The sequence below is a fragment of the Vicia villosa genome, unplaced genomic scaffold (genome assembly GCF_029867415.1).
Source record: "Vicia villosa cultivar HV-30 ecotype Madison, WI unplaced genomic scaffold, Vvil1.0 ctg.000936F_1_1, whole genome shotgun sequence".
NCBI lineage: Eukaryota > Viridiplantae > Streptophyta > Magnoliopsida > Fabales > Fabaceae > Vicia > Vicia villosa.
In genome coordinates, this window is record NW_026705419.1 from 555,111 (window position 1) to 627,199 (window position 72,089).

Here is a 72,089-nt window from a genome sequence, read left to right on the forward strand (position 1 = left end):
TCTCACAGGTAGGAAATGAGAGAATATACTATAATTTTAAAATATTAATTTATTTATAAAATTATGGGTCTTACAATTTGGTTTAGGGACTGATTCTAACTGATTTTTTTGGCTTTTCCATCCTTTGAACAGGGCTGCAGTTGAAGAACTTATGATTATCAGGGTCGGCCCTGGGCCAGGGCAAGCAGGCCCACAGCCCAGGGCCTCAAAAAAATGGGGGCCTCAAAATTTGGGAGGTGTAGTTGGAAAATAATAGTACTGAAATAATAGAATATATTTGTTTTAGCGAAAATAAAGTACAATCAGTTGCTTGTGGCCCAGCGGAATTGCAAAAGCTTAGGAGGTGTACAATTCTCTGTTTGAATCCTGCAGACTTTCAATTGTTATTTTTTTAGCTTAGTGGCATATCTACAATTCATAACTCCCAAAATCTAAATAGTAAATAAATATGGCAATAAATTATGAATTAATTATGCTCTCAATCTAACTAATTAGTATTTTTTAAATTTTAATTATAAAATATTTTGTATATTCTCAATTAAAATTTATAATTAAATTTTAAATCCAAAAATTTATTTTTGATGATTATTTATTTCAAATTTATAATTTTATTTTAATTTATTTTAGTATAAAATTTAAAAATAATTTATACGTTATAATTAAATATTTAAAAGTTTGTCATATAATTATCTCATTTATTATTGAATTTTTATGATGAAATCAAATTCATTATCACTTGTGGTAAACCTACGTATCAGGGTCAGGACAAGGTTTACCTCTACTCCTACATTTTCTAGTCATATGATTTGGTTTTCCGCAATTAAAGCAAGAGAAAACATCTTTTTATTGTTTGAAACAACCCAGACATTATATTTTTTTATCTTGTCTTTGAGATTCTTATTCGTTTTGGAGACGAGTGGTCTATTTTTTGTTATGAGTCCATTTATTTGTTTGCCCCGGGCCTCCAAAAAGTCGGGATCGGCCCTGATGATTATCCCCGTTGGTAGTTATGGTAAGAAACCTGGAGAATTGTTTTTGACAGTGGACTGCAGGGCTGTGTACGAATCGCTCGAATTTGCATGGCTGTTGCTTTTTAAATTCTTTTGTACTGGTTTTCTGTGACTCACGTTTACAAATGGCTTTCTTTTTCTTTGAATTGATATGAAAATGTATGGCTGGAAATTGTTAGACTGCTGATCTTGTGGTATATGTTATGTGCTAACTAATGGTTGACTGAACTTTGGCTTACTGATATGCAGGGATTGTTTGGCATATGCGGCTGGTTTAGGAGGTCATGAAGATGAAAAGACTTGAAGAGAATAAGATATGAGTCTTAGGATTAGTGTAAAATAATAATGAAGTGGTGGTGAAAAAATATTGTTTGGTTTGGTATTTTCAAATGTATACGAAAGTTTGGAGTATGTAATGGATTCCTGAGTTTGAATTCTTTGTACTGTTGCCCTTCTAAATAATGATATAAATCCATTGCTTGAAATTTGAAATTTTGAGTCACCTTTTCCAAACTTTAGCTGAACATGATACAATGAAGACTAAAACACTTAAAAATGACTCTCCAATGCCCTCTTCCAACATTTAGATCTTTCTCTCCTGAATTCAATCCTCCATCAAATTTGTGACACAAGCAAAGAATGGATCCAAACTTATATGAATGAACCATGTCAAGTTAATTGTGTTATTTATTGCTCTTCTACTCCATCATCTTATACAAGTTAATTGCGGTGATAGTGTTTAACTTGTCAAATTAGTTGTTAGAACATCGTGTGCAACATGTGTTAGAGAAGTACTTTCCAGATAGCATGAGAGCTCAAAAGGAGTTGAATATGAGGCAAAGGAGATGGATGGAGTATTCAAGTAAAAAGTTACAGACCAAGGAAATACCAATGGTAAAGGTTAATTGGGAGAATTTGAATCCAGACGAGGCTACTTGGGAATTAGAATCTGAGATGCGGGCTTCGTACCCTCACTTGTTCTGGTAAGTTTTAAATTCGAGGACGAATTTATTTTAAGGGGGAAGAATATAACATCCCTAGATTTCTAATCACACTAATTATACTAATATTGGTAATTAGGAATGATTATGATGATTAGTAATTAGAGGAGGGTGTTAGAATAAATTGGTGAAGCTAAACATGATTAGTTTATGAGAGTTTAAGTGGAGGGCATATGTGTCCTTTCACTTGTGAACTACATAAACCAATTTTGAAGTATCTAACTGGTTTCCTTCCCATTTTGTTCTTTTCCACTCTTAGAGTAATTCTGAAATCAAGAACAAGAGGAAGAGCGGGGCAGACAAGAGAAGAAGAAGAGAGGAAGAAAGTTCCAAGTTTCTTGCATGCAACATCCTCATCCTCATCACCAAACCAGCCTCCAACCTTCATCTTTTCCCTCTTAAGGTGGGTTTCTATATAGTGCCTTGGGTAAATTGTTAGGGTTTATGATAATGGGGATTTGGGGTTTTGAGAATGTTGCTTGTCTTGGTGTGAGCTTGATGATCATGAATGTTGTTTTTTACATGTTATATGAGTTATGAAAATTGTTTGATCCTTGATAACATGAGTTTGTATGTTGGATACTATGATATCATACTTGTGAATTCATAATAATTGAGCTCTTGCCATGTTGGGTTAGCTTGGGATGAGAATAGAATGTGTTTGGAACTGATTTAATGCAGGAAAAATGGTATTTTTGCTTCTGGTTCAGTAAGCAATTGATTGCATGGTTCAAGCAATCGATTGCACGGTGAAAAATTGTCATTCTGGACATTCTGTTCAGTAAGCAATCGATTGCACAACAGTGTAAATCGATTGCACCTGACAGCAAATTTTCCTTTTATTATTTTGACCATAACTGGAGTTCCGTAACTCGGAATTAGGCGCCGTCGGAGGCATTGGAAAGCTATAGGAAAGGGCTATAAGATGCCTAAGTTTCCACAACCATAGAACACTCTTAATTATTATACAATCCACGTTTATATTCTTGTATCTTGATTAATAAAGATAAAGACTTGGAAAGATGAACCTTAGGAAGCATAGGTAAGAGTAATGGTTGGAAGTTGTCCACTTTTTCCCTTTTTCCCTTTAAGCGGCTCCTTCCAAGATCCTAAAATATATTGGTGTAGTAAGTATGGGATGAGGGGTTAGAGAACAGACAGAAGGATAGTAACTGTTCATTGGTCATTGATGATCTGAGAATGAGACATGTTACACATATATGTTGGCTACTCCTTGTGAGATGATTCTAAGGATACCCCTGTGCCATATATATATGCAGGTTATTTCTCGAGCTTGAGCCTCGAGAATAGGTCGTGCTCCGTAGTTCAGGAGCTATTCTTCGGGGATGAACTCCCAGAGATGTGGACCACCACCTTTCCTTTGTCACCTCCCATTACGGGTGAATGTCGTTGTACGACTCGGGCCCTGGGATATTGGGGGAGTTGAATCGTAGTGGCGATTCAATGTCGATCTCATGGTTCTCTATAATCCACATGAGTTACTTAACACAATGTTGGAAATAAGATTCATTCTCTAGGTTAAAGTAAAGTACTTCAGAACTGTATGGGTAAGGACTTGCTAGGAACTTCGTTTCGGAACCTTGTAGAGCCGAGTGGACCCTAAGATAGGGAAACCCACTGAGATTAGTATCTCACCCCATTCCTACTATTATTATTTTGCAGGTGCTTCATCTCAGGATAAGGGAAAGAGCAAAGCGGTGTAGTGATGGGCGTGATGGATGTTTCGTGAAGCTTTCGTTGTAGTCTTTTGTTCTTTTGGCTATTTTATGTTTATGTATTTTGGTTAACTAGTGTTGTAACGAATACATAACTATTGGCCATTTAGGTGTATTGTATGTTTCAGTACCATCTTCTAACTATGTAATACATTATTCTAGACATATGTTTTGCGTAGTTGTTACAATTGGTAATGTTTTGATCAGTTTAGTTAAAAAGTTAAGAATATATTGAAATTGACAAACATCTTTCATGTTATGATTACAATGTTCTAATCATTTTAATTAAATAGTCTCGAAAGTTTTGATTTTAAGAAATACTCATCACCTTTCAATTTCCCTCTTACAAAAAAAAATTATTTATCCATATGAGATTTTGAAATTCATTAAAATGAATTGTAAACTAAGTTAAAAGTAAAATTAGACTAATTTTTCTTAAAAAAAGAGAAATAATTTATACAAAAGTGGCTGGCTCCCTTGCAATTTGAATATCAAAGACGCGTTAGTAACCTAATATCAAATCAATATCAATTTTTTCGTTGAAATGTAATGCAGCTTCGTTAATATCACTGTTGAGCATCTACAACGATTAGCGAGTAAGACCAAACATTGGACGGTGAATTTAATTTTAATCTTAGAAATTAATTAAAATAAACTAAGTTGAAGAAACAAAAGTAGATTCATTCAAAATATATATATAAAATAAAAATAAAAAACAATAAAATAAAACTGACTAGACACAGCACTGAACTGAGACAAAACGTTTCAAAAACGCTGAAAGCTGAGAGAGAAAGAAGAAGAATAGAGAGTTAGAGAGAGAGAGAGAGGTTACCTTTCAAATCAATATTCAAACTAGTTAAGTTCTCCATTTCTGAATTCTCTAGAGAGAGAAACTCAGAGATCTGGTTTCAGATCGTAGCTTAGGGTCTGGTTTAGGGTTCGGTTTCGATCGATCCCTATTTTTCAGGCACATAACTCGAGTATTAAAACTTTCTCTCTCTATATTTCGGTTTTCGATCCGTTGATTTTCATCATCTATGGCGGCGATCGAGGAGTTGTCAGAGCTTGCTGATTCCATGCGTCAAGCGTCGGCGGTACTCGCCGACGAAGATATCGATGAAACAACCAGTTCTCGAAGACAGTCAACTTTCCTCAACGTCGTTGCTCTCGGCAACGTCGTAAGTATTCTCCATTTCATTTCTTCGCAATTATAGTTTCTAATTTATTTTATTTCGACTTCGATTTTGATTTCGATTTTGATTTCGTAGGGTGCTGGTAAATCAGCGGTTCTGAACAGTTTAATTGGACATCCAGTTTTGGTAAGTTAGGTTTTGAAACTCTATAATTCCAATTTCTATAGATGAAGTGAAATTCGAAGTGAAAGTGACAGTGAATGTTTGTTTTCTTCAGCCTACTGGTGAGAATGGAGCTACCAGAGCTCCAATTTGCATTGATCTGCAGCGAGATACTTCGTTGAGCAGCAAATCTATTATATTGCAGATTGACAATAAATCTCAGCAAGTTTCAGCAAGTTAGTTAAATCCTTTCCAATTCACACAGATCAAAGTGGCTGATCTGATCTGTGCAGTTTTGCTCTTTTTTCTGGATTGATTAATCACGTCTGTATTCATATGCTTTGTTTTATTTTCTACAGGTGCTTTAAGACATTCTTTGCAGGATAGGTTGAGTAAGGCTTCCTCAGCCAAGGCGCGAGATCAAATAACTTTGAAGCTACGCACGAGTACAGGTCTGTATACGAGTGATTGATAATTGGTTTAAGCTAACTTACTGTCCTTGATTTAGACAATTAGATGGAATAAAAGTGTACAAATTTGAAAAAAGTAATAGATTTCTGGAATTACTACTGTTTCCTTCCCAATATTGTTGTGTTTCTTGATAATATAGTACTCATCTGATGAAATCGGAATGTGTTGTCAAAAATAGTCGGTCTTGAAATTTCAGTAGCTCTCGGAAAACCATTTTCTTGGTGCCACGTATAACTTTATATTATAAGGCCAGATCATTTCTGTTAGTTCCTTGTATTAGACTGATTTAGTAATCTCTGTGGTACTGCTGCACCCGATTTTTTTCTTCTAACATTATTTGTAACATCTTATCCTCCCAGCACCACCTCTCAAGTTGGTTGATTTACCTGGGCTGGATCAGCGCATCATGGATGAATCAACAGTAAGTATTGGACTTCATTTACTTATCCTTTTTCTTGTTTCTATTTTTTTGATGTCATCATCATTGAATGGTTCTGGAATTATGACAATATTTCCTTTGGCCTTTGCATAGGTTAGCGATTATGGTGAGCGTAATGATGCCATTTTGGTAGTTATTGTACCTGCAGCTCAAGCGCCTGAAATTGCTTCCTCCCGTGCCCTAAGACTGGCAAAGGAATACGATGGAGAAGGTAGAAGACTATTCCCATTTTTCTTTTTTATCAACGCTTTTATGTAAAACATGTTGAACTTTTCTCTTTAGGACTTGTTCAGTTCCTTTCCCCCTTTGTTTGTTGTTGTGAACTAATTAACTAATAAAGCAGAAGCAATTTTTTATAGGTACCAGAACTGTCGGTGTTATTAGTAAAATAGATCAAGCTGCAACAGACCAAAAAGCAATAGCTGCAGTTCAAGCACTTCTACTCAATAAGGGTCCTGCAAGAGCAGCAGACATCCCTTGGGTTGCATTAATCGGGCAATCCGTTTCGATAGCTACGGCACAGTCTGGGTCTGCTGGTTCTGAAAATTCTTTAGAAACTGCATGGAGAGCAGAGAGTGAAAGCCTCAAGTCCATATTGACAGGAGCCCCTCAAAGTAAGCTTGGAAGGATAGCTTTGGTGGATGCTTTGGCACAGCAGATTCAGAATCGCATGAAGCTGCGGGTGCCTAACCTTCTTTCTGGGTAATTTTCATGTTGCACAATACAACATATTGATTTCCTGTATAATTGTTTTTCTTGGTTCTTGTTTGTAGTGGGTAGCCAAGAACTGGGCAATAAATCAGTGGTTCTATTTCTTGAATTTTATGTTAAGTCATTATTATCTGCAACATTTTGGCTTAATACTAAATGCTCTGTGATATAAACAATTTTTTTCTGTTAAAGCTCTGGTTACATTAAGAGGAAGAATGGTTTGGTTGTTTTATTCTTGTTACAGCAGTGTCTTAATTAATTTACAATTTTTTATATGGCGTTCATTTTGATTATCTGGCTTGCATTTCATATTTCTTCTATTTTTCCGCCTCTGGTATTTTTGCTATTTTTTAGAAGATTTAGTGATAACTGTTAGAACTCAAAAGTCCATAGGGAAGTCAAGCAAGTATAGACAATGTCAAAATAAGGCAGTAATATACATTCATATACAGCACTTTAGTGATTGATTGATAGAAAGTGGATTATATAAATCTTAACTGATATATTGTACAGGTTACAAGGGAAGTCTCAGGTAATTCAGGATGAATTGGCAAGGCTTGGTGAGTCAATGGTAACCACTGCAGAGGGTACTCGTGCTATAGCCTTGGAACTTTGTCGTGAGTTTGAAGATAGGTTCCTACAGCACCTTACCACCGGCGAGGTATGTTGTCGTAGTCTTATATTTTAATTGAATTTTAGTTAATTATGACATAGTTTATATTTTGTTGCCTTATTGGTTAATTGAATTTTAGTTAATTTTGATATCATTTATTGGTGGGAGTGTTATTTCTTATTTCATGAGTATCATATCATTATAATAGCTTATTTTTATTTATCCTAGTTTTCAGTTATAGGGTTGCTTTTCATTAGAAAAAAACATTTGAAAAATTGTGATATTGAAATGCGCAAATGAGAGGGGAAACAATATGGAGAGATGCACATTTTTGGTTTCCATTTAGCAACAAGGATATAATTACCAACAAACAAAAAGTAATAATTGGTCGATTACTATGATTGTTCCGAACTTCCTTAAAATTCTAAAGTTGTCAATATTGATATCCTACCTAGGACCGAGAGAAGGTTTTCAAGATTATAAAACATTGGATCATACAATCCCAACAAAATAATTTTTTTTAAGGAAAAAATTTGTGCTCTGCACGTGCATTTGGAACATGAAAAAATTATTAATGACAACATCAAAGCAAACTCAACTGAAATTTGATAAGTTTCATAACATCCCAAGCTATTCAATAATTAGTCAGACACATTATACTTATCAATAGGAGCGGCTTGCCCCTCAATAACCGTGTACTGAAGCCATTTTCAAGGACAAAAGATAGACAACAGAGATGCAGACTGCCAGCTGATTCACAAATATGAACAGACCAGGTCCACAGAGATACAACGTCTGAACAGAGAGAGAGAGAGAGAGAGAGAGAGTCAAGGATCCAAATATCACCAATGCCATGGGCTTTCTAATTTAAGGCAGAAAAATCGGCCAAAAACGTGGGTTTAGGAGGACCTGGGTCACAATATAACCATGAAAGTAGCTTCTACAAGGTCAAGTTGCATGAATTTTGTGATCTTACTTTGAGATCCCACTACGGTTCCACCAGAAAATGTTTTTACATGCTATCTAACAACCGTAGCAAAATCTTAAAATTGTGAACTAGTACAGACTCAACTCTCTTAACAAATAACTTACTTTTTTCTTTATTTTTGAAAAACAAATAACAAATACTCAATGGAGAGAATAGTCTAAAGAACTAGTATAAAGCCAGTCCTTCTAACAATTGCCAAAAAAGATAATTTAATTATAGGTCACAGTGAATAAATAGTGGAATCAATTCGAAAGTCTTACTAATTAATAATTGGTTTAGTGACTTATTTTGAAATTTTAGCATTTAGTGACAAATTTTTTCACACTGCTATTGGTTACTTGATTTTACATTTGTTACGTGAAGCTTTTTTTCTTCCCTTGAATTACTTTAGTTTTATCTGGCAGGGAACTGGTTGGAAAATTGTTGCCAGCTTTGAGGGGAGATTCCCTGATAGAATGAAGCAATTGCCGTTAGATAGGCATTTTGATATCAACAATGTAAAGAGGGTAAGTTTTCAACTACTGATCTGCTGATGGCATTATGCATTATATCTTTGTTGAGTGTTTTTGGGTCTTGTTACTCTCGCTGACTGTTTTGTCTATTATCAGATTGTGTTAGAAGCTGATGGGTATCAACCATATCTCATTTCCCCTGAAAAGGGATTAAGATCATTAATCAAAGGTGTTCTAGAGCTTGCGAAAGAGCCATCACGTCTGTGTGTTGATGAGGTATTTATTTTCTGTATGCAGACAGAATTTGAATTATGTTTTGCTTTCTTCACACAGGTTTTAAATGTTTGTAATTTTTTCCTAAAACCTTGTAGTCTTCACTTCATTGTTTCATTTGATTTGTCAAATAATTAAGCCTATGTTTTGAAACTTTGGGTTTCACGGTCAAAACTCACGTTTGAGTCCACAGTGTGCAGAAGCTACTCTTATTAGCTTTTCAAAATTGCGGTGTAAACAACATTGAACGTGCATCAGCGGAAAAATTGTCCCGATGCTACCATTTGACTGCACTCATTCTCCCTATTGTCAGTATTGTGTAAATGTTAGACTCACACATGTAAGGAGGATCAGATGGAAACATTGAAAATATTCACTCAAAATGGACTAGGATATAACAGAATGGGACGCATGCCATATGGGGAGTGGATGGGAATTGATTCAAGAATCAGAAGGAGATTCGGAGGAGGCATAATGGACGTGGAGAGTCATGCAAGACTTAACAATTGGTCTGGGGCTGAGTAGTGGAGTAGTGGAGTTGATTCTCTCAAAATTGACTTTATCTTTTACTGCTGTCATTGATCACCATCTTCCACGGAACACAGCTCCATACCATTGTCATTTTCCCTTAGCAGTTTTGTTTTGTCCCTAGTTTTCCATTTTGGTTTGGGTCCTATGAGTAAACATGTTATTTTTAGTGAAATCGCAGTTTTTGGTATTTCACATAGGATCCCTTGAATATTTTGAGAATGTAATACATTAACTAGGATATAAAGATGTTTAGTGAATGTAATACATTAATTGGGAGAAAAAGATGTTTCGGGGTAATGGTTTTGCCCATCTGCTGAACTCTATACTTTAACTTCTATTTTCTGCTAGTTAAAAGGCCTTTTTTGCATGCTAACCAAGGTATAAAGTAGAACAAGATGATCTCGAATTTCTAAATCCTTAGTCAAAGGAGATTCTTCTTATCCAGATATCAAAAGTCCTATATAGATATAGCATGTAGTTAATGTTGGCAGTTGATTAATTGATGCAATTTTCCTTGTTTGTTCCATCTATTTCTCTTGTTGCTGATGAAGAATTTCATTGTGCTATCCTCCAGGTACATCGTGTTCTGATAGATATTGTATCATCTGCTGCCAATGCTACACCTGGTTTAGGAAGATACCCACCTTTCAAGAGAGAGGTATGGTACTTAGTTGTTGATTTCTAGTTTCTACTTGCTACCTAAGCCAGTATGCTATGTTAGTCTATGTTTTAATTACTTAAGATTCTTTAGTTTTCTTCTTCTAAAGAATATGTCTAGGGGAAAGTTGACTTTCTCTTTCTTTCAAATAACCTTGTTTATAATTTTTTCAAGGTTGTGGCTCTGGCAACTACTGCACTAGAAGGGTTTAAGAATGAATCAAAGAAAATGGTGGTTGCACTAGTTGATATGGAGCGTGCTTTTGTGCCACCCCAACACTTCATTCGCTTGGTACAAAGGAGGTAATTTGGATCTCCTCGTATTTTTGAGTAGTTCTAGATTTTTCATCCCCTCCTGTTTGGTCAATGATTTGTTCTCTACTTATCTGTCTCTTTGATAGGAATTAATTTTTTCTACCAAAATGTATAACCGCCACCTTACGTGAGCTTAAAAAATCAGAAAATATTGGACATATCTAAATCGTTGCTGTTTAACTGAACCTCCACCTAAACCCATTACTTTTTCAGCTCACTTCAACTTGTTTTGATTTTTTCATTAATCACTTTTAGATGCAACAAATCAGTTTTTTAGTAATCCATTTAAAAATCATTTTTTCTTTTTGAAAAAAATTCAGAATCTGAAAACAATAATCTGATTTTTGCTTATTTGAAGAAGCTACTTTGGTTAGCTTATGAAAAAGGTTACAGTTGATTCTTTCCTATAGAGTAAAATTTGTGTATTTTATGATTGTAATAATCTGTGAAGCACAGACACTGCTTGTGTCGTGCGTATCCCAGTGTCCGATACGCGTTAGACACCCGCTTGACACGTGTCAGGTACGGGGGAGGTGTCCCGAAAATAAAAAGAAAAAAAGGGAAGACATGGCAGCGACACAGCAAAGAAGCCACCACTGAATATAGTATGTGGCTGGGAGGGTTTAAAAACCCAAAAAATAATTTTATTTTAAAATAGATTGAAATAAGAAGTTTGTACTGCAAAATTTTTTTAAATAGTATGGCATACCAACTCACATGACTATTTCCCTCTCAACAAAATGTTAGTGTCATACCAACTCATCCTGCACTACCCTCCTTTACTAACTCATTATCTGTTATGTTTTTTTTTTCTCTTTCTCGAATATACCCTTCACACTCTAGGCTTCTCTCTCTGCTTATTCCATATAGTGTCATTTTCATGGTCCTAGCAGTGTCCTATTTTGTCTCATCGTCTAACTTATAGCAGAGTATACCTCAATATAGTGGTCTAGCAATGTTGCTTCAAAAACACACTGCCCTAGAAGGAGTATTCAGGATCTTGTGACAAATGTGAAAAAGTCTTCAATGAGGGTCCTAATGCTTGAAGCATATTTAATAAGCTAATCTTGAAACATACTCCCTTCTGTCACTATTATAAGCAAATTTGACTTTTTTGGTTCGTTCAATAACTGATGTATCTGGTTTATATACAGATTAGATACATCTGCTTTTGAATGAATAACAAAAAGTCAAATTTGGTTATAATAGTGATTGGAGGGAGTACATGCTTAAACTTAGGTCCCATATTTGTTCCACTATGACCAAGTTATGATTGAAGCATGTTGTCGGTGGCGGAACAACACTGTCTTGAAGCTGAAATTTTCTGATAAATATGTCAATTTGAAGAATGTGTTGCTTTATTGTGTGTAGGTAAATGATAATAATAATTTAGCATACTTTTAGCTTGTCCTGGCTCCATGAAGTCTTGGTTGGAAAGTTTTCAAGCTGTATTTATTATCTTTTACATATTTGCGAAGCTGTTATTTTATCTGGTGACTATTATTTACTTTTAGGATGGAAAGGCAACGCCGAGAAGAGGAGTTGAAAGGTCGATCTTCGAAAAAAGGGCATGATGCAGAGCAATCTATGCTCAATCGGGTAGGTGTTCTCTTTGAAATAGTGATGAAGATTCTGCCGTGTTTCTATAACACCTATTTGTTTGCTAATATCTTATTTTTAGTCATTTGTTGGATTTAAACTGCATTTTGTTAACTTATTTTAGGCCTCTAGTCCCCAAACTGGTGGAAGCATGAAATCACTCAAGGAGGATAAGGATAAGGACAAGTCCGGTCAGGCAGAGAAAGAAGGTCCAGAAAGCTCTGGTTTAAAGACTGCCGGTGCTGAAGGAGAAATTACAGCAGGTTTGTCAATAATTTATTATTCGATATTTCATGCATTATCAATCCTTCCAGTGTTTCGTCGAGCTGTTATTTTTTGTGTAGGAAATCTTGGTAAAATTTGACATAATGACACCCCAAATTGATTTATGAAGGATGCTATAGCATCTTTTGATCTATATAGCCAAATCAATTAGGCGGAGCATGCTTTAATTATTGTTGTCTCCTTGAATATAAGTAAAATAATTACCGCATTTGAGGATGTGAATATATTTTTAGTTTATGTAGGTTTTTTGCTGAAAATTATGAATAATGTTCTTTATCTATGTCACTTGCATTACCATTAACTGTTCTTTCTAAAAACATCATAGCCGAAGTAAGGTTCTAAATGACCTTGAAGGGTTTTAACTCTTAAAGCACTGCTTGTTCAGTTTCTGGTTATCTAAATGTCGGATGTGTGGGAGCAATTCATAGTTTGAATTGCAGTATTGCACTAATGGTGTGTCATTTTGCATTTGTAATTAGCCAAAAAGTATATATCTCAAAATTATGAATGAAGTAAATCGGGGCTCTTTATTACTTACAGGATTTTTGTTGAAGAAAAGTGCAAAAACTAATGGTTGGAGCAGGCGATGGTTTGTGCTAAATGGAAAGACAGGAAAGGTTGGTAACTATTGGGGTTTATTCAGAATAAGGATCTGTGTATAATGAGATTAATTGGAAGTACTAGCTCCAATTATACTGTTAAAGACATCCTATGATAAATTTTTTTTTTTGTGATGAATCCTTTGATAATTTTAATATGCCCCTAATATATCTTATAATTGGTACCATTAATAAGGTTTTGCTTGCATACGCCACCAAACAAGATTAATAAAAGAATAACTTAAAGATTACAACCTATCTTTCCAAAGCACATCATAGTCATAGGTGTTTTTAATATGGGTTATTACAATTCCCGTTCTTTCCAACCGTTGAATATATTTTTGAACCTATATTGCATCTTTGTTATCTGGATGTGCTTTTAATATGATTTGCTATATTTAGTTTTGACACTGACCTTTCACTTCACAGCTTGGGTACACAAAGAAACAAGAGGAAAGGAATTTTCGTGGTGTTATTACATTAGAGGTATGGACGACTCTCATTACTCATGCATGCTCATTTATGAACTTCAGTTGTGTCTTGTGCATATAAATTTTGAGGGCATAAAGTATGGTGGAATTCATGATAACACAAACAACTTTCTTTTCTTCCTCACATAAAATTTGTGTCCTTACTCCTAATGTTCTTGTTTGATTGGAAAAACTTAGTGATTGCTGGCATATTTCATTATGATCGTGTTTGCCTAATGCATTGTTTTTACATATTTTATTTCTAATTTTACACACTTGAGATACACTAGGAGTGCTGGAAATTTTTCCGTAGTTTTTGTTGTTAATTTGAACTTTTTAAAATAATCAGTGACTTTGTTAACTAATGTGTGAAATAAAATCTTATGCAATATTAGTCTTTGTTACCTTGTAGATTTGTTATTTTTATTTAGGCAAGATTCAATTATTTTGTTGAACTTACTGAAGTACTATTTCTCCTTCAATTTTTGAAGTTTTGATACTCTACTCTGGTAGGCTTAACTGATATACACACCCAATCCAATGTCACCATATGTTGTTTGTGAACCTTTAGGAGAGTGGTATTTATTACTCCGCTTGGTCCTATTAATAAGAAAATGTTTACTTTATAGATAACATTAAATAACTAATATATATCTGTACCATATATAGACCATATACATTGCCTATTCAATGAATCAAAAAAGTAAACTTTTTCTTATAAATAGGACCACAGGGAGTGTTATTTTATTTATTAAGTTTGAATATTGGTGACTTCATGATTAGGTCTATGCCATGGATACATGTTACACTCAGCTTGTTAGTTGCCACTCAATGATGGCTACATTTATTTAACTCATGGCTTTTATCATAAATGCTTACTTTTTTACTTGAAGGCAATTTGTGAAAATAGTAATTTTCAATTATTATGAAGTACAATTGTAAGTAATATTAAAGCCTAGTCTTTTGATTTTTTTATTTATTTCTTGGGTATAAGTACAATTCTATAGCTTTTATTTACATGCTTGATTATGAAGCATGGAAATACATAAATTTCGATTTCATTGAATTACTACTGAATCAGCAAGATGTGTATAATGGGCATATCTATCATTTTTAATTTTTGTTGGGATTATTTTTTCCTTTACACTTAAATACTTGTGGCTGGAGTTTGAAGATTTTCTTACTTGCCAATTGAAAGGATAGTTATAGGGTGAGGGGAGGTTGATTTATAGACTTGTCCTTTTTCTGCTTATGAAAATTGAAAATCCTTTGCTGTGGCTATTGAACTTTTTATCTCATTTTTCCTAACCAGAATTAAGTCAAAGGCCTAGTTTGTGTTAGAAGTGAGGTCATTGCATTATTTAGCGACGGAGTCACCTTCCATTCACTGTAGAATATAAAATGGCAAAGTTAATTTCCTTTCTTTTGGAAAATGCTTGTATAATCTAATTGTAAAATCACTTTTGTGTTATACTTGAATTTGGATGTTTTACTATGTAAATTTGTTATTGTTCCTTCACATTTCTCACTGTTAACTCTGGTGTTAAAACTCAACTTTAAAGCTTATGTTATACTCTGTTTGCTTTTTGCAAGTTTTCACTTGTAATTTACTGATGTTTCACATTGTCGCAGTGTGGACTGGCTTAGGTTTTTCATGTCAATGAATTAGAATTAGACAGATACACATAGATATCAGTCTTGATATTAATACTATTTAAATTACTATGCAGGAATGCAACATTGAAGAGGTTCCAGATGAAGGTGAGCCTGCACCAAAAAGCTCAAAGGACAAGAAGTCTAATGGACCAGATTCTAGCAAAGTCAACCTTGTATTTAAAATTACTAGTAGAGTCCCGTATAAAACTGTTTTGAAAGGTATGTTCTCCTTTTGGTACACGCCCATTTTTTTAGAAGTTTCTGAAAATATTTTAATTACAATATCTTTCTCTCTTGCAGCTCACAGTGCTGTTGTTTTAAAGGCCGAGAGTGCAACTGAAAAGACTGAATGGATAAAAAAGATAAGTAATGTAATACAAGCAAAGGGAGGGCAAATAAAGATTTTATCTGAGGGCGGCTCTTCCATGAGGCAGAGCCTCTCTGATGGTTCCTTGGTGAGTTGCTGGCTTAAAACCATTGTTCTCGCGTAACTTTTTTTATGGTTGTTTTGTTAGGCTGATATGTTATATATAAAGTTACTTCTCCAAACAAGCCACAATTAACACATTTTTATGAATAGGATATTTTAATTTTATTGAAATATTTTGCACTGTAATGATTTCTAGAACTGACTTTTTATGGGTCTTTATTAGGGCCATTTTTTTTATATTTTTAAATATGGGGTTTGTTAAGATTTTCAGCTTTATTATTATGTAAATAGAAGATTGTAATGTATATATCAGTATAATTAATATGCTGAGTCATTTAACTCGACCAGTTCAGTAAAGAAAAATAATTTTTGGTATGAGTTTTGTTGATACAACTCGAATGAAGTCATGACTGCAGTGTATCAATTTTTTATCCCCCTTTTATTGTTAGTTTTGACACACATTATTATCTCCTCTATCATGGGTTCAAAATTGGTCATTTGACTTTTGTGACTCCTTTGTGAAAGAGCTTTCTTGCTATATATATATATATATATATGTGCCACTGAGTAAATAATTATTTTTATGTTCCTCAACTTTTGAGACTAATTTTTAATTTTGACTACAGCCAGTAACTTGCTCAATACATGAAATAAATGTGTCAGAAATTGTAATAGATGTTAATATCATGGGAAATACTTCAATATGTTCTTTTTTGTGTCTCTTCTCGTAAATGTAAAATGTTGTAAATTTTTATGCATATAAATGTCGTAGATGCTGATTGCTCTCTCTCTCTCTCGCTAAAATTGGCAAAAGTTCAGTCTAATTTTTTAGGTCCATTCCTAAAGTTTCTTATGGGAATGTATAGAATAAGTTAACGAATTGCAATGTAAGGGATAAATTTAAATAATAAAGAATAATTGGTAATCTTGAATTCATGATTATTGACCGATGGTTATTTTATTTTCTTGTACTATCTCAGGATACAATGGCTCGAAGACCTGCTGATCCTGAGGAAGAACTCCGATGGATGTCCCAAGAAGTCCGTGGCTATGTTGAAGCAGTATTAAACAGTTTAGCTGCTAATGTACCAAAGGTAAGCTTTAGTTTTTGACATTCTGTTATAACAATTTCCTTTTTGACAATGTTTATTTTAATGCATTTACTGGTTGTTTGGTTGACAGGCAGTTGTCCTTTGCCAAGTTGAAAAAGCTAAGGAAGACATGCTGAATCAATTATATAGCTCTATCAGGTTCAGAAATCTGTTTAGTTGCATTTATTTTAGTTCTCTCTACATTATATCTTTTTTCCTTGTTTTTTCAGTAATCCCGAGTTTTCCTTTGAATGTGGGGTTTTTATTAAAAGCTTCTGAATATGCTTTTTTGTTTTGAATTGATTAACCTCTTTTGCAGAAGTTATTTACACCCTCTGGTCATTATTTTAAGCAAATTTTGACTTTTTTGGTACATTTGACAATTAATGTATCTAGTCCATATATGGATTAAATACATTAATCGTCAAATGTACCAAAAAATTCAAATTTGGTTATAATAGTGACTGGAGGGTGTACATATCAATTGTCCTGAATATGTTTAATTTTTAAGTATTGACTCTTCATTTATGTATGGTCCATGTTTTCTCTGTTATATCATACTTTCACAGGACATATCCTTTTTCTGAAGAGTTTTTGTTGTTTACTACAAGTTGAATTTGCATGTAAATGTGATGTGAGAGGAGAGAGAAAAAGAATGGTGGAGAAAAGGCGGAAGAAATTGAAAATGAAAAACTTTGGAAATTTTAACTTTGCAAATTTACAAATTAATGCTTGTGCAAAAGTTATGGATTGCCTTTGACACCAATGAGCACCATGCATGTGTCGTGTGTACTTTTTTAGCTCAAATGAGCACCATGCATGTGTCATGTGTGCTTTTAACACCAATGATAACCTTAGATAGTATTTGAATTTGATACTGATGATTCATTGTATTAATGTTTAAGTTGCATGCTAATTTATCTGTATGCTATGCTTTTCCATTATGAGAAATTTCTTGATACAAGTTATCGTGAACATTTTTATGTCTTCTATTATTAGTGGTCATAGCACAGCTAAGATTGAGGAGCTGCTTTTGGAAGATCAAAATGTGAAGCGCAGGAGAGAGCGTTACCAGAAACAGTCCTCGCTTCTCTCCAAACTGACACGCCAACTGAGTATACATGACAACCGTGCAGCAGCAGCCTCAAATTGGTCAAATGGGAATGCAGGTCCGTGTTAGCTGCTTTGATTCTCATTTACTGATTCATTGGAAGATTCATTATCATCATTATTCTAATGCATTAGATGGTCCGCTTATTTAAGTCCCCAAAATTACCTTTGATTAGTGAATCAAATCTAAAATTATGATGCCCACTTTTTCTTAATCTTACTGACAATTTTCTGTAGAATATTTATATTCTGATGTATTCACATTGATTAATTATGTTAGGATAAAACAAATGCGCAGCATATAGATAATAATCTAAGAATGCATGAGATTTCAATCTTTTCTATTTTGATTAAGCTTAGCAGTTACCATTTGCACTTCTGTAAATATTGTGTTATCTTAATCATCTGTTTTGCAATTGGGTCTTTACCCTCTGATTCTCAGGGGAAGAGACCCCTTATAATTTGGTGTTCGTTCAGAAGAGGTTCATATAGTATGGCAATTGGCTGTTCTAGTCTAGATTCGAACTCAAGTTCTCCTGATTGATTTTCCTCTAGTATTTTCATCATTATATCATTTTCCATTTCAAGAAAGTTGTTATCTTAAATTTATTCTGAAATTATTTTTGCTTTCCTTGTTGATATTAGTTTCCCTTTTGTTTTTATCTCTTATTTTCCCTCCACCCTACTCTGTGTACTTAGATTACGTTGTTGTTTTGCAGAGAGTAGCCCAAGAAGCAGTGAACCAGGTGATGATTGGAGATCTGCCTTTGATGCAGCTAGCAATGGTCCTGTTGGCCGTAGTGGTTCAACGAGATCTGGATCAAATGGTCACAGTCGACATAATAGTGATCCTGCGCAAAATGGTGACATCTCTGGCCCAAACTCTGGTAGTCGTCGCACTCCTAACCGATTACCGCCTGCTCCCCCAGGTTCTTCGGGTTACAAGTATTAACGAATGACCACCATTTCATGTTTTGTTACATTTTTGGAGCGTGCGATTGCTCTCGCCCGATTTCATATATTTTGAGGATAAGGTCATCGCAATTCTTTGTTCCTGCCAGGATATTTAGTGATGAAAAAGGTTTGTGTAAATAGAAGACTAGTTTGTTAGTATATATATGTTTTCTGGGCATATCCCATTTTCCGGAAGTACGGTGTCAAGTCGTACTTGAAAAGATTGATCTTGTTTCTCTATTCAATATTCTTTTTACATTCATACCTTTTAATGTTTTTCTTTTTTTTTTTTAATTTCGATTTTGGGATTTCGCACTCAATTTTGAATGCAGCTGATGTAATTTTCCTTATAATTACTTAATAGTACTCCATTTCTGATGGGTTTATAAGACTACAATTGAAGTATTTTAATAATAGGTATGTGTTATATCTCTGCTGCTTCATACTTGTAGAGTTTCTCTTCATTTCCACTATTGATTTTTACTAATTTTTTAATATTGTTTTTAACAATCACATTATACCATCTCGTCTGTCGTAAAAGGATGTATTTTGCTTTCAAATAACTGATTTGTACATCATTCGTGATGAGTTTACAAGGCTTCTTTGATAATGGAGTTATTTTTTAAATTTCCATTGACCACTTTCTATAGAGTAGTTCAACTTCATTAGTGTTGGAGCTTAATTATTTTTTGTTATATAATTTGTATGTGTTATTTTTCATAAAATATTTTTTTCCAAGTGATTTTAATGCAAGTATTGAAACTATAGAATTCTCTCTGATAATAAATTTTGAAATGCTTGCTTTAAGAATTATAATGGCAATAATTGAAATAAAGATACTTTTTTTGAGACAGTTACAATCTGGAGAATTAAGTTCATGGTTATAATATGTAAATTTTTGTTAAATTAAATTTTGAAAATTTCTTTGACGAAAAATTGTATGGATTTGATTGCTATATAGTATTTATATGAACACACAACACATTGGGGGTGGTGGGAGTGAGGTTAGATGTTAGGTAGATGATGCTATTTTGATGGCGCGTTGTTCACTTACTAGTTTGATAGTCATTTTATATATGCTTTTGTGGAGCGATGATAACGAAAGAAAAAAGAAAAGCTCTTCGGCTGAATTCTCGGAAATAAACGAACACCTCTCCTCGGTACCTGAGCGATGTTGTACAAAATATCAATTCAACAAAATAAACGAGCACCTCTCCTCGGTACCTGATCGATATTGTACAAAATAGCAATTCAACAAAAGGGTGAGATTTTATATAATTATAGAAAATATATAATAATAAACGAGGTATAACACAACATACAATCCAAGAATTCATCACACTACGAACATACACGTATTCCACTCTTTATAAATACATAACATATATTTACACGTACAACAAGGCTCGAAAGATTTCAAAATAATCTAGCAAATCATTTCCAATTATCACCAAGATACCAATCCACACAATTAGCGCTTAAGCACACCAACACAAATTCACATCGACACATGCGACTCCAAATGCGATTCAATGCAAATGTATGTGGTACTAATGTTATTTTTAGCGGATTTCCCGCGTCCATCTCAGACAGATAACCACCAATAAATTCATCCTCTAAACTTCAATCCAATCCTCTAGGTTTGGGACAAGTCAATAGCTCCCACGGAACCACCAAACATTGTCTCTTTTTCACTGAATGAATGCATGTGCAATTATTGATCAACATATACAATTAAAACCATCTCTCAATCTTAATTATACAAGCATATATCTCACCATTCATCACATATGAATTTCACACCATTTGCACAAACATACACATCATATATCATTAATCACATATAGTGCATTTTCATAGCATTCATCACACAAATACATCCTAATAATATGTATCAATTAGATCCAAGTCATGTTATTCTCAACCACCACCAATTCACAATATTCTATTACACAAATGTAATCTTCAAAAATTCATCCAAAATCCATCCAAATTATGTCAAATAAATTATTAAAATTCATGAAGAACAATGATAAATCATAGGCATACAAACCCCCATTCAATTCATGCAAAGAAAATAAAACAGTTTCTGACCGCGCTAAGCGCGATTTCTTCTGTCCAAAAAACTGCTGTGAACAACAATTTGTCCCACACGAATTTTCCACCCCAAAACTCATCCAAACAATATTTACTCATGGATTCAATATATTATACCATGTTTCTAACATATAGCATCATATAGTAACATAAGAACATGGTTTCAAACATCAATTTCATCATTTCACCAAACTAACATGTGAAATCTGTGAAAAGAAGAATAAACCCCTAATTTCATGTCACTACCCATCATACATCATTATACAAACCCATAACTCAAGGAAAATCCATCCTTATGTTAGGTTTAGAGCTTTTTTAGGTTTCTCTTCTTCTTCTTCTTCTTCTTCTCTCTTTTTCCTCTTTTCTTCTCTTTTTCTCTTTCCTTCTTTCTTACTATCTTTCTAATTCTCTTTAGTTTTAGTTAATCCTTACTAACTCTTATTTTATTAATGGAATTAACTCATTTTCATACTAACCCATCACCAAGACCCAATTAATTAATAATGCTATTCTCACACTTACTAATCCAAAACACAAATATCACAAATATATCACAAAACACACATTTAATCAATTATTATACCACAAAATAATTAATAAAATAATTAAATAATAAAATATCTCATAAAATAATAAATACTTAAAACGGGATGTTATAACTCTTCCCCATTTAAAAGATTTTCGTCCTAGAAAATATACCTCAAACGAACAACTCAGGATACGACTTCCTCATCTTACTCTCGAGTTGCCAAGTCACATTCCCATATGCTGGTCCTCCCCAAACGACCTTCACCAAAGCAATCTCTTTACCATGGAGTTTCTTCAACTCCCGATCCTCTATCCTCATAGGTAATGTCTCCATAGTAAGATTATCCCTCACTTTCACATCATCTACTTGTACTACATGCGAAGGATCCGCAATATACCTCCTCAACTGAGACACATGGAACACATAATAGAGATTAGGAAGCGACGGTGGCATAGCAATATGATAAGCCACTTTACCTACTCTCTAGAATATCTCATAAGGACCGATAAAATGCAGCGTCAACTTATACGACTTCAATGCTCGACCAACACCCGTTACCAGAGTAACTCTAAGAAACACATGATCTCCAACCTCAAACTCAAGTGCTTTCCTCCTCTTATCATGATTAATCTTCTGACGACTCTGAGAAGCCTTCATCTTCTCTTGAATCATCTTAATCTTATCCGTAAACGCAAAGGCGTCATACACCTTCTACCATACAAAGCCTTAAACGGTGTTATTCCAATACTCGAATGGAAACTGTTATTATAAGTAAACGCAAATAACTTTCCCAAACACCTTGTTCCAAAACACAAGCTCTCAAAAGATCCTCAAGCGACTGAATCGTCCTCACAATCTAACCATCTGCTTGGGGGATGATAAGCCGAATTCAAACGTAACTTAGTACCCAAAGCACTTTGTAAATCTTCTCAAAATCTAGAGTAAACCTTGGATATCTATCATATACAATGCTAGACGGAATACCATGCAAATTGACAATCCTTTCAATGTACATCTTTGCAAGCCTCTCCATCGGATAATCCATTCTCATCAAAATAAAGTGAGCAGATTTCGTCAATTTATCCATAATAACCCAAACAACATCACATTTACTCGGTGTCTTAGGAAATCTAAACACAAAGTTCATATAAATGCTATCCCATTTCCACTCAAGAATGGATAACGGTTGCATCAAACCAGACGGTTTCTGTTGTTCAATCTTCAACTTCTGACAGATCAAACAGGAATACAGAAATTCTGAAATCTCTTTCTTCATACCTTGCCTCCAAAACAATTTTCTCAAATCTTGATACATCTTAGCAGCTCTAGGATGAATACTGAATCCACTATGATGTCCTTCCTCAAGAATCCTCTTATTCAAATCTGATACATCCGGAACACAGTCTCTATCATGACATCTCATGATACCGTTCTCTTCAATCAGAAAATCACCACCTCTACCTTGATTAATCAAACTTGAATTGATCAACCAAACTCAAATCAGATTTCTGACCTTCTTGAATCTCATCAAGTATGCCACTAGTAAGCTTCAACATACCAAGCTTAACTCCAGAACAAGTCTCTTCAAAAACTAAACTTAAATCTTTAAATTGCTCAAGCAAATCCTACTCTCGCACAATCAACATCGACATATGCAAATATTTCCTACTCAATGTGTAACACCCCTTTCTAATACTCCAAATAATAATAATAAAAAAATACTCAGAGTGAACATGCATATAAGCAAGGGGCGTCACAACGACGTTTTCAAAAACTAAAAGCTTTTAAAAACCAACATCAATCATCAACAAATATACAATGTCATATGGTCATCAAGGTAACACCTTTCACTTAACATAATTCATTAAGAATATGCATTCACAGCGGAAATAATAAACACTCATGAACTCATAGATGATTCATGTCCCATACCATGATCATATCTCAAATAAACTCATACGGTAACATAACGTCAAATCCACGATATTCGGCACTAAGGCCTCTCACAACAACAAATAACCAACATACATATTCATAAGGTAGTACCATAATACAAATCCAAAATAAAACATGAGTTCAACACCACTAATCCCAACCCAGTGTTATATGACCAGAGCATTGACTCACTACCTAGTCACCAAACAAAACACGAACGCTCACCTCGTACGAGCTACTAAACCTCAAAACCTACACGTTACCAACAAAGGGAAACATTCAAACAGAAGGGTGAGAATTCAAATTATTATAGAAAAACATGATAATGAGAAATGCACAATATAAACAAGCATACATTTCACAATTCATCACACTTCATAACATCATGTTTCCACACCCATACCATAAGTCAACATGTTTCTCATTAAGCAACTAAGTTCCATTTTGCAAGAGTTCATGTCAATTACCAAATCAACAATTATCAACACAAATACAACACTTACCACTTAATCAATTCCACACAAGTCATATTGCAAAATCACACCAAATACAATTCACACCGACACGTGCGACTCAAGTGCGGCTCTATGCAATATGCATGTGGATCCCTCTGTTATCATTTTCGGTCATGCCGATTGTCATTCTCTACAGACTAGATAACCACCTCAAAGCTCCATACTCGTTAAGCTTTCAACCCCATACTCGTTAGGTTCGGGACAAGCAAATAACCTTCGCGAGATTACCCAATATTGCCACTTTCAAAGACTCATGCTTGTGTACGTGTGCAACAAATCAAAACTCATGCATTTACGATGATCAGACTATCTCTTAAGCTACACAATCACATCTTTACAACTTTGCACAATATTACACAACATGACATTCCACCCAATCTCAAACACCAATTAGCATTTAGTAATCAATCACATAATTCATGATTATCATAACACATAATACATTCATGAACGTTGATCATAACCAATTCATCCATAACATATATTCATAATTACATGTTATTCTCAATTAACATCATAATTAATTAAAAAAGTACCAACCAATCCTATTATATCATATAGACAATCATATAAGCTTCAATATGCTTCAAACGACACATAAAAAGGAGTTACGGATCAAAAGATACAACATTTTAAAGTTTGGAAAAAGTTCCATACAACAGAGTCCGCTTAGCGACCTTCCTGCGAAATTATGGAAGTTCAATTTTTAACAAGCTAGATTGAAGTGCGCTTCTACAAACTAAATCCAGAAGCTAACCAAAATCTGAGCTCCGCTTAGCGGGCTAGGTCAACTTAGCGAGCTCACTTAATTTTTCAAAAACAAACAGCATCCGCTTAGCGGGCCAGGGCTGCTTAGCGGAACTGCGATTTTGCAGAAAAAAACCCAGCACACTCAGAACTGCGAAAATCACATCCCACTACTCAAAATCCATTCCAAAAATCAATAAACATCAAATACAATCAGTATTCATCATTATTGACCACATTTATCATCAAAATCATGTTTAATCACACAAATCCATAGAAATTAGCACAAATCCTACATTTCTAGGTTTTCATGAAATTGCAAAGATTGAAGAGAGTCACACAAACACATACATTACTCAATCATATAACCTATAAGAATTTGGATTCTAACCCTTACCTCTAGTTCAAATCCACCCTCTTCAAGAATCTACTTCCTATTCTCTTTCTCTTCTCTTCTCTTCTCTCTTTTCTATCTTTTTCTCTTTTTCTCTAACTCTAGGTTAATCACAAAATCCTCTCCTAACTCTCAATTGTTATGTTGGGCTTAAACCACTCAATACTCTTTCTAACTCAATTAAGCCCATTAGCTAATTTTACTAAAATTCTACCATTCACTAAATTAGCTAAATAACATATTAACACATAATTAAATAATTACCACACCAAACATTAATTAAATAACACAAACAATTATTCAAACATCAAATAATCTTAGTTAATTAAAATCTAATAAAAATAGGATGTTACACAATGCATCAGCCATAACATTCTCTTTACCCGGATGATAATTCAATCCAAAATCATAATCCTTCAAGAATTCCAATCATCTTCTCTGTCTCATATTCAACTCTTTCTGAGCAAACAAATACTTCAAACTCTTGTGATCATTGAACACATTAAATCTCGATCCAAACAAATAATGCCTCAAAAGTTTCAAAACAAACAGAACAACAACTAACTCTAAGTCATGCGTCAGATAAGATGCAACACAAAACATAGCTCAAGTCTATAAATAGGACCTTGATGAAAATGAGAAAGAGTTCAGCAATTCCAAGAGAAATACAGAAGTTATAATTGTAAGGAATAGTGGAGAGTAGAGAGAGTTTCCTTCTTCTCACCCAATCATGTACCAACTGCTGAATCATAGAGCGACTGGAGTTATCTCTTGAAGATTATCCGTCTCAAGAAGTTCTCAAGTCTCTCTTAGGTTTACATCTCTTTTCCATTATGTGTTTAAAGATGTTCCTCTTCAGAACCATTTTTATAGTTTATACCCAGCTCATTATGAGCTAAACCTTTTGTAGTTGAGTTATGAGAAATTAATATTAAGTTGTTTTTTATGTGATATGATGTGTGCTTGAGTGTCTTATTTTATTATATGTTAACCTGTTTTAAGTTTACTTCTTTGCGTGATCAACTTAGTAGTAGATTACATCTTGTTGTTGTGAGAGATCCAACAACAAGTTGTGTCCTTAATAAAATGGTTGAATGAGTAGGATAAAGATATTCACTTTCTTAGCTTGCTTAGATATAAGGAGCTACAATCATTGGGGAATATCAGATAACAACAGACGTATGCTAGGGTTGCAAGTGAGGCTTAGAGATTTGTTTCCTCGCCCTTCATATGCATGCTTTGATGTTGTAGAAATACACCATATGATCACTCTGACCTCACATGTTACGACAATGCAGATCAGCACACATGATTACTTCTACAATATTAATGGATCATAGCTCAACTCATTAGCTCTTGATATATTTTCACCTCTCTGTTCACATTATCTGCTTTACTTTAGGAATACACTAAGCATTACAAATCACTAATTATTTCTCTCTCTGCTCATGCTTGAGAACTCTAATATAATTAACTACAAAATCAATCTAAGTAATTATATCTTTCCTTGTGGATACAATACTCTTATTTTATCACTTGCTGCAATTAAATATATATGTATACTTGCATGTGACACAATATTATTTCAAGCAACATACAACCCATAGTAATTAAGGGTTTTTAGAGGCTTTTAGTATTTTTTATGAGACTTAGATCTAGCTCATACATGGAGGTGAGAAGCTCCATGTGTGGTATCTGCTAAATGAGGTTGGTCTTCTGAATCGCATGGTTGAGATATTTATACAAATTCTTGAGCCTAGACCTCAAAGTAGTAACCACTTCTAAGAGGGTGAAAAAGGTACAATTAATTACATATTATTCAGGAAAACATGATTAATTCCCCTATAACTCCTTCTTTGCACTATTGTGGAATGAGACATGTCACTTCCCATGTTCTCATGTACTAGGATTTATCTAAGGAGTGGGCGATGTATTTGAGTAATGAGCGTCACATTTAAATGATGGGCATTCAATCTAGTAAATGGGTGATCAAGAAGATTTTAGGGCAACGTGTTACGTCATTCCCCTATCACGTCATCCTTTGTTAGTCCTTTGCAAATAACCAATACAATATTTAAGGCGAGTTAATATTTTGAATCATATCTAATTTAAGATGTTAATTTTAATATGAATTATAAAGTCTCTAGTTTTTGTTTCTTGTTCCCAATAGAATCAAAGTTTAATATCTAGGAACCCTCAAATTCTTATGATGCTAAAAGTGTTTCAGGGGTCACCCCTTGCGGAAAAAATGTCCCAAGAGACACAATAGTAGAGGTGACAACTTTTAATATGCGCACTCAGAATGATCAAGTCTCTTTATGCGTTTCAATGGGCAACTACTAGAATACAACACAATGTAAAAAATTCCATGGGCAACCCCTTACATGATTTCGAACATGTAGGTTCCCCATGCATCTGAGGGGCAACCCTACACATGTTTTCAAAATCAAAATGACATCAAAGCTTGTCTAAGGGGTAACCCCTTGCAATGTCTTGACAAAGGGAAATTTCGTAAGTAAAAATGGCGTCCAAAGTTTGTTTGACGGGTAACCCTTGCTATGTTAATTTTTTATATATTTTTTATTTTATAGGCGTAATATGCAATATTACTTTTTCGTGACACGGTTTTTTCCCTTGGCATAAATCCTTGAGAAATAATGATTTTTGTGTAGTGTCAAATTCTCCATGTTGTTATAATGTTATAAATATTAAAAATATATAAATACATAATATTCTTAATGAATTTTCATTTGGGTTTGGAGTATCAGATGATGTTGAGACCATTTTGCATATTGCAAACATGGCGTTGAGAAAACGACATGGATATGACTCTGTGGCTATGCTTATAGTATATTTCTTTAATGCTTTCAACTTAGTAGATCAATCAACATTACTTTGCAAGGTGAGAGCGAGATGCCCGTCTATTTTCTTGAGTTGAGTTTCTTTATGGCAATGCAGTAATATTGTACATTGGGATGAACTTATTATGTCAACCACTAAAATGTAACAAAGCGACCTGTTAGGTCCGTTCTTTTTTGCTCTCGTGTTACACTCTCTTATTCATAATATCATAGACAATTGCAAGCTTTTTCTTCATGCTTGGTATCTTGGTGATGAGACCATCATAACGCAAGGGACTTAAAGGAAGTGGCTAAAGCTTTTAACATCATCTTGGAAACGAATCCAAGAATTGGGTATTGGCTAGAGTATTTGTAAGACCGATATCTTTTGGCCTTTGTGTGATAAACTTCATGGAGGTTGTTCCATTTGGAAATTGGGATGTCAGTGTTGGGGTTGAAATTTCTTGAAGGGGTTGTTTATTGAGAAAAAGGTTTTATCAAGGGATTGATTATGAAGAAAACTTCCAAGATTGTTGAGTTAACGCATGTGCTTCAACGATTAAAGGTTCTATAGAATGAGCTTCTTTTACTCCGATCTTAGATGGATATTGCTAAGTATTTTTTGGCTTAAAGACATGTCGATCGTTCACATGGAAGAGACAACTAAATGGTTTGATAAAGAGTTGTGAAAAATGGTCAAAGACATTCTGTTTGGTGGAGGTCCTTTCTTCGGTAACTTTTAATGGGTAATGGTTTCTTTACCTATTAGATTTGGGTTGGATTTGAACTCGACAGTAAAATTGTCTCGTACACATTTATGACTTCTAGAGCCCAATATTGAATGTTAAAATATCACATATTGAGATATCGTGGAATATATGGTATGTAATATTATTTTGATAGATCTTTGGATAATATTAGTGGTATAATTTTAACTTTAGACCTTAACAATTTTACTAGTAAGGACATTGTCACCCATATAGACCAACATGTTTTGGTGACTGTCTTACTAAAAGTATCAAAACAAAGAATAGTTTTTGGATGTTTTCAAGCAAACTTATTCACAAAATCTTCTTGTAGCTATTTCTATTACTGAACTAGAACAACACATGTCATCAATATCATTAGATAACTGATACTGGATACTTTTGGAAAACACACACTTTACCAATACTTGTGGAGAACACGCGCTTCATCGACATGACTTTGTTAGAATGTTTTTATTGATATATTTAGGCAAATGTGATACTGGATACTTTTGGAAAACACACACTTTACCAATACTTGTGGAGAACACGCGCTTCATCGACATGACTTTGTTAGAATGTTTTTATTGATATATTTAGGCAAATGAGACTATTTCTAAAGAGAGAGGTACCTATGAACTTTTTGACCGACACTCAAGAAAAAAGATTGACACTTAGGCTAACATCAGTTTTGGACATATGTGAATAAAAATGAAACATGCATATATAGATTTCACTGAGGTATTCCCATATGTTTTATATGCATATCAAAGCATTTGACACTTTTAACTTCCTAACAAAGAATCATGCATAACAATGTATTGTCTTCCAAGTCTGCAAATAAAGTTTGTTTTTGATTTTTTCATCTAAAAAAGAATGGCAGCTCGTCTTGTTGCGTGCTTGCCATCCATTCCCGGGTAACATTATGTTATTCAATAAACCTAATTGAATTCTTTTATTGCTTAGAAAAAAGGGAAGTAGTTTAACCTGCAACTTTAAGAACATCTTGATAAAGGTGGAAGCCACTATGTTAAATGAAAGAAGTCATTTGCTTGGAAAATGTATGGATGTGGAATTGGATGACTAAGAAATTGTTCTCTTTGTTGTGGCTTCTATGTGGCTTGAAGGTTTTGAAGGTTACTTCATTATAAACAAGCAACTTCATCATAACTTGAAATCAAAATTACATCCACTATAAGTTAAAATTAAAAGGAAAGTTCAAAATCAACATTTAAACAATCAACTTCATCACTGAGCATCTGACACAAGATAAAAACATATCTCAAAAATGGACTATTATAAGATTATTATGAAAATGATAATGATACAACTAAATAATAGAAGAAACCAGGAAGAGCCCACACAAAAATTCCTGGAGTCAGCTGTTCTATCATTACATAGTGCTCTATATATATTCTTAGCCATATCCAAACACAGCCATAACACAGCAATCAATGAAAAAAAGAAACATAATAAAAACACAACTACACCCTTGTTTTCCAACGAGACCTGCTTTTCCCGGACCTTTTCGACTTCGAACCTGAAATATTAAGAAACATTTTTAAGATTCCAAAGAACTAAATCATTGAAAGATTGTCTGTTATAGAATAATAGTCTTGCTTTCTATTTCTTAACTAGTGATAAAAAAGACATTCAAATAAGAACACAGAAACAGTAAGTAATATCAACTTTCCTAAGTGTATTCTCAATCCTACAGAACACTTGACAAAGAAGCCTAGGGTGGAATCATTAGAGTTTTCTATGGAGTATATCAAGAAACTGGCCGCATAACACACCACACATGTATCAGACGTCAAGAAACCAATAGTGAAATGGATGAAGAAACAGGGGAACAGTAGGGGAAGATGACCACGAAGAACGTGCCTCGGAGAAAACCTCACACCCTCAATGCAGAAAAAACAGAATGGTGGTGGACAAGAGAAGAGCTGCGCCGAGACTAATGATGGAGGACACAAATGAGAAAGAAAGATGAATTATCCATCTTTGAAGGAGTCGACCCGATCGATGATCACAAAAGCATATAGATTCTTTGAGGTGCAACAGATTTCTCTGGCAGAAAAACTTCAGCTCACCTTCGTGGGTATGAAAGGAGCAGCAATACACTAGGTTTGATTTTGGTGCCAAAACAATTTGGGTGCATCTTAAGAATAGTTCATAGTGGATTTGATTCATAGATTTGATTCATCTTGAGCATCTTGAGAAGCAATCACAGTTTCTAATTTTACTCCATTTTATTTAGCATTTACATAAGCTTTTTAGATTTTAGTTTCCGTAACTTAAGGAACTATGCATCAGGTCGTAATTCAAAATAATTATCTTCCATCCTTAAAATTGAACAGAGGCTCATCATCAAACCCAACAGATGCCAATTCTTACAATTTAGGATGGGTCTAACTCAACCGTACAAAACCGACTTGTAAGCCGAGAACAATGAGGTCTACCTAGGCCATGTTTCAAGACAATTTGGGACTAAATCCATTCTCTCATACTAAAAACAATGAAGGCCCTGGAGGCTGCAATGAAGGCAACCCAACTCACTTATGCGGCTAGGGGCATGACTGCAATTATGGAGGAACTTACAACACACCCCTCACGTGCAATGCTGCCAATGGAGGATGGTAGAATATGGAAAAAGGCCAAAAATCCTTCCTATAAACACGCCACTGCGGCCTATGGCGCCGCCATGGCAATCATTCCTTCACAAATTGGATATGAAGGTTGTGGAAAAATTTGCCATGCCATGGTCGCCATTTAATACAATGCTCACCCCCAAGCCCAATGGTCTTGATGCGTGGAAGCCGAACAGATCTAAACACACTTTGATACCTGTTAAGAGTCCCACATCGGACAATATATGACCTAAACAAACATGTGCTTATAAGTGGAGGCAATCCTCACCCTACTAGCCGGTTTTGTAGGGATGAGTTAGGCCCAACCACATTTCTTAACAATACCATTTTAAAATTTGGATATGACCTAACTCAACCAAACAAAACTTGTTAGTAACGTTTAGGTGAGGACTGCCTAAGTTTTATACGCATTTTTTAGGCCATATCTCTAGACAATGTGGGACTAAATTCATCATTTCACACCCAAAATTGTCAACTTGTTGAAAGTTGCAACGAAGGAAATCCAAATGCCGCACTTAGATGGCAGGTTTATTCTAATTCTTAGCCATTATCAATAATTCGCTAATTTTTTGTCAGACGGGCCAGTCTGGTCTAGCCATCAAACCCTGATTGAAAGACCAAGAAAGAGAGGCACAGAGATATTACTCCTACGGCTTTAAAGACCTTTGCAGTTTACACTAGTTAATAAACCTGAATTAGCTACTGAGTTCATATCATATGGTGAGAAGCTGTGAAAAAGTAGTATTGTTAATTTTCACCTCAAAGCAGCATTGTCCTGAAGTAGATGATCCAACTGCAAAGAAACTTGAGACTTCCAAGAATTGAGACCACTAGCATCTTTTGCCTGCATGAGCAACAAATCATTTCCAAAATGAATAGGAAGTAGTGAAGTAATAAATTTTATTTAAGCAAGTACAAATATTGCCAACAATATCCGTGATAGAATTAACATACTATAACATCCTGCTGGCCAATGAGGTTCCTAATGTCTTCTTTGATCTTCTGTAGAAGTATATCTTTTTCTCCAATGTCTTTACCATACTCTTTGAAAATATTGACATATCTAGAGTTCAAATCTTCCATATACCGCTCCAAAACAAATAAATTTAAGTCTAGAGAACGGACTTTCTGCATTAGAATCTTGAGAACAGTATCCCCGGGCATTCTGCCAACTTGTTGACGGGTTTCTTCAATTGGATCAGGAACATTACTGTTTGTCGTCTCATGATTGGCAGAAGAGATATCCGAAGCAGGGTCTGAACTGATCCCCTCAGTAGTAGTTTGATGAACATGTTCACTCTCAGCAGGATCAGGATGGGATGATACGGTCTTCTTATCATCATTACCTTCTCCAGATGCAAATAAATTATCTTGAGTATTTATTAAATCCTCCAGCATCCTCTCAACGGCATCCACACCAAAAACTTCAACAACACTTAGTGTGCAATAAAACTCTGAACCATAGTGGCTTTGAAGATGCAACTTTAGGTATCTCACCCATTTTGGCTCTTTAAGAACAAACCTTTGAGCATGCCTCACATTGGAGGCAGTAAAATTCCCAAGGAAAACCCAAACATCTGTCGGAAAGTTCAGACTTCCATGGATTTCAAAGTCTTTCAAATTGGAAGAGTGGTGCTCAAAATTAGCTATTTCTACAGTATCTACTAAGGTTTCTTCTGAAAGTTCTATAATGACAAATTTCTCCTCCACAGAACATGGATTTCGAAGATACTTGTCTTTGTCCCTGCTTAAGATATTAGAGGCACCTTTACCTTCTTTATTAGAACCTAAAACTTTAGCCCCCTTTGATGCCGAAGCATAATTATATTCTGCACCACCAGGCTCCAATCTATGAATTACACTTCCAGATTGACCAGTGCCTGACTTAACTTTAGAACTGATAGCCCTGCTCTTGAATTCATCAAGACCAAGAGGCACAGCTCGAGATAAGAGATCAGGTTTTTTAACATCATTTTCAAGTTTGACAGCAGATTCAGAACTCTCAACTACATGCTCCTCTCGATTGGAAGAATCCGTATTTTCTTTATTAAAATCACCAGGTACTGCATAGTCTAACGTGAGTGACTCGCCAACTAAACCATTAGCCTTAGTACCTCCACCTTGAGAGTGTAATAAAGTCTCCGACGGAATGCAAGCGTCATTTCCTTTAATAAAATATTTATCAGCGGTATCAGAGATTTCACAAAATCCGTGGTTAACTTGATTCCATTTTGATACTCTATCAGAAATCTCTTCTGAACCATCTACATACAAAAATAATAAACGGGTCAATAAGTCTATAAGATATATGTCTGCGACAAAATAAAAAATAAAAAATTGTTCTCGCTTTATAAAAGCAAAAACTTATTTGAGTCTCTAAAAAGGGATGCTCAATCAGTGTTGTCAATTACAGATTGCAGAAAATAGCACTTAATAGAAATTACACTATGATACAGCACTATAGCTGCCATTTGATAACTGTACATTTTTTATAATGCTTTATCCTAAACAAAGTATTGCAACACAGTCGCGATTGGTTCAAATTCTATTACGCTATAGCGCTACAGTGCTGCAATAACCACTGTTTTAGAACACTGGGCACAATGCACAAAGTTCCCATCAGGAGGAGTCTGGAGAGCGTCAATCTATATAGTCTTAACTCCGCAGGAGATGTTGTTTCCAAAATATGAACCTGTGACCTGCAGGTCACAAGAAAGCGTTTGTGCTAAGGCTCGTGCCCCGCATACAAGTCTATCTATCTTAAGAAAAGTCTTCACCAAGTGACACATGGAAAAATCTCACTTCTATTTTCTACCTTTCCCCCACAGCCATGCAATCTAGCACGAGATCTTTTCTGGATCGCTATTACAAAGGAGCAAGTGAGCAAGAGATCCATCCAAATTCATCAAAACAACTTTAATTTATCAATAGGAAAAAATAGGTTGTGACTTGGAACTAGTCCCTCAATGTAGCATCACATGAGATGTCCACCAAGCATCTGTCCTACATCTCGAAGGAGTAGCCCAATAGTCTGGATTGAAACAATAAACGAGTAGTATGTAGGAGGTCCAGGATTCAATCCTTTTTGGTAGCTAGCAACAAACTCCTCCTCCCCAAACAACAGGATTCAATCCCTTTTGGTGGCTAGCAACAAACTCCTCCTCCCCAAACAAATTAACCACTGCCATTCGCATATAAAAAAAAAGGGTCTCTCCTACAGTGTCACTCTTTATAAACTCACTTCCAGTGTTGTCGAAGACAGATGGCGGAGAGCCAAAATCCCACCATACCGGCGGTTCCGTTATTGTGGATCATGGCGGAAAAACCCGCAATAGTGGCCGATATTTACCATTGCGGCGAGCCCAAAAACCGCCATGTATATCGGCCATAGCAGCCATGATGCCGCAATTTGATAACACTGCTCACTTCTAACCTAATCTATGCAGAACTTATATTCTTCTCAATTCACGCTAAACATGATAGGGTGTGCGTGAATATAAAAGATGGCTGATCTGAATCAATAGACTCTAACAGGACTGTCTTTGAGGGCGTGCAAAATAGACTACCACACATAACCCAAAATTTAATACATTTAAACTTGTCTCGCTTAAATAGTAATTAATCTACACAGAGCCTCCAAAAACTCAAGACGACTCTGGACTCTCTAACACCGTATTAGGTTTTTATATTTGACATAACTCATCCTTAACCATTTTATAAACTTATTGTCTAGAACATAATAATACATTATGAAAACACAAGATAACAAAACAACAGAAAAAAGAAAGGACATAGTATTTACCTGTGTAACTGACCCATAAGCTGAAAAGAATAAGTAACCCCCACAAAACAAAAACCAAAGAAACTTCACAAAAAGTGTAATTACTTATCCCAGACGAAGAACTTTTAACAGGGTTACAAACAACAGAAGCTCTTCTTGAAAGAAGAGCTTTACGTGATCTCTGCATTGCACATCAATCCAAATTCAGTAACACAACAACAATTCCCATTAAATTACCCTGCAGATTATACAAGATCGATCTCAACAAATTAAAAACAAAAAACAGATAAAAAATTGATAAATGTGCAATAAGAGGGAGAATTGTGAAATGGTGTTTACCGTGTTTGATTTTTGTGGCTTTTGAAATGGCGTTGACGATGGATCTGTGTGTGTTCTCTGTTTGTTCCTTTTGGAAAGTGAATTCAGAATGAAAATAAATATTAAATATAAGTTATTATTGGTTTATTTATTGTAAGAAAGGCGAGTCGCGGAAGAGAGCGCGTGTGGTTGTTGCTTACTGATTAAGGGTTACCGACGTAAGTGATTATTTAAGGGTTGCCGACTTATGTGTCTTTATCGGACCTAATTAATGTAAGCCACATCAACTCAATTCAAAAATTTTTATTTGTTTTATGCTAATTATTTGTTTTAAATATCTCTTTTGAATTATTTTTTTTACAATTTTAAGAATATTATGTTAATTTTAGTGATGAAAATTTTAATATTTGTTTAAATATATTTAGTGATGGTAATTAAATAAATTGAGATACAAAAATAAAAATATACTAATTTTTTTTAATATTGCATTGATATTTTAAAAATATTATATAAAAGACGTTTATAATAAGACAAGAAAAGTGGTTATTGAATTTATAACTCTATTTTTCTATGACACCATTTGTTGTTGTCGTGAGTTACACTTACGTTTCATATGTAGTACTAAACAATAATATCATAGTCGACATAGTATTGGAAAGAAAAATATCAAAGATAGTTTAAGTAAAAAAATTGTAATGAGAGATTACTGATTGACACATGGATTTGTTAATGGTAAATTATTCAAGGTTAATAAATAAATTTAAAATATAAATCTAATGTTAGAAGCTAATAATAATGTGATGATTTAAGTCTGATTTCAACTAATGTATTGGATCTAGTTGAATTGAATTGAGTAAGGTTAGTTGTATTTAACAGAGTCAAATATAACATAGAGTCAAATATAACATAGAGTTGTTGTGTCGAAGTGTAATTTACACGTTTTGATTTTGGTTGTCTATAAATAGGAATGTTATGTTGTAAATAGATACAACTTCACTTTAATAAAATCTCTTTTTCTTAATATAATTTTCTCTTTTTTTCATCTTTTTCCTATAATTCTAATTGTTCAAACAAATTGGTATCAACAAGTTCAGATTGCGATTCAGTGAGATTTTGAAATGGTAAACAAAAACAAAACATCAACGCAATTTCCGGCGATCTATCAGAAGTAGATTGCGCAGAAACAGATCATCTCCAGATTTCAAAATGTGACTGCAATCATGAATGATGGAGTACTGACGTTGGAAGCAAATGTAGATGATGTTCAGAAAGCTACACACAAGGATAAAAGAAAGAAAGATGGAAAAGCTTTGTTCTTGATTCAACAGTGTGAGGATTCTAATGTGTTCGAGAAGATTAATGAAGAGGAATCATCCAAAGAAGCGTGTGACAAGTTGAATAACTTGTACGGCAGAGATGAAAAACTGAAAAAAGGTGAAGTTGCATATGCTGAGAAAGCGGTTTGAGATAACACATGAAAAAAATGAATCAATCGTTGATTTCTTCTCAAGATTAGTATTCACAAACCAGATGAAAGTGTCTGGTGAATCAATCAACGAATTACAGAAGATTGAGAAAGTGTTAAGATCTTTGACTACAAACTTTGATTACATTGTAGTGTCTATTGAAGAGTTCAAGAACCTAACTGAGATGAAGTTAGAAGAATTTCAAGCTTCATTAGAGGCTCATGAGATGAGGTTAAAGTAGAGGAACTCAGAAAGGGAGAAGGTGACTGAACAGACACTACAAGCAAGATTCATCAAGAAGTCTGAAAAAGAAAAGGCGAAGCAAAAAAAGAATCTTGCTAATGATGAGAAGTCAAGCAAGAACTCAAAGAGTCATGATGATTCAACCAAGAAAGTCATGGACAACAAGTATTCGCGGAAGAAAGTTGACATGAAGAAGATACAGTGTTACAATTGTCAAGGAATTGGTCATTATGCTCGAGACTATGGAAGAAAGAAGGAAGTAAGAGCAAAAGATAATGATAAAGTGTGATATGCACATGCTGAAGTTGATGACTCTGATGATGTGCTACACATGGCTAATACTCAGTTGAACAATGAATAAGCCAATATATGGTATATAGATTCAGGATACAACAACCACATGACTGGTAATAAAAATTGGTTCACCGAGTTAGGTGAATCAGTTAAGAAAGTGATCAAGTTTGTAGATGGCAGACATGTTACATCAGATGGAAAATGATACGTATATGTGGTTAGAAAGGATGGTCAAAAAGTCAGTATCACTGATGTATTATATGTACCTTCTATGACAAGTAACTTGATAAGCATGGGTCAATTACTCACAAAATGGTATAACATGAAGCTTGAAAAGAATCAGATGAAGGTGTATCACGGTGAAGAAGGAATGATTCTGAAAAGCACCATTGACATACAACAAGACCTTCAAAGTATAGATCAACACAGTTGATTATAAATGTTTGCTTCGATTGCAGGAGAAGACAAGAACTGGTTGTGGCATCACACATATGGACATCTAAACTTCAGAAGTTTAGGTATGCTCGACCTGAAGAGGATGGTGTATGGCCTACCTCAGGTGAAAGAACCAAGTCAGGTGTGTGAGGAATGTTGTAAAGAAAAACAGACTAGGAAAGTATTCAAGCATGACTTGCCCAGGAGGTCGAAGGAAAAGTTGAAGCTAGTTCATTCTAATGTGTGGTCCTTTTGAAGTAAGTTCTAATGGAGGTAACAGCTATTTCCTAACTTTCATAGATGAATTCACTAAATATATCGTCGATTTATCAAATTGAAAGGAAGAGTAAGGTATTTACACAATTCAAGAAGTTTAAATTGCATGTCGAGAAGCAAAGTTAATGCAAATTAAAGAAACTCATAACTGATGGTGGAGGTCAATACACTTCTAGAGCATTTGTAATATTTTGTTATGAGGAAGGTACAAAGCATGATTTCATTGCATCATATACACAACAACATAATGGTATAGCTGAGAGGAAGAATCGAAGTATAATGGACATGGCTAGCGGTATGTCAAAAGCTAAAAAAATGCCAAAGAGATTTTTGAAAGAAGCAATTTCAACAACAATGTACATATTGAATAAATGTCTAACCAAGAAGATAGTAAACAAGAAACCTTATGAGGCTTGGAAAGGAATGGAGCCAAATGTTAGTCATCTTAGAGTATTTGGACCAATGTGTTTCAGGCATGTACCTGAGCAATTGAGGAAGAAGCTAGATGACCGAAGCCAAACCATGATGCTCATAGGTTATCATTCAATTGGTGCATACAAATTGTATTCGCTAAATGATGACAAGCTAGTGATCAGTATAGATGTTCTTGTGGATGAAATCAAAGTGCAGAGTAGGACTTAGATGTTCCTACACTAAAAGAAGCATACTCAAAAGATCTTGAAAATATTCAAGATGAGCAACTGTAATGCAACTGTTACATCGTTGGATATTGGAGCAACGTTGAAAAAGGATACAAATTATGAGTTTGTAAGTGCAACACTGTGCAAACAAATCATTGGATCCTTGAGATATTTTTGCAACACAAGACCGGATATTTGTCAAAGTGTTGGGTTGTTGAGCACATTTATGGAAAAGCCATAAGAATGTCAACTCACTACATTCAAGAGAGTGTTGAGATATATAAAAGGTATTGTCGGTCATGATGTGTTGATGCCAAGGCATAAGAATACCAGCACATAAGCAGAAGTATGTGGTTACAGTGATTTAGATTTTAGTGGATATCGAGATGACAAAAAGAGTATTTCATGGTACATATTCATGATTGGAGGTGCTCCAATATTTTAGAGCTCAAGAAAACAAAGAATTGGGGCTTTGTCATCTTGTGAAGCTGAATATGAGGTCACATCATACGCAACATGTCAAGCAGTATGGATAGAGATGCTGCTAGAGGAGCTCAAGATCATGGAACATAAGAAAAAGAAGTTATTTATCAATAACAAGCCAACTATCGATCTAGCCAATCATCATGTGTGTCATGGTCGAAGTAAACACATAGAGAGAAGGTATCATTTTCTCAAGGATCAAGTAAATTAAGGAAAGCTTAAACTTGAGCATTGCAATACATAATCGCAACTAGTTGACATACTCACCAAGCCTCTGAAGAAAACCAGGTTTGATGAGTTGAAGAGAAGCATCAGGATGAGAAGCCTTGAAAGCATGAATTAGGAGGTATGTTAGAAATTAATAATTCAATATTTCAAGTTCGTGTTCGACCTAGTCGAATTAAGCTGTATAGGGTTAGCTATATTCGACAAGTTGAATACAGCTTAGACTTGTTATTTCGAAGTGTAATTTGTACGTTTTAATTTTGGTTGCCTATAAATATGCATGTTATGTTGTAAATAGATACAACAACTTCACTTTAATAAAATCCCTTTTCTCAATTTAGTTTTCTCTCTTTTCTCTCTTTTCCCTCTCTTTTCCCTCTTCTTCCTGGAACTCTAATTATTCCAACATCTAAAACTCAAGTTAGATTTTATTAAAATTTTAATTGATACATTTGTGATGATTCGTATATTTGTCAAAAAATACATGTATGTGGTAACTCTACATGGGTAAGGGATACTCAGAAGCCTTAGTAAATGAGAGTGGTTAAGATTTTACTCGCGACGTCGAGAGACCCTATTTAATGATCTTTATGGTGTTTATGATGGTAAGAAATGTCAGCTCCCGTGAGGTGATAGGCTCTGTATTATGAGTGTATACGCGTTATGTTGGTTAAATTGTGATCTATCTTCTCCCACTAGATGAGAAGTATTTATAAAAGCCTTCAAGCCTAAGGTTTAGGAAACCCTAAGAAGTGGTAACCACTCCCCTTGACTAAGGGAGGTTGTTGATTACCTATTTTTAAGGAAGTCGTGGCATGACTCAGTTTATGTGACTAATGGAGAGATATCAATATTATACACGTCGTTTATCCTAAAGATGAACCTCTCATGCTCCATAAAGGTAGCGCTTGGGTGATGCTTTATTAGGTGAGGACTCTAACATCGCCCTTATTTGAGGCTCTCACAAATATAACAACACAGTCCTTCAAGCACGAGGATTTATAAAGGGCAAAGTGCTTTAAGGCTTCTTTCAGGTTTTGTCCGATGGTTTAGGGTAAGTCCTTTAATGGGAAACAAGTACTACAAAAAGTACATACAACGACACCACCTTTACTACGGTCCTTTAGGAAACCATGGTGATATGTATAGTTTCAGCCGCCTATATACTTTTTTTATTTTTTAATTAAACATTGTTAATTTATTACCACGGTTTATAAACTCAACCGTAGTGTTAATTTATTACCATTGTTAATTTATTACCACATTTCTTTAAGCAAACCATTGTGACACATTTTTCAATTTTTTTATTTTTTAATTACGTAAAATATAGCTTTTTCTTTATCTTATTTTCTTTATCTTATATACCATGATTGTTAAAATCTAATTAAAATAAATTTAATTAATTTGACAATTTGATTGAACTATAATTCAGTTACTTATGTACACGATATTAAAAAAAAAAAAAAATATAAAAATATATTCAATTCAAATCACTCGTGGATAATTTCTTAGACATGTTAAAGCATATTGACTAAATCTCTCACGTTAAACAATAGTTAAATAAAACTTCTTAAAATATTTACAAAATTATACCATAGTTAAATATAATCTAACTTATAACTATTTTATCACAGTTTGTCATATTTTAACTAAGACATAACTCAAAAAGTTAGCTTGAGTGACAATAAATAAGAAAACTTACAAAATTGAATTCCCCATCCCGTGGACGAATATCACGTGGCAAAAACTTGCCTCTTATTCATTCTTTTTTTCTGTAGTCAACATATAATGGCAAAAAGTTTATGACTGTTATACATTTTTGCAGTGCTCATTCAGACATTAAAGCATATATCAAGTATCCTTCTATAGAATTGTACAATATAAATTTAATAAATTATATAATATTTTATCAGAGGCATCGAATACTACTTCAAAAGCTTCCAGTAATCTTGGAAGACATGAATTTGCGAGCTTTGGAAAATGATTCTTATAAACTGCACACATCAATCTGGATGCACTTCCTGCCCCACATGCAGCCATGAATCACCTTGTTGCTGCTCTCCATTAGCAGATTCATATTTAAGCAGTATACCAAACAAAATCCTTCCCTGATTTATGTATATAGTTATATTAGACTATTGATGATGCCTAGGATGAGTAAAATATGTAAATAAATTTAGCTATAAGACAATTTAACCAACCTTTACTCTCCTGTATGATGCTAAGGTTGCCAAAGGTTCCTTTGATTTTTGCACTCGCCCAGCATTTAGTGAAAGGTTGATTACATGGCATCGATTGCATCCTCCTATCGACTGCAGAGCATATGGAAACTAAATTATAAAGTTTTAAAGATAACAGTTATGCATTATTGAGAAAAAATAGCAGAGTTCAAGTAAGTGTTAGTCAAAGAGCCATTTAACTACAATAGTGTCCATATCAAACAGCAAAACTCCAAAAAATTTGTTGTCAAATATTTAGAAAATTGTTAGAACTTACTTTGAAATACTTATTTCCAATCCTAATGTCTCTCCATCCATCTTCATCATAAGGCCGGCCTCCAGATACCACAAGGTTGGGACGAAATCTATTTACATTGACTTTCATTGCTGTTCCGCATACGACCTTCTGAACATCTAGGAAAAACATCAACTATAGTTGTCAAATATTCAATATTCTGAAACTTGGGGTTAAAGACTAAACAGTGTAACTAAACAAATTTGTATTACACAAGTGATCGGCACAAGTACGGCTGAAAATGAAAGTTAACTTTCTTAAAAAGAATTTCATGACATTCATACACTAAAATCATGTTGGCATCATTAGAACTTGATCAAACAGTCAAATCAATTAGAAATGCATTCCATTATGTATCATTTTGTCAAACAAGTTTGCCCAGTCTTTAAGAACAAATGTGACAAACAAAATTACGCAAATTATAGAGGATTAAGCTTTTGAGCCGTACTACAAAGTAAAGGAAGAGGGTGATTGAGCAAACATAAAGATAAGAGGCTCACTATTCAAGCTATACACTTGCTACAAGAATGAATGATATCAAAGGAATTTATTTTAACCTAGTTTTCATTGATTTTGAAAAGATATACAAGATTCTTAAAAGGGTCTGTATAAGGTTTTGGAGAAAAAGATCATAATGTCAACATTTACGCAACCCAAGATATGTACAAGAGCAAGACTAGCGTGAGAATACAAGATGAAGCGTCAAAAGACTTACTTATATTATAACTATAAGGTTGTACAAATGATTAACTTAGAGCTTTTATCTCGCTGTTTTTATTCTAGATGTGCTTTCTATTATAGCTTACATGTCTGATTTGTAATCATTCTTCGTACACTACTCATTGAATTACGAATATAGCAATATTTGAAGTCTTGGGTTTATGTACTTATATAGATTCATGTACAATGATAAAACAGTCACAAGGTTGTGAACGTGCACATTTATCAAATTTCCTTGTCAACCTATCATGTAGTTAACTATAAGTGTATTTAAATATCAAGTCTTGAGTTTGGCTATATTCGGATAATCAAGCATTTTACAAATTAACTGCAAGTAAAATTGTATTTCCAATCAAGCATGTGTCTTTGGCTAAATTCTCAAGGGTACAAGAAGATACCTGAACATAATCTTTTGTTTAGGTCAGAAACACTTTCTTCGGATACAAGTAAAAATTGACCTTCATTAGCGAAACTGACTGTGCTATTTGTATCTTTACACGAGACTACATCTTTGGTCTTGTCTAACACAAACTCGTGATTGGAACCAGAATATCGTAACAAAGTGCAAGGTCTTCCAACGGCTTCACTAAACCATGCATTGGTCTCATTGCTGTAACTATATACCTTGTACCTAAGCAATAAAACAAAAAAGAATATTAGTACAAAATATCAATTTAGAATCTTAAAGTTTAGCGTTGCAAATACAACAACAAATTACTGATTTGCATGTGATTCTTTTTTTAAGATTCCATTAGTACCAGTGTATATATCAAATTAATGAAGTCATCCTTAACAATACATAAGAACATATTTATAAAATGTGCATAACATCACATACCTCTGGCCATGCAGTTCAATGTCCTGTACAGTACTATCATAAAAATCTAGCTCAAGCCTGATTTTCAATCTTTCTTTGCAATGCGGAGACTCTACAAACAACATTCCCTGACTGAGGTCAATAAAGGAGCTTATAAGACCCATTTCAGGAACCTACAAAATTAAGATCAAATAAATTCAAACTTTACAATCGTGCGTTGGTTTTGAAGAGTGAAAGGGTGAATGATAGATAAGCTTGTCTGGATTCTGATCATTGAAGACTACTGAAGGTAGCAAAATTAAGAATGTTAGCTTAACACCTAAAGAACTCCGAGAGAAAATAAAAACGGAGAGAAGAGTGAGCAACTTGAAGAGAACTTAGAACTGAATATTTTGACTTTCTCATTTGTATATCAATGGTTTGCAGTAGAGTTTAGTACAACTATAACTCTATAAGAGTTGGAGTTCGGTCTTTGGTACAATCATTATAAAAACACAAACCACTTTGAAGTATTTGTTCATTCTCATCCTTCCTTATCTAAATTCCTTTAATTTCAATAGACAAAAATGTACCTCCACTAATTCAAAAAAAAAATTAAAGGAAAAATGAATCTTTACATAAATTAAACAAAACTGAATCACTACAACTGACCATAAAAAAAGTACAGTTCCTGAAATTTAGATCCATCAGCAGATGATCTAAATAAAGAACTTATGTATTATAAAATGGATTACCCTTTTCAGTGTAAGAACTTCACCGCTCAGGCTTTTGAGAATCCATTCACGATCATGTTTCAAGCTTCCTAAACATTTTAAGAACAAATTTTCTTTAAAAGCTCAAAGATAAAACTACAGAGGAAATTATGACTTTTGTTTTTGTGAAAATTAAAAATAATAAAAAGTGGATTATAGGATAAAAGCCCAATCAAAATGAATTAGGACTATGAACACTAACGGTATGATTACAATATTATACCAAACGCTCAGTGACATAAATAGAATCCCAATCCAAAGCATTACATTGAACTTATTTTGAATAGCGAAATTTGGAACATAATAGGGAACATTGACAATTAAGATATTGAAAACATGAGAGATAAAAAAGATGATTTCAAAAGTTTGGGAACATTAACTCATAGCATATAGAATTGAATACAATAAATGCTATGAGATATGATGTGTTCGTTCTAATGCTAATAAGAAAATCAAACCCTAAAAACAAATATTAAGACTTGAGTTTAACACATCCTGTAAAGCTAAATCTTAATAAGCTTCAAGTTTGTTATAACGGGTGGATGAAAATTATGATGTGCAAAAAATAGAAACAGTATGGTTGTAGCTGCGGCCAGAAAGTTGTAGTGCGACCAAAGGTGAAACAGTATGGTATTCGGGATTTCGGTATATATCTGAATTAGACCATATTTACCTCCACTTATAATAACGCGTAGAATAAAATCATGTTAATTGATATAATTAGCTAATTCTGAGCCTAATAATAAATATTAGAATTAGGTTCTAACAAAATATAGGTTAAAATTCTATCCTAATAATTATATTCTATCATTGTGATAGATAAAGGAAATTAAGAATGAAACATTGAATGCTAAAATAGTGCTACTAAAATATTTACAATTACCTATACTCTTTGAAACACTATTAAGAGTATAACATAGAGCATCTAAGATGATCTCTTAGGATTAAGAGTCCTCTATTAGTACAAATAGAGTTTGGTTCTTTGTTCACATTTCAACTTATGACATCACATTGTCCACAATAATATCAATATGATTTTAATACTCTGAGTATTCCTTTACCCTTCTGAAACCCTATAATTTTAATATATGGTAGTACACAATAGTGCTTATTCTTCTGAACTCCTAATATGAAAATGGAAAATCAGAACAATGAGCAGAAATTAGATGGTTACCATGATTGCTAAGAGGCCAACTTGTTGCACTGAAACCTCCACATGATTTTATTGGATATATTGTAATTGATTTGAGATAATAGCAGGTATTTACGGAACCATTCACACCTGCATGTAAATAACACTTAAAAAGAAGATTTTGGTATTGAATATCTTGAGACATTAGTTCTCAGCCTGATATTATTTATAATGAAAAATGTGATTTTTGTGACAATAAGGCGGCCATGTGTAATGCTTCAAATCCATGAGCAGACCAAATACTTTTATAGATTTTTTGTCATATTTTCTGTGGGAAGATTCTTTCAAGAGAGGTTGTTAGTTGTTATATAAACTATTTTCAAGCTCTATGTCTAACCAACGTGGAACTTAGGATATTTCTAACACACCCCCTCACGCCCAGCAGCCCAGCACTCTTTTTGGACTTGGTGCGTGGATATTAACGGTGGGCGGCCCATGGTCCGATCGATAGGCTCTGATACCATATTAGAGTTTGACCTAACTCATTCTTACAAAACCGGTTGGTAAGGTGGAATGTCACTCTATATAAACTATTTCCAAGCTCTATGTCTAACCAATGTGGGACTTAGGATATTTCTAACAGTGATCACCAGATTGAATTTTTACCAAGTCACTTAGGATACATAATATATAAGCAATAGCTTGAAGGGATTAATGAGCCTTTCCTTATTTCTTACTCTCTTTTTCTCTCTAAGTAAATATTCTCTTTCCTTGCATATATATTCTCAGATGTAATTAGTAAATTAGCTGGTTTAATTCCTATAATCAAGGGATTCAGATTGATCAAATATTACTATACTCCCTCCATCCCTTATTATAAGCAAATTTTAACTTTTTAGATTCATTGAATAATTAATGTATCTAGTCTACATATAGTTCTAGTCTATATATAGTCCAAATACATCATTTATTCAATGAACTCAAAAAGTCAAATTTGCTTATAAAAGAGAATGGAGGAAGTAGTTATTATAAATTCACGAGGGTGAGTCAATCTCTCAAGCACTTCAGCACCAAATTCCAGTATGCTATTCAAGTAATTCATGTATAATCCATTTATTGTATCATTAAAAGAAACCCCTTAAAGACATTGTTAAAAGAAACCTGCTTAAGATATACTACTAAAGATCACAGACAGGAAATTGTTAAGAGAGCCTACTATGTTGCTACATTAAAAAAAATGCATTTTATATGTATATGCAAATCTATTTTTTCATATTGGGACTTCAAAGAAAAAAGCATAGAAGTATATAATCAATCTGGATTTCAATTCATCAAGTATGAAGGATATATTATTATGGGAAAAAGGAGGTGAACCTTTCAATTGATTCCCGTTGTGAACATGATTTTGAGGTGATATGAAGGAACTTGTTACAAAATCAACAAATTTCTGCAAATAAAACCAAAATCTGGATAAGTGAAACTTAATCCAACATTGACACACCAAGCAAGAACCAATATAGAATTAGCAATTGGAAAAAACACATCCATTGATACTTTGTTTTAACTCAATATGTTGTGCATTTTCTATATTGATAGTTCAAAAGTTTAACAAAAAAGAAAATTGGTATAAAGAATTTAAACCTTGGCATCTTCGTATGTTGACATGTAGCCAAAGGATACTCTTACAGCACCAATAGGTTTTCCATTAATTATATCATTGTCATCCCAACAAACGTGGCCAGCCTAAATATAGGTATATTGTTATCATTTCTTAACACTGTCATGTAGATAAACAAATCATAATCAGTATTTAGCAAACAAAAGCAGATAAAAGAAACACCTCAGTATTTGAAATGAGATCCGTATGAGACAAGCCAAGATATTTTGCACATGCACCTGGATTGCAGAAGCATCCTGTCTAAAAGGATAGTAAGTGAAGTTATATAAACAAGCAGAAAAGCATAGAAAATGTACAAATGAACATTCATACCCTTAGCTGAATTCCTGAAAGAGATGCCAGCTTTTCTACTTCACGGTATCCATACCAAGAGCCATCTGGTCTTTTCAAGTTGAATGAAACTATTGGACCCATTTCATGACACATTTCCTGGATGAATTTAAAACAATATTAACTAGTTCCAATTTCTTAAAGGGGGTGATAAACTTAGAAAATATATGAAACTGCATGAGTGATCTTGGTTTGTGTGTGTATGAAGGTTTAAGCACAGTTTGTACAGGAACAATAAAGAAATATTGTCATTTCCTAAGGTTTCACTCGTTCTCCAATGCTGCACTAACTATTGTGTGCAATCAATTCCAACACAAGTATACCAAAATGTTACTCTATCCAACAAATCACCTGGAACTCCTCTCTATGTTCTCATTACTGAAAACAGTATTCATAAATAAGTAAATAATAATAATAATAATAATAATAATATTAATAACTTAATAATAAAAACCAACCAATGGCCATAAGTCTTGTAACTGTTAAAGAACAAATAACTAGTGCATATAAAACTATAAATTAGACATCAACTAAAATATGCACTGTGCACAGACTAACCATTGAATTATGACGTCCATAGAGAATGCAAACATGGGATCCATTGCCATGCCTTAGGGCCAAAAGTGTTTTCCTCGTATACAGAGCAAGAGATGTCGTATGTCTACAAGGCAACAATTTTTGAAAGCTTTAAAACATAAAATTTCTTACACTAATATTTAAACAACTTTAAGGAAACAACAACTTTTCTCTTCCAACATTTCTATTTAGGCACCTTTCAAGGTAAATCTTTTTTATATGCAAGGATTGCCTTAGCCACCCTCACCCCAAGGACACCTAGGGCATGAAGTTTTCCTCGTATACAAATGGCCCAATAACTGAACTAGGATAGGCTCTAAGAGTAGTATTATTGAAATAGACAATCCTCAGGAACTATAAATAATAGTTTATACTATGCAATGCTTTTTATTAAAAGTTGACGGTTATCTATTAGGAAAACATTGGTAATTCCCTTTTTATTGGAACCATGTTCATGTTAAATTATGTCTTAAATTATGCATACCTTGATATTGCTGATACAGTTAGAGAATTCAGTATTTTGAAGCCATGGCGAATAGATGCTATGCTCAAGAATGAAACAGTTCCATCCTCAAAGAGTTCCTCAATACCTTCCCTTCTTTTAATGAAATCAATGTCAGCAATGGATGCAGCAACTGTTCCTGTTATAGGGTCCGACCAATCAATTAAGAAGTGAAAACCTCCACTAAACAACATAGAGGCGAGAAACCACTAAGCCACAAACCTCCACTAAAATACGATTTCTTCAATAACTTGGCAGCATCTGCAATGCAAATAATCAAGAGGATAATCCATAAGAGACAAACTTTAAAAATGGTCAAATTAATTCCAAATGTATTGAATCATAACTAAACTTCATTTGAATTCAAAACTAAGGCAGATAAGGATTATGTATCGTATAATCTTAGCAAAACTGGAAGTAATTTTAAATTAATAGGAAATTAAATTATTCTAATCTAAACAGAGAATAAAATATGAAATTATCCTGATCAGTCACAATCTTTCCTGCACTGACATTGCTGGCGAATAAATGTGTTCATATCAAATCCCTATTCATTTTTTAGTTGAAACAATATTTCAATAAGAAAACCAAAGCATAAAAATAGAAGATAAGGGAACCTCATTAAAAAATACAAAACAAAACAAAAAATACACCATCAAACTAAAACAACAAATGAAATTAGTACAATGGTAAGAAGCCGAGAATTATTGAATCTTGAGAACAACATAAAATCAGGATACATCAATTGCTCACAAACCAGTAGCTTACCATTTCGAACAATGAGAGCTCCAAGCCCAGTTGGATAGCCAAACAGCTAAGAAAATGAACAATAGAAAACCTTAAAATTCAAAGTAATCCTTGACCAAAACAAAATTTAAACATTAAACCTTATACCTTGTAAAATGAAAGGGCAACAAAGTCTACGGGATACTTGGACAAATCAGGTGGCGTGGTAGCAGATCCTTTTGCAGCATCAATCAAGACTAACCATCGTCTATTTCTTATGAACCAAAAAAATATATGCAAATAAGCAATCATCGATTATTAAAAAAGTTCCATATTTAAATGAAGCTCTTCCTCCTGCTTCTCTCTCTGTATATATGTGAGACTGTGCACGTTGTTAACTTTATTAACTATTGTCAATAGCTCTTTCTTTGTACAGATTATTTTCATTATTCCTTAATTCTTGCTATTAGGATTCAGACATATTAACTTCCTATAATCCTAGGCGTGTAGCTAACATCATTCATTAACATCAGTATACATAATGTAAATCACCTTGACACAATTTTTATTCAACGAACAATATTCGGAAATTATAAATTATGATTCCAAGTTAATGTTAGATCACCCAGCCTGGAAGAATCTAATTTTGTGTATTATCACCCCTCTTCTAGTAATTACCACAAGCAGCAGATGTGTTTGATATTGGTCAAGAAATTGTAAAGTTGCATTGTAAAGCTATCTACCCATTGAAGAAAACCATAAAATTGGAAGTAATGGGAAAAGTCCCAAAGTAAACAGCTCAATATCAAAGGCCGGTGGGAAAATTAATACACCCAAGACATGTCTGACTAGACATACCATATATGGTCAAATCGATGTAACAAAGAGCTCTATTAATTTTACTAGTTCCTGCCATATGACGGACTATAGTGGCAAATAGTTGAATGTGCATAAGTCATGACACTTTTAGGTTATTTAGACAAAAAAGGGATGCACATAAGGAGTTAATAAGAAAAATGATTGTGTAAATTACTTGCAAACTGAAGTTCCTAAAATCCTGCTTGAGTCTTCCTTGATAATCTTCACCAAGTCAAGGTCGAATCTCAACCCAGAGAAATTGCACTCTGAGGGAAAGGCAAACAAATTATACACATCACCTGCATGGAACAAACAGATATAAGACAATAAATTTAAAGCCCGTGAACATACCCGTGACCTTAAATGTTACCCGTTGGTTCTCCCTCCTGCAATCCAGCCACTTTTCTTCTTTGTGCTTGATGCAGTGATATCTTTGTAGAAAATTCTTCTTCTAGTCTAGGATTTACATCTTCAATATCTACTGCAATGGCCGCAGCTCCTTGACCAAGAGCATATCTAATACAAGTTATGGAAGTGCACAGACTAGAGTTGGTGGGCGTTTGAAAGAGCTCGTTTGAATTTCTTGGTACATAAACACATGTGTATGTGTTTGGAAGTGCTTTTAAAATTATGGTGTGCTTTTGGGATGATTTGTTTCGTTATTTTTTCCATAAATTATGTAAAATAGCTTATAGAAACAATTTATGTTGAGTTTATGCAGCACTCGCCCTCATTTCCTCCTTGACTGTACAAACATAGTATACCAACACTCTCATACGGTAAGCTCTGATTGAGTTGGTATTTAATTAAATTGTTCACCAGATGCTCTCGTAATCATCTAACAAAGCAAGGTAATCATAACAGTTACCACATTTAGATTTGTCAGAAAGTGACAAGACCATTTTACTAAAGTAATGATTTCTAGAAAAAGACGATTAAACTCAATAAATACGCAAAGGAGATAAGCCCAAACATGAGATTATACTGAATCAGTATAAAATATCACATAAGAAGAATTAGTTGGGTTCTCAAGTCCAGCAGAACAGAAAAATGATATAAAATATATATTAAAAGAAAGAAAGAAAACTGAATTAGAGTCACGTCAGGGAGAAAAAAAATCTGGCTCACCCGGTTCCAAAACTCGTCCCATTTTATTAAATTTAATTGCATTGTATCATCAGCAGGGATATATTGAACAAAACTAGTACGGTTTCAATTTTTGGGGAGGATACTCTCTTATACCAAGAACACTGTTATGATTCTCCATCGTATACATAAAAGTACTGTTACAACTCCATGGAAAAGCCTCTCCAACAATTTTCAAAGCTGCTGTTGCCCCCGAGGTAAATATACATTTGTAGTCCTCGGGAGAAGCATTGCAGTAGTCAAGGACCTGTATGATTGATAGTTTCAAATCTGGGCAACTTGTAGAATTTTCTAGAACATGTATCAAAAAGTACTAAAAAAGAACACCAACAACATTTTCCTGTTGGCCTATCATAGCCCACCCACCTTATTAAAGAAAAACAAGGTAAACCTCATGCAAGTTGCAAGGTATGGCATCCAACAAACTGGATAACTAGCAGTCACTCGTGGAAATCTAGTACTCCTCATTCCTATACCATATAGCATGGTATATAGAATAACAAATATTTGAATAAAATATTGACAGAAACTTTTGTCTAGCTAAAGATCAATTAACAAAGAATCTAATCACAATTTATCATTACTACTAGTTATAAACAAGGCAGTTGACATATTTAAATAATTACATATTTGCTTGTACCTGCTGACGGGCATCCCTCACAATCTCGAAAGTTGCAGAACTGGAATCACTTTGGCTATCTAGCATTATGATTAAGGAAATTCACTTCATAAAGTCAGTGTCAGTCAACTACCATTAAATTAACTTACTCTACGTTAAGTATTTAAGAATTTTGTTTCTTTCTTAAACAAAATCTAGAAACAAAAATTCATTTTTTGATTAGCATCTAGCTTATGCGGAGCTTCTTAATTCAGTAAGTTTATAGTTTTTTACTTAAAATGAAGTCCGTATAAACATATAGGTATTAAGCTGCAGAAGATTCTATAATCACATTTTCAGTATTACAAAGTCCGTATAAACGTATAGGTATTAAGCTGCAGAAGATTCTAAAATCACATTTTCAGCAATAATATACCATTTGGTTCTATGATAAACAACATTTAAAAAACTACAAATGTTCTTTAAATATTTCCTATTTCTAGAAATGGTTGAGAAGTTTATCCAAAGTAAGCCAGGTAAGTAAACAACTAAAAGTGTCATGCTGATACACAAATGGTCATCAGCGCAATATAAATACTCCCCATTATTCTCTTATTTCGGATAATCCCTCTCCTGTAATTGTGAAAATCACTCCGATTATCATCCTTCGGCCAACCGGTAACTCAATCGGCAACAGAATATCAGCTATAGCAGCGTCATAACACTATAGCATAACATCATTTTAACAAACGGATATTGTTCCACAATGCACAATTTAGTACAAAGTATTGTCAAACGGAGGCTACATCTTTATAGCATAGGATAATTTGAACAAATCACTATTTTCCACAATCTTTAATTGATAAAAACCATTGTCATGTAATGCTAGGAACACTCACTTTATCCCTCTCTTATTGCGTGAACTCATCTCGATTTCACCACCTTATGTCTCTTTAGATTAACCGCTTATAGCAAAAACTCTAATCAATTTCTATACCAAAAGATTAAAAAAAAAATTAAAATGTTTTCATATAAGCTATTTTGAAGAACTTGTGAAAATAAGCTAAAAACAACTTATTTACGGAGAATGTAAATTACGAATTATATGAATAAGGATACGTGGATTTCCATATACGTTACTAGTAAGATCCTTGAAAACTGAATCCATTTGCAGCTCAGAGTACAAAGTTGCACCGGCATGATCCAAGTACACAAGATCTGTGTGTAATTCCAAAATCAACAAATTGTAATCAGCAAACAACTTCAAAATCAAAAGTACCAACTCATAATCACATAACAACTATATGAAAACCTAAGGAATTTTCTTCTGATTTTCCAAACTTGTGGGATATAGAAAAGGAAGTAGTAGAACCTTGTAATCTGTTGAATTCAGTAGCTCGAATTTGATCAATGGTTTTGGAGCCATTGGGATAACCGTAATGTTCGCCGAACTCGTTCAGAAATTCTTCTTTGGCGGTTGCCATACGGAAACGAAGAAGACTAGTCTAGACTCTAGACGAATCGACTGCAGACGAATGCGGAAAAACTTGAACGAGTTAGTTGAGTTACTTTATATCTTTCTTTTCATCGTGACGCACAAATGGAATATTATTAATATTATTGTTAATTTGTTATATCATATTATATTATCTTTGATCTGAATAAATTATAATAGAGTTTAATGGTTATGCACTGACAGTGTAAAAATGTTTTACACTGTCATCCAATTAGAATATAACGTTCTGCCATGTCATACAAGTTGTTTTAAATTTTCAGTCTGACTTGTTCTGATACATGATCGTCATTGGTTGACAGTATAAAACTATTTTACACTGTCAGTACATAACCCTATTTTCCATTATGATATTAGTCGTGTGGAAAAAGTATAGTATATTAATTAATTGTTGATATTGCTAAAAATATATTGATTGTTTATTAATTTATTTCGTGAAGCAAATGAATTGGAGACTTTTCCAAAACGAAGTAGAGTTCGAATCACGCACTCTTACTAGAGACGTGTTCATTAAATCTGCTTCCAAAAATATGGTCGGGTGAATTTTGTTTAATAAAGTTAAACTTGTTTGAAAAAGAATAAAAAAATATATCTGTTTGACATATTACTTATTAGATTTTATTTTAAATTTGAATTTGATTTTTTTAAAAATTAACAAACAAAGTCATGTACTTTTCGTTTATTATACTAGTCAAATTTAATGAATAAGGCTATTTGGTCCTTATATGAAAAGTTTGATGTCTATGTATAGTTAACTTTGTTATTTAAAAAATTGTGTATCATTGAACACAATATATTATATTAATAAAAAATAAATAAATATAAAAAATATGTGGTTTGATTTGAATCGATTTTAAAAAATTGATTTAAAATCTTATTCGAATCGAGCACAAAATATCTATGAATAGGTTCAATAATATTCAGTTTTTTTTTTTTATTTGTGCGGTTTTTATTTAGATCAATTTGTATTTAGTTTTAAATACCTCTAAATTTTTAATTTATTTTAATTTTATAATTTATATTTGTTTTAATAATTAATTTTAAGCATAAAATTTTAATTTTAAATCTAATAGATCACTTCTCTAAAAGTATTTATTTATTTAATGATAAAAATCAAAGTTAAACTATTTTGTTGAAAATTTATTCTAAGTTTTTTTTTAATCTCTCCTCCTTCCTTCTTTATATATATATATATATATATATATATATATATATATATATATATATATATATATATATATATATATATATATATATATATATACACACACACACACACACAAAAACAAGCTTAATACATTTCATTAATCAAATGTTGCTCAATAGAAGGAGAAATCAAATTAATAATATTACACCTAGTCCAAGAATTGATCGCCTTCGCTAACAAGTGGCAACCAAATTTGCTTGCCGCGTGATAAACTTAATCTCAAAGTTGGGATGAGACTGTAACAAGCTCTAGATGGACATAATAATTATGCTAAACTCTAATCTACCACTATGCTTGGACCGGAGCGCTTGAACCATCCTTTGAGAGTCGCTTTCGAAAAGTTCATTTTCCAAGTGCAACGCTATAGCTCCATGAATTGCCTCTTTAAGGGTCATTTTACTGATCATCTCTTACTCTAGGGCCTTGCTGCAGGCTATAAGGGTAATCTGGGAATTTTGATTGTTGAAGAATCATAGCAATAATTGTCCGGAAGGCTTGTCAACAATAATTCTTCCTTCCTCTCCTAGTGATGCGTACAAATTCAAAGAAATGTTTCAATGACATAGAGAATTTCATTTCAAATGTTGGAACATTTATTTTTAGTAATTAATGTTTGGAAAGAGAAAATGGAGAACAAAATAATATCTCTCTCCTATGATGAGTGGTGCATTGTTTCAAAGGATGATTTAACGTTCTTCAAGCACTCTCTCATTGATTGAGATGTTATTACAAGAAAGGAATCGCTACAACCAAGGTAACTCTCTTTGCATTTAAATACCTTACTGGTTATTCCTTCTCTCAAGCTACGTTTCAAACATGTGCAAATCAAACAAAAATAACAAGGATAAAAAGGATATCCTACTGAAAGCCAATAAGGATCAGAATACTGATCCAAAGAAGATTGAGTCCAATGTTGGAACATCTACTTGAGCATCAGTAACATGGAAGAAATCTGTGTCAAAAATGAAGGCATTCAAGAAAAATCATGTTCAAGACTCTGATGAAGATTGGGTCAACTACAAGGACTCTCAGGTGGAAGAATTGAGTAGTTTTCTTTTGTTTTTGTTTGTTTTCTGTCAAAATTTAAAAAATACAAAAAATTTAGTTAGTGTATTTGTATACTCACTTTGTTTTGTCAATTTTTGACTAAAAAGGGGGAGTATATGAGTAGTAGTAGTAGTTTATCTTGTTTTATTTTTTTAGGAGTAAAGAGTGTTGCATGTCACATGTTTTCACATGTAAATTAGAAGAGTATAACTTAGTTGCTTGTTGTATGCAAGTACTTAGGGGGAGCTAGTGTTTATTGTTTCTGCAGCTACTGTTGGTGTTGCTGCTGTTGTTTTTCTTCTGTTGTTGTGTGCAGGATGTTTAACCAAATATTCTAACATCCTGAATGTTAAGGTTTATGGAGAATCTTGGATATTGTGCTCTGAGTTATGTGTGATGCTTCTGCTAAATAATCTTCTAATGTGGTATGATGTCACATCAATAAGATTATTCTTGATCAGATGTAGGGATGACAATGGGCAGAGTTTAAGTAGGGTACTATAGTACCCATCCCCATACCCGTAGTTTGAAAAAATCTCCGTACTCGAGTCTATACCTGCGTGGACACCAATGTTCACACCTGTACTCGTACTCTATGGGTACCTCAATACCCGTACCCGTACCTGTTTACCCATGTTTGTAGTAAAATTAAATGGATGAATTACAACCTATCATATAAATTTATGTTTTATAACAATATTATAAAAATTATGGGTGTTATTGTTGAGTTAAGCAATAAATAAACACTTTTATTATAATGTGTAATATTTTAATAGCGATATATTTTTTTTAAATGATAAACATGTATTTTTATATAATAATATAAATAACATTATTTAACTATGTGTTGCGAGTATGGGGCAGGGTGGGTAGTAAGATACTCGTGTCTGCATCCATCCCGCTTATTTTAATGGATAATTACTCGTGTCAGTACCCGTACCTATTTTACAGATTTTTACCCTACCCGTTATGAGCATTTTTTATGGGTACCCATGAGGTATGAGCCAAATTATCATCCCTAATCAGATGAAATGTAAACTTTATATTCTATTCAGCTATATTTATAAGCAAAAATAACTAATTTCACAATGATTAATAAAGTTAGTAATACAAACATTAATTAGGTTAAAAGTTAATGATTTTTGCTTATAATAGTTACCAATATTTAAGGTTATTTTTTCCTATAATAGTGATCATAGGGAGTAAGTCGCAGAGGGAGCTAAATCGTATTGGATTTTATATGGGCCAACACTTTCATTGGGTCATTTAGTATACTTGTCGACCTAGGCGGGAACAGGTTCCACTAATGCCTGGATTATTGTAGCGTGAGTGTGGCTTGCATCACACATTGCTCTTCTTGTTGGCATCCCTTCTTTTATGCTCTAAGGTAGAATGATTAGTGCTTCAAAATCATAATTATCACTATTACTCTAATGATGTCACCAACAATGATGTGCCATTTGTTTGTCAGTGTGCTATCTTCAGGGCCCTTTCTTTGATAGTAGAACCATCATCCACGACTTTTTAATATTTAAAAGGGGTGCACTTACACACACAATAACATGTTCTTTATCAATGTGTTTGATCTTACCGAGCAGATCAGATGGCCAGCAACAATGAAGACTTGAAGTTCCGAACGGTTGAGAGGGAAAAAAAGGGTTGTACCTGCAAGGCACTCCGATGCCAAAGTAAGTATGTGTTCCACAAGGTACAACAAAGTGAGAGAGTTTTGGGGTAAGAAAAGATTACCTTACCCTATGTGTGGAGAGGGCTACTTATAAGATGTGGTATGCAACTTGGACTCCTCCTTCTGGGGCGGATAATTAGGTGACGCGTGAACTGATTGATTACTGGGCACGAGGGTCCCTCGTGGTCGGCTGTCTTCGTGAGTATGCCCGGAGCGATCAGGCGAATCCTGATACGCGCGGTCTAAATTGTCTTGGGCCGAAGGCTGGGTTGGCCCAATTATGTTGATTGGGTCGGTCCAGAACATGATCCCCCCAAGTCGTTGCTTCCGGTCGAGGGAGTGGCGACTTAAGGGAAGTTGATACGAGGAATGATGTGCCATTTGTTTGTCAGTGTGCTATCTTCAGGGCCCTTTCTTTGATAGTAGAACCATCATCCACGACTTTTTAATATTTAAAACGGGTGCACTTACACACACAATAACATGTTCTTTATCAATGTGTTTGATCTTACCGAGCAGATCAGATGGCCAGCAACAATGAAGACTTGAAGTTCCGAACGGTTGAGAGGGAAAAAAAGGGTTGTACCTGCAAGGCACTCCGATGCCAAAGTAAGTATGTGTTCCACAAGGTACAATAAAGTGAGAGAGTTTTGGGGTAAGAAAAGATTACCTTGCCCTCTGTGTGGAGAGGGCTATTTATAAGATGTGGTATGCGACTTGGACTCCTCCTTCTGGGGCGGATAATTAGGTGACGCGTGAACTGATTGATTACTGGGCACGAGGGTCCCTCGTGGTCGGCTGTCTTCGTGAGTATGCCCGGAGCGATCGGGCGAATCCTGATACGCGCGGTCTAAATTGTCTTGGGCCGAAGGCTGGGTTGGCCCAATTATGTTGATTGGGTCGGTCCAGAACAGGATCCCCCCAAGTCGTTGCTTCCGGTCGAGGGAGTGGCGACTTAAGGGAAGTTGATACGAGGAATTCCCAAGGGACCCGAGCCTGAGCATCCGAGGAGGTTAAGTCTCAAGTTTTCGGGGAGAAGAAGGGTCAGGCCGGGTGTAGAGAAGCGTGGCGTCTCAGAAAAGTTCGTAAGGGGGCGTGTCGCATTTAATGCGAAATGATGGCTACCCTAGTACCTAGGCAGTTAGGGTTAATAATGACCATGCTTTTACACAGCGTCGCATGTGCGGCGCGCGTGACGCCTTTGGCAGCCTATAAATACAAGGATCCGTCATTTCCCCTAACTTTTCAAATTCTGTTGTTTCGTTCTTCCCCCTCTGCCGCCGACCGTGAGCATTTGTTGTGGTGTTTTCTTCCAATTCTTCAATTTCTTCGTCAGAATCGTACTTGTAAGTTTATTTTTTACTTCTGTTTTCAGTGTTTCATGCTTTGATTGTTGTTTAGAATCGTTTGCATGTGGTTAGGGTAGATTTTTAGGATGATTTTGACGAAAACGTTTGGTGAAGAATGGTGGTGAGTGGCGAAGATAGGTGGTTTCTCCGTCATTCACGACTGTGTACGGTTGAATCCTCCGCGTGAGATTAGTTTTCTGTTACTGTGATAATTATTTGAGAGCATTTCTTCTTAGGGATGAGTGTCGTTCTGATATGCCTGCGTTTTGCCCCTTTTCTCGGGCGTGAATCTCATCTTGCTCGAAATTTACAATTCTGGAGCGGGGCAAAGACGCAGATCATTTGGTCTCTGGGCCGTTGTTGTGCCCTTTCACTCTGGACGATGGTGGAAGGATAGATTTGATTGAATTGTCGAATTCACTGTTCTCCCCTGTGTTTCAAGTGAATATGGCTGATGAAATTCGTCCGACGGTCTCGGGCTCGTCGTCTTCAACTCCTCCAGCCCGGCAGGAAGTATCCCGGTTGGCTTGGGTGCACCAAGAGGCGCTGGATATCGAGATTTTTTTCGTAGAAGATGATTCAGATTTCTTCACGGAGGTAGGGGAAGGATGGTCGGTACTTATCCCGGCTGAAGGGGATCGCATCTGCGACGTGTACACTCCCGACTTGCTTCCGATGTATGAGGTCGTATTTCGGGAGATGGGATTTTGAGCTCCTTTTACTGAGTTCCAGATTGGCGTTCTTAACCATTTAGAGGTAGCCCCCGGACAGCTTCACCCCAACTCGATTGCCTTTATCCGAGCATTTGAGCTGGTTTGCTCGCATTTGAAGATAGGGGCGACGATCCCTCTGTTCTTTTATATATTCTGTGTGCAGCGCACGGTGCGAGATGGTCGATTCGGTTCGGTATCTTTGAAGCAGTCAAAGAAGATATTCAAATCTTATTCTGATTCTTTGAAGCACTTTAAACCTCGTTTCTTCTTCATCCGTCCTCAGTCTCAGGAGGCTCGAGACAGCGTCTTTGCTCGCGTGCCGACCTTGGACGTCCATGGTCGTCCGGTGCTTAACGATATCGGAGAGCCCGTCACCTCCCGTCGGCATTGTTTCAGGTTCTTTTGGTCCCGCGATCACTTTGAGTACCCTACCGATCAGTACATTACCAAGCTCTCAGGTTTGGATGAGGATGCTCGGAGGGATTATGCTATTCTCCAGAAGTTTGTGCAAGGGCTTCCTCCTGTTGCCAAAGTGGATCGGTCGGGGGTACCCGTTGTTGGTGAAGATGGGCAAACTATTAGGGAACCGGGAGTGATCAGCATAAAGGAACTTTTGGCTGGGGGGACCGATGAGGGGGCTTTTGCCTACTTGGATATTTGCCCCTTCACTCTTTATCCCGTTTTTTTATTTGCCTTTATCACTTTTTATAGCTTTTTCTTTTTAATAGTGATTTCCCGATTTCCCGATGGGCTGGCCTCTCATGTTTTTTCTTTTTCTTTGCAGAAGCAATGGATCGGGCACGTCATGACCGGATGCTCAGGCAAGCGAGCAAGCTGAAGGGGGTTGTTAAGAAGAGTGTTGGTCCCCGGTTGGCAGCTGTGCAAAGGTCCCCTGTTGCGGGTTCGGGTGCTTCCTCATCTTCTGCTGGTGTTGCTGGTTCCCCTTCTAGGACTCCGGATCAGGGTGAGTCTTTGAGGCCGGTCACAGTACTTCCTTCTCCTCTTCGTCCTCATCCGGATCAGGATGCATTGGTTCGTCGTAAACGACAGAGGACCGAAGCCGTGGACCTTACCCAGGAGGAGGTTGTTGATATTTTCACCATTCCTTCGTGCTTCCTCCAACCCCGGTTCTTCGAAGGTGGGCCTTCTCTGACCATCCCTCGTGTTGAATCCCTTCATATTGAGGGTTTGGCGCCCTCTGTTCGTCAAAGGTTTCTCGTGCAGGATGCTTCAGCCTTGGTTCGGGTTCTGGAGATGGCTACTCTCTATGCTCGCTCGGCCCCCTTGTCTGTGGAAGCCGTGAGATTGCTCGAGGAGGATGTCAATATGAAGACTTCCGCCCTGATGGACCGAGAGCAGCTGCTGAAGGAACATGGTGAAGAGTTGGCGACCGCGAAGGCTCGGCTAAGTGCGAAGGAGGATGCTTTGGCTGATTTACAAGGTCAATACACCTTGCTCTCCCGGACTCTGTTTGGGTCGATGCTGTCCTCCTCGGTGAGAGAGGCCTCTCTTCGCCATTCTCAGGCTCTTGCTGAGGATGAGTCAGAAGAGAAGAGGGCTCTCTTAACCCGGGCGGATTTGATCCAATATATCAGGGTCTTAGGGGGCGATTGTGTAGCGGCTGCCGAGGACACCTATAACTCTATTGTGGCCCAGCTCAAATTGAAGAATCCATGGGGTGGAGTTGGTGACCGAGGGTACCGGGCCTTATCATCGCATGGAGGGTGACCAGATTGTTTCTCCGGTCTTCGGGGAGGAGCCAGCGATGCAGGAAGCCGAGGAGGTCCTTGTTGAAGAAGGTGCTTGAAGGTTTTAAGTTTTATGTGTCTAAGTGTCAAGCCTGCGAGCCTTTATTTTGTAATGCTGTTCTGGGGGGTATGCCCCCATTTTGATTTTGTATGTACATTTACCAGCTCGGTCTTGATGGCTGTAGTTGGGCACATTTTCGGGCTTTTTGCCCGTCTTTATTTAAAAGTACTTAGTTTTTAACGCTTTTGTTAGTTTCTTTGGAACTTGTGTGCATGCGTTATGAGTTTTTGGGAGGTGCGTTACCAGTTCCCAACGTCTTTATTCATTAAAGGCTTTGTTTGTTTCCCTAGGTTTATGTTCCCTTTCTTCCTTTATAAAAGGAGGTTTCATGGACCTCTCTTTCTTCATTTATCGCAGGAATGGGTGGAGCTAACGGAAAGAAGGTATCTTCAACCTCATGTTCACGCGGAGTGAAAAGGGCGAAGGAGAAGAAGAAGGCTTTAATCGGCTCTGCTTCTTGTTCTCATGGTTCTTTGAGTTCATAAGCTCGTGCTCGGGCGACGGGTGTGAGAGTCGTGGTTGACGCGAATGGTTCCGAGACCGAGTGGGATGAAGATTGGTATCAGTATCTTCACTCGGAGAAATTTTCCCGTCGGGAGAAGTGACGCGTTTTCTTTTCATTCGATGTTTGTTTTGTAATTTTCATGAATGATGAATAAAGTACCATTGCTGTCTTTTGTGTGTTTATTTTGCATGTTAGGAAGGTTTGCTCGACTTATAATGTATTAATCGCCCAGTGTGTGGAACTGTGGTCGATTGCCGGGGACATGTGCCTGGCGTTTGGTGAGTCTCGAATTTCGTTGTTTTGAGATCCGGGGCTCATGGCGTGAACGGTCCCCTCGCGAGCGGGGCGTTCTGCCTTCGTGGTACATGATTACGACGGGGATGCTTGGTATTCGGGTTCCCCGAAGGACAAGGATTCTGTTCGATTAAGAGAGCAGGCTTCTGTCATTTTGTTTCATTTAGAGGTGCTCGGCGCGTACCAGGCCGTACCTGTGTTTTTAACTGTAATATTGTTTAAGTTTTTCAGCGTTCCAAGGTCGAGCGAGTTCTTCTCCTTGTAAATTCTCTAGGAAGTATGCCCTGTTTTCTGTCCTTGCTCGGACACGATAAGGGCCTTCCCAATTTGCGGCCAGTTTGCCTTCTCGGGAATCTTTGTGGTTTCTTTTGAGCACTAGGCTGTCTACTTTAAATTCCCGTTTAATGACCTTCGCGTCATGTCTTAGGGCGATTTTTTGCTTGAGTAAGGCTTCGCGTAGAGCGGCCCTGGTGCAGATTTCCTCGACCAGATCGAGCTCTTCCCTGATCGCCTCAACGTTGCCCTCTGTCTCGAGTGGCTCTTCGATGCGTCTCGAGGGCACATGTATCTCGACGGGGATCACGGCCTCCGTTTCGTACGTCAATTGGAAGGGGGTCTCCCCGGTGGTGGAGTGAGGGGTGGTGCGATAGGCCCAGAGCATGCTGTGTAGCTTTTCTACCCATCCCCTTTTTATTTCGTCCGGTCTTCTTTTGAGGCCCCTCAAAATTACCCTGTTGGCGGCCTCCGCTTGCCCGTTAGTTTGTGGGTGCTCGACTGATGCAAAATGTTGTTTGGTCCTTAATCTCGTGACGAACTCTTGAAAATGTCCGTCGGTGAACTGGGTGCCATTGTTAGTGATGATGGCCAAGGGTACCCCGAACCGGGCGAGGATGTTTCTTTTGTAGAAGCGAAGCACGTTCAGGGATGTTATTTTGGCTAATGGTTCGGCTTCGATCCATTTGGTGAAGTAGTCGACTGCGACTATTAGGTACTTGTTTTGATTTCTCCCGGTCACGAACGGGCCGAGGAGATCCATGCCCCACCACACGAATGGTTAGGGAGATGATAAGGACTTAAGCTCGTTGGGGGGTGCAAGGTGCATGTCAGCGAAACGTTGGCATTTGTCGCACTTCTTTACGTATTCCTTGGCGTTGTTTTGCATCGTGGGCCAATAGTATCCGGCTCGGAGGGATTTCTGAGCGAGGGATTTCCCTCCTAAGTGCTGGGCATTGATTCCTTCGTGTATCTCTCGGAGTATGTGGGGAGCCGTGTCTTCGTCTATGCACTTAAGGAGGGGTATGGAAAATCTTTGCCGGTAGAGGCGATTTTCGACCAAGACGTGTGAGTAGGCTCTCCTTCGGATTACGGAGGCCTCTTTTGGATCGGCGGGCAGGAGGTCGCTAGTTAGGTAATTATATACGAGGGTCATCCAGCAGGACGCGTCTCCGATCGCGTTTACGAGCGTTAACGCGGATGGAGGCTCGGTACTGGGTTTTGGCAATATTTCCTGGAATACGGATTTGTTGCCCCCTTTCTTCCTCGTACTAGCTAGCTTCGATAGGACGTCTGCTCGGGAGTTGTGTTCCCTTGGGATGTGTTTTATTTTGGCGCTCCTGAATCGGGTCAGTCTCTCTCGTACGAGGTCTAGGTATTCGGCGAGGGCTTCGCTTTTGACCTGGTATTCGCCTGAGATATGAGACGCGACCAGTTGAGAGTCGGTGAATACCTCAATGTCCTCGGCTTCTAAATCGTTTGCGAGGCGCAATCCGGCGAGCAAGGCCTCATATTCGGCTTGGTTATTGGATGTTAGGAATGAGAGCGAGAGGGACACCTCTATGAACCCCTTCCCCATTTTCTAGGATGATCCCTGCTCCGCTGCCAGTTGAGCTTGACGCTCCGTCCACGTATATGGTCCATTTTCGGGCGTTACAGTTTGTTGTTTCGAGGAAGGCCATTTCGGCCACGAAATATGCCAAAACCTGTGCCTTAAGGGCTTTTCTTCCTTCGTACTTGATGTCGAACTCTGCAAGCTCTAATGACCAGCGGAGCATCCGTCCGGCCATATCGGGCAGTGCAAGCAATTGTTTCACAGGTTACTCGGTTCCCACGATTATGGTATGAGCTAGGAAATAGTGCCTGAGTCTTCGTGCTGCGGTTATTAATGCGAGTCCGACCTTTTCGATATGTTGGTATCTGACCTCGGGGCCTTGAAGTGTTTTACTTGTGAAGTAAATGGGTTTCTGGCCTTCCGGGGTTTCTCGTATCAAGGCCGTGCTGACGGCCTCGGTGGCTACGGCGAGATAAAGGTATAGGGTTTCTCCGACCTCAGGCCTTGATAAGACCGGGGGGCTGGAGAGGGCTCGCTTGATATGGGAGAGGGCGTGTTCGCACTCTTCGGTCCATTCAAAGGCGGTTTCCTTACGCAAAAGTTTAAAAAAGGGAAGGGCGTGCTGGGTGGATTTGGCCACAAACCTGGATAGTGATGTGAGCATGCCGTTTAAAGTTTAGATTGACTTTTCTGAGTTCGGGGTGGGCAAGTCCGAAAAAGCCCTGCATTTATCCGGGTTGACTTCGATTCCTCTTTCCGTCAAATAGAAACCGAGGAATTTTCCTGCCCGAACGTACATTTCTCGGGGTTGAACCTCATTTTGCACTTTCGGGCTTGCTCAAAAACCCTTTTGAGATGGGCGGCATTATCGGTTTCCTCTTGGGATTTGACGATCATATCATCCATATAGACTTCGAGCATGTCGCTTATTTCCGCTCGGAATACTTTGTTCATCATGCGCTGGTATGTTGTGCCGGCGTTCTTTAGACCGAAGGGCATTGCGTTGTAATAGTAGTTGCCCGATTCGGTCATGAAGGCCGTGTATTTCTTGTCAGTTTTAGCCATGGATATTTGATTGTACCCAGAGTAGGCATCCATAAATGAAAGTAATTTAAAACCGGCGAAATTATCGACTAGTTTATCTATGTTAGGAAGAGGATAAGCATCTTTTGGGCAAGCCCTATTGAGATCGGTGTAGTCAGTGCACATGCGCCATTTTCCATTTGATTTTTTAACAAGTACAACATTGGAGAGCTAAGTAGTATACTTGGCCTCAGATATAAATTTGGCCTCTAGGAGGTCTTTTACAGCTAGTTCGACCGCAGCCGTTTTTTCTGGTGACTGTTTTCTTCTTCTCTGAGCGACGGCCTTGCAGGCAGGGTAGATAGTCAGGTGATGGCAAGCCACCACTGGATCGAGCCCGGGCATCTCTGCAGCGCTCCAAGCGAATAGTTCAGTGTTTTCACGGAGGCAAGCTTTGAGTTGTCTTTTGGCCAGGTCCGGCAGGTCTGCTCCAATCTTGACTCCCTTGGTTGGATCTTCTCCGAGGGCCACGAGTTCGAAGTCTCCGTCAGGAATTGGCCGGAGGATCCCTTCCGATTTGCCTGAGTTGATGCTCTGCTCGGGTTCTCCCAGAAAACGACTGTCGAGGTCGACAGTGTCGATGCGGGGCATAGATTTGTTTGTCTCGGAGATTGTGTTGGTCGCAATATTGTCTTGAGCTGGTGTCTTTATCGTGCTCAGGCCTTTGGCGGAAGCTTCGAAGCATCTCCTGGCTGCTTCGATGTCGCCGTTGGGTGTTGCTACCTGCCCTTTGGTTGTATAGTATTTAAGCTTGAGGTGCACGGTTGAGGGGACCGCGATTAACTTGGCTAGTGCACAGTTGAAATATGTGTAACACCCCCATTTCTATACTAACCAAATAAGGCATACATTTGCATAAATCAGAGTAAAGAAGCATGCATCTCACGAGGGCGTTACACATATTTCAAAATAGAACAAATATTTTATCTTTAAACATGCAATGGTCATTTCCAATTAACACGGGAATTTAAAACAACATGCAAACCACAGCGGAATAATCATCTCATCAAATAAATGGTAAAATAGGATGATTCCCATACATCATCCACCATGTCTCAACATCTTGGCTCAAGGCCACACATTAACCAGAATAACATATTCAGATACGAATACAATATGAGTAAACAAATATCTCATAACATCGAGTCATAAAAACATAAAACCCAACTCCCATGTGTTACATATGACCAGAGCACAAGTGACTACTTAGTCACGACACCCTACTAGAGATCTAAATCTCGACGCTAAGCCTCCTTCGAAGCATCACTATCCATGAAACCTGCACGTTACCAACAAAGGATAACATTCAAACAGAAGGGTGAGAATTCAACTTCTTATAGAAAACATAATAATGGGAAATGTAAAATACAATAAGAATACATTTCAAGAATTCATCACTCTCCCCATAAACATGCATCATATGCAATTAATCAAGATTCACATATTCATGTCATACAACATAGCTCATTCAATTCTAAGTGATCAAACATGATTCACATATTCATATATATATATATATATATATATATATATATATATATATATATATATATATATATATATATATATATATATATATACATATATCATTAATACATATAAGTTCACATATGTATCACATGTGCTCCAAATCACATATATCACATTCATAACACAACAACAATTCATATAAAATGAGTCACCAAATTCACTTATCACATCTTATACACACATAACAATCACATAATTGCATACATTCAAACATCACATAACACCAATGTGACTCAATGCAAGACATGTGACTCTATGCATGTGGTACCCAATGTGAATCCAATGTTTCACCGCTTTCCGATTCAATGTTTAGAATCCAAGCCACGCTCCCGATCCGGACAAGATCAAAGCCAACACGCCTATTTCCAATTAAGGATCACGTCTGCTACGCCTGTTTCCATTCAAGGATCAACGTCTCTTAACATGTGAACCCAAGTTTCACCGCTTTCACCATAAAGCCGACCATGCTATGAATGTATGTACAATTACCAACAATCTATGCAATTAAGATTATCTCATCAATCTTAACTTACCGCATACCACAATAATCCAACTCTATGAATTATCCGCCAATTGTACACAACATTCACAACTCAATTAACCATTACAACAAGGCATAACAACCATCATATATCCAATCACAATCATCATGCATATATTACCTCACATCTTACCAATAGTTGTTATTCATTACATACCAAAACGTAACACACATAAAAGCATTTACAAGTATACAATCCACATCTCAATACATACACCTTTAAGTGCTCATTATCAATAAGACACATTCAAATAGTACATACAAATGTATATTTATATTCATTATAACATATCATGGATATCACATCACTTAACACATATATGAATATTAACCACAAGTCTTATTTCATAATACACACATAAGTAATCACATGTTATCCATATATTAACATCCAATTTAAACTATTCCACATCAACTAGCATTTGGAGTTCAATCACATAATTCACGGTTATCATATCACATAATACATCCATGAACATTGATCATGCACAATTCATCCATAACATACACATATAGGTAAATGTTATTCTCAATTATCATCATAATTTATAAAACAAGTGTCAATCCATTCTATCCTATCATATAGACAATCTCATTAGCTTCCCAACGCTTCGAACGACACACAAAACGGAGTTACGGATCAAAAGTTATGGCCTTTCAAAGTTTGGAAAAAGTTCTGTAAAACAGGGTTCGCGGCGCCAACAGGGTTCGCGGTGCGAACTGAGCGAATTCAAAAATTCCAAACTTTCTGCCAAGCAGTTCGCGGCGCCAACAAGGGGTCGCGGCGCGAACTGAGTAGATCCAGTTTTTTCCCAAGTTTCTGCCAAGAGGTTCGCGGCGCGCACAAGGGGTCGCGGCGCGAACCGGCGATTTCAGAAAACCCCAAACTCAGAAAACAGCATACGAAACCCATCCAAAAACCCCCAAACTTAACCCAATCAAGTTGGAAAACACCAAGCATCACTGTCATACCCCAAAATTTGCCCATATTATTTCTCCTATTCAAGTTTCAAATCCATACACAAAGCTCCAAGACACACTCTTCTATACAAGGCTCTGAACTAGGGTTTGTTTCATTCAAAGGAAAATCACTGAATCAATGGCTCAAGGTGGTTCCATAGGGTCACAAACATCCCAAATAATCTCCATGTAAAGTTTCAAGTCAATCAGAGCAAATTGAGTCCCTCAAATCTTGATTAGGTCAACAGTCGACTCTCAAGGGCAAAATAGTCATTTCAAGTCAATATACAGTCAAAGTTCAAGATATTTGGTCAGCAACATCCTCATAACCCTAAAATCATCATTTGATCAAGGGTTGATCATGATGATGCAAGGGAAGATCAGAAAAGTCAAAAGACAAAAGTTACTATTTTTGGGCATGAACTGAAAAAGTCAACCAAACTTTGAAAATTAACCAAATATTCATACTTCATCAGAAAAATTCCCACTAAAGCTCATTTTAAAGGGAATTCATTCCTCTATCCAATGGTCCAAGAATCAAAGCTCATAGGTCAATGGTTTAAGAGATATGGCTTCATAGGTCCTTTTCAAAAGTCCACAAAAAGACACTTTTTTCAAAAGGACATAAAATTAGAATGGAAAAGGATTTCGATATGAGACCAAAGACACTGATTAGAGGACTCTTTGAGGTTTCTAAAAAGTCCTAGAACACCTCCATAACTAAAAAATTGAGGGAGATACACCTTGTCAAAGTTGGACTATTTTTGAGAAAAATGTGAAGAGAAAAGGTTCAAATTTCCAAACATTTCCAAATGGGCTTAGGTTTTCTTCATCCAAACTTCATCTTAGGCCCATGCACCTCCCAAAATATATATTTCTGTATTTTTATTATTTTTTTTGATATTTATGGTTTTTATTTATTAAAAATTATAATTTAATCATGAAAATAATAAAAATAAGAGATATGATCTTTTCTTCAATTATGAGCCAAAGATTCAATCAATATACAATCCTAAACAAATCAAATTCGTGCATGAGTGATTGAGAGGAGATTGAATAAATATTGATCAAAATTAGTAAGTTTCATAACTAATTCTCAATCAAATTTTCCAATTGCAAATCAAAGATTCAAGAAGATTTTGTCAAGTTATGTTGACCTAAACTCTGCTCCTATATAAACACAACAAGTAGCAAGCCTTAGGTTAGACAATTTCGGCAGCAAGAAACCCTTACCTGAATTCTAAGAATTGAAGAAAATTGCAAAACTGATTTATTAGTTGCAGGCCAATTCAAAGTATTTCATTGATCCTAATACACTCCTTGGATAGCTCTGAAGCTGATCAGACCATTCTCGGCAGGAAATTCTCTCAGAATCACGCTCAGTACCCCATGGTTTGCAGTTTTCTAACCACCTTCGATCTCAATCATTCATGCATTCTAACTGAATTTTGTTTGCATAATCATGTTTACGTTGATGCTGTGATGATTTATGGAAAGTTAATTAGGTTTTTATGCATGTTTTAAACCGAATACCATGTTAGGGTTCTTACCTTGAATTTGGGGGTTTTCGTTTGAGGAACTTTTAGGCCACAAAGCAGGTACCCACGCATTCGTATGAACGAGACGGATTGATTAGTGGCATCGCGCCAAATTTCTGTATCCGTTTGCGTGTATTCGCTATTTCGCAGGTATGGAAGATGGAGTTTTTTTACAACGCCATTGCCAATAAGTGCTGTAAAAAGCGCGTTGCTGAAAATCCAAGGTTGAAGACGACCTCGTGTCGTCGTATGATTGGCCCATTCAAATGGGACGCGCGCGCGTTCTTTTAAGTGGAACAGTTGGATCCTGTGCATTACGATGCACGCGCTATCATGTTCTCTCTCGTTCCTGGCCCTACGATCTCCTTAATTCCAGATCCAACGTGCATTAACTTGCGAGTCCATCATGCTCCACAGGCGAGCGCCACACTGAATCAAAAGTTAAGTATTTTGTAATTTTTTTTATTTTTAATTACATAACCTAGTTTTGATTTTTATTTATACTTATATATATATATTAATTTCAATATCTTTTTTTTCCCTATTAATAATAGTAAATTATTTATTTGTTTTAAGAACTTTTTATATATGATAAATATTTATTTTACATACTTATTTATTTATTTATAAATGTAATTATTTATATATTCATTTAATTTATTTAATTTATCTTTAAATCATTAAAAAATCATAATTATTTTATTTTAATTCCAAAAATTCCAAAAAATTATTTTTTACTCAATTTAGTCTTTTGCCTCGATTTAATTAATTAGGTCACAAGACCAATAATTAATTAAATCGATTTACCATTATATTCCATTTGAATCTTAACCAGGATTGATAATACACTGAAGATATTTTCTTTCTTTTGTGCCTTGCCTTTTCAGGGTTACCAACAGGGTTTCTCCCGATAACGCGCCACACCCATTACGAAGCTAAGTCCCGATTCAATTCCCGTTACTTATTTATTTATATATTTAATGCAAAGTCATCTTTTCCTTTTATTCTTTTGTTCATCTTCCCTATTTCAAAATTAGGGTTTATTTTTAAATATCAAAGAATTGTTTGTACACTCACGCCTTGTTATTTCTTCTGTCAATTCTCAGATGGTCAGAGTCAATGCTTCAGGCAAACCTTTTCCCACCAACCCTGTCAGGGCAAATGCCAAGCTAAGTACTCTTTATTCATTTACTTTTAATTTTTTTTATTCTTTTGTTTTTAGGGTTAATAAAGTTCGCCTTCGAACCTGATAATGCACTCACCCTCCTTTGTTTGCCATTTTTCCTTTTTCAGGGTTCGTCAAATGCCAAAGCTACATCATTGGTAACCCTGAACCCTAAATCTTTGTTTTTATTATTATTACTTATGTCAAACCCTATTAAGGGATCCGCTGGTTACAATTTCCCTCCCCCCATATCTGTTTGATTATATTATTTAAATGCGTGGTGTAACACGGTGAACTGACTTTTTATTAATCGAAATGTCGCGGTTAAGCATGAGTCGCCACCGACTTTTATTTTATCCAAACAATATTCGGAAAGGCAAAAAGAAACAGAAAAAACCTTTTAAGAAATCTGAGTTCGGGGGGTAATTTATGCAAAGGGAAGGTGTAAGGCACCCTTTGCATCCATGGTTTTCCATGGGCTCTTAATTGCTTTGCTTGCTCGTTTGTTTTTTAAAAAAAGTAGATGAAAGAAAAAAGTGGACTTTAGCTCGTAAATGAGCGTAGCCAGTTTTCGAAGAATTGTGAGAGAGAATATTAAAGATGAGCATTGCAAGGCAATTAGGGGCAATTACCTTAAACTCAGATGATAGGTCTCTTTTTAGCCTTTCAGAATGAAAGGGTCTATCCTTGCCATAAGAGGGCAGGAAGCCTTTCGTTTGGAGGTTGAAGGGTCATCGAAGTATCCTTTACCATAAGACTGTCCCATGCCATAGAGGGGCAGGTAGTCTAAGGCAAGGATCAGAATAAGCCATTTTCGTAGGCAGCCAGAAGATACCTCAGCCTTTTTCCGTAGGCAACATCCGAGGGTCGAGGTCATTTGTGTATCGAAGGCAGCATCATTAGGGTCGTGACCTTTTTATCGAGGCAATATGGCTGAGGTATCCTCGAATTCGAGGGACGTGGCTTATTCTGCAAAAACACAAAGGCAACAGGCAACAAGGCAACAGGAAACAGGCAACAGAGAGGGTTACCCAAAAAGCGTGCGTGTGTGCATCAATCACGTGATTCAATTCAGAATATATTATCTTGTATTTAGTTATTCTAATTGATTCAGAGTTGCACTCCCTAAATTACTAACCACGCAATATATAAAGCGATAAAGGGGAAGGGAAAATGAAACCAGCGGATCCCAACAGGGTTTGACACAAGTAATAATAAAAACGAAAAAAACAATTAAAGTAGGGTTCAGGGTTACCAAACTCGTAGCTTTAGAATCATCGAACCCTGAAAAGGCAAGCAAACCAAAAAAATAGGGTGAGTGTATGGCTAATTCAAAGGCGAGCGGGATTAACCCAAAAATAAAGAATAAATAATAAAAAAAAGTAATTAAATAGGCGAGGGTACTTAGCTTTGATTTGATCTGATATGGTTACTAGGGCGCCTTTAGGGTTGACCCTAAAAAGGCAAAGCAGAAAAAGATGAAGGCGAAACAAACCCTAATATTAAAATAAACCAAATATAATTTAAATTAAAATTGAATTACTTAACTTCGGATTTTCTGAAGGCGCGTGGTCGGGATTAATCATATTGCTAACCCTGAAAAGACATAGAAAAGAAATAACTCAGTGTATGGAATGATCATCGTGAACCCTAATTGGGGTATAAATAT

The 72,089-nt window shown here is 35.7% G+C and overlaps 4 protein-coding genes across 5 annotated transcripts; 1 reads left to right on the forward strand and 3 right to left on the reverse strand.

Annotated features, from left to right (window-relative positions):
* Positions 1 to 4,495: 4,495 nt before the first annotated feature.
* On the forward strand, positions 4,496 to 19,113 carry LOC131632347 (dynamin-2A-like). The gene is made up of 22 exons (XM_058903105.1): positions 4,496 to 4,925; positions 5,016 to 5,066; positions 5,158 to 5,278; positions 5,402 to 5,494; positions 5,873 to 5,934; positions 6,046 to 6,163; positions 6,312 to 6,654; positions 7,177 to 7,324; positions 8,669 to 8,770; positions 8,873 to 8,992; positions 10,095 to 10,178; positions 10,353 to 10,480; positions 12,007 to 12,091; positions 12,216 to 12,354; positions 12,917 to 12,993; positions 13,405 to 13,461; positions 15,176 to 15,320; positions 15,402 to 15,556; positions 16,512 to 16,625; positions 16,714 to 16,781; positions 17,622 to 17,791; positions 18,452 to 19,113. Exons 1-22 carry the CDS (start codon positions 4,785 to 4,787, stop codon positions 18,682 to 18,684), a joined length of 2,754 nt encoding a protein of 917 aa, XP_058759088.1. The 5' UTR covers positions 4,496 to 4,784; the 3' UTR covers positions 18,685 to 19,113.
* Positions 19,114 to 21,483: 2,370 nt separating this feature from the next.
* LOC131632345 (uncharacterized) lies at positions 21,484 to 22,345 on the reverse strand. Its single transcript, XM_058903103.1, has 2 exons — positions 22,220 to 22,345; positions 21,484 to 21,795 (listed from the first exon to the last, which is right to left on the reverse strand). The coding sequence occupies exons 1-2, from the start codon at positions 22,343 to 22,345 to the stop codon at positions 21,484 to 21,486; spliced, it is 438 nt and encodes a 145-aa protein (XP_058759086.1).
* A 7,361-nt stretch (positions 22,346 to 29,706) lies between these two features.
* LOC131632338 (SUN domain-containing protein 4-like) lies at positions 29,707 to 35,418 on the reverse strand. Its single transcript, XM_058903096.1, has 5 exons — positions 35,261 to 35,418; positions 34,943 to 35,159; positions 32,095 to 33,404; positions 31,899 to 31,984; positions 29,707 to 30,029 (listed from the first exon to the last, which is right to left on the reverse strand). Exons 2-5 carry the CDS (start codon positions 35,106 to 35,108, stop codon positions 29,786 to 29,788), a joined length of 1,806 nt encoding a protein of 601 aa, XP_058759079.1. The 5' UTR covers positions 35,109 to 35,159; positions 35,261 to 35,418; the 3' UTR covers positions 29,707 to 29,785.
* Positions 35,419 to 41,035: 5,617 nt separating this feature from the next.
* LOC131632351 (molybdenum cofactor sulfurase-like) lies at positions 41,036 to 53,239 on the reverse strand. 2 transcript variants are annotated; one of them, XM_058903107.1, is made up of 22 exons: positions 53,024 to 53,239; positions 52,771 to 52,869; positions 51,694 to 51,752; positions 51,140 to 51,300; positions 50,278 to 50,423; positions 50,083 to 50,206; positions 49,218 to 49,323; positions 49,092 to 49,137; positions 48,546 to 48,584; positions 48,306 to 48,462; positions 47,804 to 47,906; positions 47,228 to 47,344; positions 47,078 to 47,155; positions 46,879 to 46,980; positions 46,612 to 46,684; positions 45,280 to 45,387; positions 44,088 to 44,155; positions 43,375 to 43,526; positions 42,935 to 43,167; positions 41,799 to 41,935; positions 41,504 to 41,614; positions 41,036 to 41,410 (listed from the first exon to the last, which is right to left on the reverse strand). In XM_058903107.1, exons 1-22 carry the CDS (start codon positions 53,133 to 53,135, stop codon positions 41,306 to 41,308), a joined length of 2,436 nt encoding a protein of 811 aa, XP_058759090.1. In that variant the 5' UTR covers positions 53,136 to 53,239; the 3' UTR covers positions 41,036 to 41,305. The 2 variants fall into 2 exon arrangements, 1 of the variants encoding a protein (XP_058759090.1); XR_009292981.1 differs by lacking the exon at positions 41,036 to 41,410 and having other exon boundaries at positions 41,799 to 41,951.
* Between the last annotated feature and the right edge of the window lie 18,850 nt (positions 53,240 to 72,089).

What these genes read in the sequence shown, in the direction of transcription:
- LOC131632338 (XM_058903096.1), bottom strand. Translation starts at nt 35,108, where the DNA reads ATGCAGAGATCACGTAAAGCTCTTCTTTCAAGAAGAGCTTCTGTTGTT. An exon ending in CTTATGGGTCAGTTACACAG is followed by an intron (nt 33,405 to 34,942) that starts GTAAATACTATG and finishes TTTTGTATGTAG; the next exon opens with ATGGTTCAGAAGAGATTTCT. An exon ending in TTGGCCAGCAGGATGTTATA is followed by an intron (nt 31,985 to 32,094) that starts GTATGTTAATTC and finishes TTGCTCATGCAG; the next exon opens with GCAAAAGATGCTAGTGGTCT.
- LOC131632347 (XM_058903105.1), top strand. Translation starts at nt 4,785, where the DNA reads ATGGCGGCGATCGAGGAGTTGTCAGAGCTTGCTGATTCCATGCGTCAA. An exon ending in AAAGGAATACGATGGAGAAG is followed by an intron (nt 6,164 to 6,311) that starts GTAGAAGACTAT and finishes AATTTTTTATAG; the next exon opens with GTACCAGAACTGTCGGTGTT. An exon ending in TTGGTCAAATGGGAATGCAG is followed by an intron (nt 17,792 to 18,451) that starts GTCCGTGTTAGC and finishes GTTGTTTTGCAG; the next exon opens with AGAGTAGCCCAAGAAGCAGT.
- LOC131632351 (XM_058903107.1), bottom strand. Translation starts at nt 53,135, where the DNA reads ATGGCAACCGCCAAAGAAGAATTTCTGAACGAGTTCGGCGAACATTAC. An exon ending in GCAGGAGGGAGAACCAACGG is followed by an intron (nt 50,207 to 50,277) that starts GTAACATTTAAG and finishes TGTTCCATGCAG; the next exon opens with GTGATGTGTATAATTTGTTT. An exon ending in CATCATACAGGAGAGTAAAG is followed by an intron (nt 41,411 to 41,503) that starts GTTGGTTAAATT and finishes TACATAAATCAG; the next exon opens with GGAAGGATTTTGTTTGGTAT.
- LOC131632345 (XM_058903103.1), bottom strand. Translation starts at nt 22,345, where the DNA reads ATGGAGAGGCTTGCAAAGATGTACATTGAAAGGATTGTCAATTTGCAT. An exon ending in AGATTTACAAAGTGCTTTGG is followed by an intron (nt 21,796 to 22,219) that starts GTACTAAGTTAC and finishes GAGATATTCTAG; the next exon opens with AGAGTAGGTAAAGTGGCTTA.